This window comes from Nymphalis io, chromosome 29 (genome assembly GCF_905147045.1).
Source record: "Nymphalis io chromosome 29, ilAglIoxx1.1, whole genome shotgun sequence".
Taxonomy (NCBI): Eukaryota; Metazoa; Arthropoda; class Insecta; order Lepidoptera; family Nymphalidae; genus Nymphalis; species Nymphalis io.
In genome coordinates this window covers 7,903,779-7,975,867 of record NC_065916.1, presented here as the reverse complement: position 1 = coordinate 7,975,867, position 72,089 = coordinate 7,903,779, and the positions used below count along the sequence as shown (strand labels likewise).

The 72,089-nt window shown below is 42.4% G+C and overlaps 4 protein-coding genes and 1 long non-coding RNA gene across 5 annotated transcripts; 3 read left to right on the top strand and 2 right to left on the bottom strand.

Annotated features, from left to right (window-relative positions):
- The first annotated feature begins 3,524 nt into the window (after nt 1-3,524).
- On the top strand, nt 3,525-5,453 carry LOC126779415 (uncharacterized). The gene has a single exon (XM_050503333.1). The coding sequence runs from the start codon at nt 3,525-3,527 to the stop codon at nt 5,451-5,453; it is 1,929 nt and encodes a 642-aa protein (XP_050359290.1).
- A 3,733-nt stretch (nt 5,454-9,186) lies between these two features.
- On the bottom strand, nt 9,187-11,591 carry LOC126779414 (uncharacterized). The gene is made up of 2 exons (XM_050503332.1): nt 11,216-11,591; nt 9,187-9,536 (listed from the first exon to the last, which is right to left on the bottom strand). The coding sequence occupies exons 1-2, from the start codon at nt 11,535-11,537 to the stop codon at nt 9,187-9,189; spliced, it is 672 nt and encodes a 223-aa protein (XP_050359289.1). The 5' UTR covers nt 11,538-11,591.
- Nucleotides 11,592-16,022: 4,431 nt separating this feature from the next.
- LOC126779413 (histone H3-like) lies at nt 16,023-16,379 on the top strand. The gene has a single exon (XM_050503331.1). It carries the CDS (start codon nt 16,023-16,025, stop codon nt 16,377-16,379), a length of 357 nt encoding a protein of 118 aa, XP_050359288.1.
- A 40,626-nt stretch (nt 16,380-57,005) lies between these two features.
- LOC126779411 (uncharacterized) lies at nt 57,006-58,351 on the top strand. Its single transcript, XM_050503330.1, has 3 exons — nt 57,006-57,416; nt 57,823-57,967; nt 58,158-58,351. The coding sequence occupies exons 1-3, from the start codon at nt 57,006-57,008 to the stop codon at nt 58,349-58,351; spliced, it is 750 nt and encodes a 249-aa protein (XP_050359287.1).
- A 2,973-nt stretch (nt 58,352-61,324) lies between these two features.
- LOC126779768 (uncharacterized) lies at nt 61,325-64,476 on the bottom strand. Its single transcript, XR_007670398.1, has 4 exons — nt 64,392-64,476; nt 63,938-64,025; nt 62,491-62,555; nt 61,325-61,427 (listed from the first exon to the last, which is right to left on the bottom strand). It is a non-coding gene; the product is annotated as an uncharacterized LOC126779768 (long non-coding RNA).
- Between the last annotated feature and the right edge of the window lie 7,613 nt (nt 64,477-72,089).

Genomic DNA, 72,089 nt, shown 5'->3' with positions numbered 1-72,089 from the left:
AAAGAGGCATCCGTGGTAGGGGGGCTTATGAGAAGACATGAAAGGTCTCTTAGACTTGAGTTTACCCTGTTAAATAAGTAGAACAGGAGATACACAACATTTAATAGCCACTTAAACCTTGGCTACGTCTTTCTCAACTAACGGTCCCAAACCCAAATGGAGATGAATAAAAGAATCTACAACTTACGGCCGCTTCCCGGGGTGCGCCGGGGCGCATCTGAAGCCGATGCTGGATGCTACAGCATGCGAACCATCGGTGGTGAGGAGCTGAGCAGGCGGGTACTCAACAGTAAAAGCGTTACAGCCGGTCGTTGTGATTTGAACAGGCGGACTCACAACGTAGAAGTTACAGCCGACCCCATGGGCGATGATACAAATTTACTAATTTTATCTACATACCTAACACAAACAATGAACATTTCCTTGACACCCTCAAACAAAAAACTAAATGCCGCATCTAGTAGGTTAAAAAGATATTTAAATTGCACTCTTAGAAAGTCACAGAACACACACTTTTCACATCAACGACTTTATTCAAACACCTAACATAATGCCACACTTCGTCACACAGGGCCTCACGTACATGATACCGAAAGACACCGACCATCAAAATCCAGCTAAATGTCGTCCAATTACCTGCCTACAAATAATTTATAAAATACTTACAGGATGTATTGCTGAAATACTACACGAACACATTGTAACTAACAATATTCTTGCCGAAGAACAAAAAGGATGCCGAAAAAGTAGACAAGGTTGCAAGGAACAGCTTGTAATAGACACAATAGCCATGAAACATGCTACGTCTAGGAAAAAAAATATTAATACCCTGTATATAGATTATAGAAAAGCTTTTGACTCCGTACCACATAGTTGGCTTCTTTACGTACTGCAATACTATAAGGTTCACCCACAGCTTATTTTTTTTCTTGAAAGTTCTATGCAAAACTGGAAAACTAAGCTTAAAATCGCAGGACAGGTTAAAACCGAAACAGCTGAAATCCCAATACGCCGAGGTATCTTTCAGGGAGACGCCCTTAGCCCGCTGTGGTTTTGTCTTGCGCTAAACCCTCTCTCCCATATGCTGAACAAATGAAATCTCGGTTACTCTATCACCGCACCAAATACAGAAACTACTCTTACACACCTCATGTATGTACATGGATGACATTAAATTATACAGTAGCACAATAGCATCATTACATCATCTTGCAGATATCACCCAAACTTTCTCAAGCGACATTCACATGGAGTTTGGGATAGACAAGTGTAAGACATTTTCGGTCAAAAATGGAAAAATCATCCCAAATAGCTACATCTTAGAATCAGGAGAGATTATTGAATCTCTAGAACTGTACACTACCTACAAATACTTAGGTTTTGAAAAAGCTAGGCAGATATATCAAAAAGGAGCAAAAGATAGACTTAAAACTAAATTCAGACATCGTTTAAATATTTTATTCCGGTCTCAACTCAACTCCCGCAATTTGTTTAAAGCAATAAATAGTTACGAGATTCCGGTACTTACTTATTCTTTCGGCATAATTAAATGGTCTCAATGTGAACTCCTCAACCTTCAACGTATCATTAACACTTCTCTAACTGCCCACCGAAAACATCATCCTTGATCTTGCGTACAGAGAATGACCCTTCCCAGAGGTGAACGTGGACGAGGCTTAATAGATGTAGTCAATCTACACAACAAACAAATCATATCTCTTAGACACTATTTTCATCAACGCTCGAAACACTCTCCACTGCATAAAACAGTAACACTCGCAGACAAACACTTTACCCCTCTAAACCTTAAAGATCAAAACCTACAAAGAAATGAACGTATTACCGACATTAATGAAAAAATTGCCTCATGGCAACAGAAATCCCTTCATGGAAGACATCGCCATGACTTACAGCAATCATATGTTGACAAAGCAGCGTCAAACGCTTGGCTGAGGCGTGGTGAACTCTTTCCTGAAACTGAAGCCTTTATGTTGGCAATTCAGGACCATCATCGACACCCGGAACTACCAGAAACACATAATACGCACACTTAATACCCAATCAGATACATGCCGGCACTGTCATTCTAATCCTGAAACCATTCAACACATAACTTCCGCCTGCAGAGTCCTTGCGCAAACTGACTATAAACATCGACACGACCAAGTGAGCGCCATCATACATCAACATCTCGCACATAAACATGGTTTTATAAAAAAGAAGAGTCCATATTATAAATGCAAACCCAACACTATACTAGAAAATAAAAGTTACAGGATATACTGGGACAGAACTATAATCACAGATAAAACAATACATTTCAATAGACCAGATATCACATTTCATGACAAAATTAACAAAACTATTTATCTAATTGATATAGCTATTCCTAACACCCATAACATACAGTCGACAATTTCGGAAAAGCTCAGTAACTACCAAGATCTAGCAATCGAATTGAAACGTCAGTGGCGAGCAAACACCATCCATTTTGTTCCCATTGTCATATCAGCAATTGGAGTCGTACCTAAAAGCCTACAAAGTAGCCTTGATATGTTACAGGTTCCTCAAAATACTCAAAATTTACTCCAAAAGGCAATCATCCTGAACACATGCCGCCTCACTCGCAAGTTCCTTACGACTTCGTCTATCTCATCTTCCTATACAATCACCTAGACCCTACTCGCGCTTGGCTACGGCCCGTGTGTTGAGGTTTTTATTACCTCATACGAGAGGAAATGTAAAATAAAAATATAATAATAAATAATAATAGAAAATGAATATTGAATCGAAAATAGAGTAAAACAAAACTATCCAATGTACAAACTTTGTACATTGAATAGTTTTTTAATCCTATTTGATAATATTGTTAGTAGGTCGTTTGTTCTGTTACTTATTAATATAATATAAAATTAATATTTTATAATATGGTAAATAACACCATCAAAACAACCAATATAGTATTGGTACGTGACAATAATAATTTACGTTAAATATTATACATAAGCTGCCATCTATCTTCACTTGCAATAAACTATTTTTACTTAGTAATAGTTCATTGCTCTTATATATATAATATATCGAATCGAATATATATATCGAGGGTATTCTCTGAATATTCTCATATTGTGTTCGGTGAGATTATTGTATATGTAAGACGTGCCATCTCTCCGATCGAACATCCCCCGCTCCCCGCAACGACCCCCTCCGGTGCCAGTTGTACTCGCCGCGTCCTCCGACGTCGGCTTGAGGAAACGGCCGGTGCTAGTTGCCAGGAGTCTGCCTGCTCAAGTGAAGAGAAGCGCACGAATAGATCCTGCACTTTTTTGGTTATCAAAAAATCCTGCAGGATCAACGAAACCAAGGAAAGCTGAAGAACAGAGATACCGGTGTGCACGGACCGAACTTCCGCTCGCGGGCGCTTAGCTGGGCCTCCCCTAGGGGTCTCACCTGGCTTGGTTGCACGCGCCGAGGTCGTGGTGCCCGTGCATACACATCAAGAGCAGCAATCCGACACCACCATCATGTCTGAAGGGGGGGAGCCCCCCCCCTTAGACCAACGCAAGCGTGGCCGAGGCAGGTCCGGCATCGCGCGGTCAGTTGTTCGAAGAGACATCTTCGACAACTTGACCGTGCCTGTCGCCCTCACCCCCGCCGCCGGCCCGCGTATACGCATAATGCATGCTGAAACCGGTGGAGAGGACGTCCACCGGGCTGCTGAAGCAGACTTCGCCGCCACTGTAGCTGAGTCTACAGCAGGCGCGGAAGGAGCCAAGCGCCCGAGACCGGACTCTTCGCCGGAGTCAATGGAAGGGGAGGACAAGCGCCCCAAGACCGAAGTTTCCACTGCATCACCGCCGTACGGATCGCCGCAGGATTCGGCATCCTCATCGCGCGCGGCATCGCCTACAACGGGCGAAGCAAGCGAAAAAGGACGGCCAAAAGAATTACCACCGCCGCGATCCCCCTCCCCAATGGAGGGGGGGTCGCAAGACACCTGGCCGCGTGACTCGACGAGCTACGCGGCCTTGCCATCGACGGTCGAGGAGAGGACAGCCTCCCGTCCCACTTCACCGCAACCGGGGCCGTCAGGGGTCACCTATGCGGCGGCCGCTGCCGCTCCAGCGTCGCCCAGGAGTCGAGCCCCTGCACCGGTACCAGCCCCAAGAGCGACGCCTCGTTCTAGCTACCCGCCGATCACGGCGGAACGCCTACCGAACTGGACGAGGCACTTCGAGGTGCTTAAAAACAAACTAGGACACGCCCCGAACGCACGCCCTTTGGGAAAGGGAGTGCGCTTCTTGCCCGGATCCGCGGAGGAATTTCGGGTCATCCAGCGCCATCTGACTGAGGCTATGAACCAGGATAAGACTATATCCTGGTTCTGCTATAGCCCAGCCGCGGAACTGCCAACCAAGGTGGCCATTAGGGGGCTGCCACTCGACACACCCCCGGAAGAGGTGATCGCCGCCCTGCGCAGTTTAGGGTTCCCTGCGCAGAGCGCGAAGGCGATCCCAGGCGGAAGAGGTCGACATGGGTGCACCTACTTCGTCCAGCTGGTGCACCTGAAGGAGCAGGAGCTCAGGTCACTATACAAGACTACTGAGCTCCTGTGCATGCCCGGCCTGCTGATTGAAGCCTGGAGAGGCGCGACGAGCCCGCCTCAATGTCACCGCTGCCAGGCATTTGGCCACTCCTCGGCCAATTGCCATAGGCAACAAAAGTGTGTTCACTGCGCCGGCGAACATCTGGCACGGGACTGCCCGAGACCTCTTTCTGAACCACCGACGTGCGCAAACTGCGCTAAGGCGCATACAGCAAAGGACCGGAGGTGCCCGGTCTTTAAGAAAGAAGCACGAAGGAGGGGCATTAACGTGCCCGCCCCTCACCCGAACGGACCAAGAGCACAGCCAAAGGGGGACAGGGAGCGTGTCCCCCCGGTAGCACCTAAGCAGGTGGTCGGTCGCCCTATCGTCGCAGAACCTAAAGCGACGATAGTAGTCGACCAGCGAACGAAGCAGCCACCCCCTGCGAAGAAAGCCACGGAGGTGCGAGCCAAGCTTGCGCCCCCAACAACTTTGGCGCCTCCAGCCAACCAGCCGACGGCCAGGGACCAGCCTATAAAGGTGCCTAGCAGAAAGAAGAGAAGGAAGAGGGCAGCTAGGCCTCCCAGGACTGAGCCTGCGGCGGCATCGACGCCGCAGCCCAGGAAGGCAGCGACGGAGCCAAAGTCCGCTCCGGCTGCCGCCACGCGGCCGGTGGTGAGGCAAGAAGTGCCTCCCCCTGTGCAGATGACAACCTCGGCCAGTGCGAAAGGCCTGGACACCACCATCATCGTCCGGGTCTTCATGGAGGCACTGACGGCGATCCTGGTCGCCTATACACAGGGCCAGGACATAATACCTGCCATCTCAGCTGGAATAGCCGCTCTTGCGAAGCTCAATTCCAGCTGAGAATACTATATTGGAACCCAGGTGGCATACGTGGCCATATCCGGGAGCTGACCCTACTCGCCCAGTCGCAGGATATTCACGTAATCCTCCTGGGCGAGACGAAGCTCTCGACTGAGATCGAGCTCCGAATCCCGAATTTCTTCGTGTATCGGCGAGATGAAGTCTCTCCCCGGGGCTGCCCATTCAGAGGTACCGCCGCGACCTCAACACACAACACCTACCCATTGTGGTCACAATCGCCCTCCAGCGCGACTTCAATATGACGGCATTTAGTATTCGACATAATAAAATATATTATTAACAGTAGTCGAACGTAATTAAATCTGATCGAACTGGCCCGTAAGCTTTGTATCAACTTCGCGATTATTAATTCTAGTTTGAAGTCTTTATGTAGATCTACGTTACGCATATACCACGAGCAGCCCGTGGCAATGCCGGACAGGTGGCCTATTGACCGTACATCGAAAATCTTCTTCCCTTCCGGGGAGAGATCCAGCACTGCGAGCACCATGTCTTTTTGATTGGGCCTGGTACATCCTATGTCGCCAGTGTCGGCCATACTTGTGTTGCTGCTGTCGAACTTGTGAACTATGTTATTTAATTAATGAAAATTAGGTCTTAATACTGTAACTATGTGTTTTATTGCAGAATATAAGTTTTATTTTACGATTTTCGGTCGATTTATTTCTTGCTATATATTATTTGTGAAGTACACGATTAAGTTGATTTCAGTTAAGAATTTCGACTATGGGCTATGACTATGGCCCTGAATATGGGTATATGGTCCATATTCATGTGGTATTTTAGATGGTTGGTTATGTGGTTCTAAAGGTACCTACTTATATTTTTTTCAGAATGGCGCAAACACAATCAAAAGAACCAAGGAAAACCAAGGAAAACGAAGCCGGAGAATTGTGGGTCAGATGTTTAATGTGCTAGCTCTGAGCACATAATGACTGTGCTGGGCCAGAGTTTGATACTTGAATATGTGATTTTTGTTAGTAAATTATGTGATTTCTTCCATCTTCCTAAGTAATTTGATCTCTTATAAGATAAATATTTATTATTATATTTGTTATTTTCGTATAAGATATATTCATATTCGAGTATCTAGTTACCACGAAGAACATTTACAATAAAAACCTAAAACTGCATCGTTGCATTTTGTTGTTGGATTACTGGAAAACATAACTATATTTCTAGTCTAAAGGATGAATTTAGAACGTCAATTGTGCCACTACAAAATGAATTAAAATCTTTGAGAGATGAAGTCTGTAGTTTAAAAGAGTATATGGAATTTACTAACGCTAAATTTGATGACGATGAATGTGAGACAAATTTAAAACGACTCGCTAACCAAACCGCAGAGATTGGAAGTCTAAAGATTTCCTTAGATTATATTGTTACCGAAAATAACACCCGTGAGCAATGGGTGAGCAATCTAACATTGAAAATTATGGTGTTTCTGAAAAAAAAAAACGAAAAACTTTTTATAATTTTGGAAGAAATATCTGATAAAACCGAGATTCAACTTATTTTTTTTTATTTGATATCAATAGACTTCATAACCAGGGTGGCTTCAAAAGATAAAGAAAATAAAAAGACTAAGCCTATTGTTGTTAGATTCCTGTGCCACTGGAAAAAAGATTATTTTCTTGTCCAAGCTAAAAAGGCTTAAATGTCACGATATTTGATTTAACTTTAATTATAATCAGATATATTTAAACGACCATCTAACCAGTGCCAATAGAGAATTGTTAAGAAGTGTAAAAAAAACTGCCAAAGAAAAAAGCTTTCAATGTGTTTGGGTAAAAAATTGTTGCATAATGGCTCGTCGCAATGACTCTAGTCCTATCATACACATTATTAGGCCTAGTGGTTTAAAAAAAAATACGCAGGTACTATTGTATTTCTTGTTAACATTTTTGTTCGAATTTTATGTACGGCAGGAATAGTTATTTGTTTAATCTTATATTTATTGTGTGAATGGATTGTGGACATAGATGGTTCATCATTTTATTATTTTCTTACTCTTTTTTATAATCTATTACTGGCTATCTGTAATATATTATTATCTGAGAACTTGAATCGAATATTTAATTTTTATTTGCCTTCGTCATCTCTCTTCTTATCTCTTTATGTGTTCGATGATTATTATTATATTATATCTCTTAATAGTTTATCAACATTATGTAAAATATGTACGATATGCTTACTGTAGTTATGACTAAAGGTACTATTTTCTATCAAAATGTGCGTGGATTACGAACTAAAACAAAACATTTTACCGAAAATTAATTCAGACTAGTCACTCTTGCGATATTATTTGCCTCAGTGAAACTTGACTGCATAAAGGTATTTTTAATGCGGAATTGTTTGATTTGAGTTATAACGTGTACAAAACTGATCGGGACTATAACTCGCGTGGAGATAAAATGAGAGGTGGCGTCTTACCGTACCCGTAACCGTAACAGCCTGTGAATGTCCCACTGCTGGGTTAAAGGCCTCCTCTCCTCTTTTTGAGGAGAAGGTTTGGGAGCTTATTCCACCACGCTGCTCCAATGCGGGTTGGTAGAATTCACATGTGGCAGAACTTCAGTGAAATTAGACACATGCAGGTTTCCTCACGATGTTTTCCTTCACCGTAAAGCACGAGATGAATTATAATCACAAATTAAGCACATGAAAATTCAGTGGTGCTTGCCCAGGTTTGAACCCACGATCATCGGTTACAAGCCGAGATGGCCCTCTGGTGGCGTCTTAGTGGCATTGAAATCTAATCTCTCAGTCAAATTCCATTCCAACATCCTCTCAGTGAACATGGCTGCCGATATAATTAAAGTCTCCATTGTCCTTTCGCCAGCTCCTTTATCTAAATTGTTACATATTTATTGTTGTTATTTCCCTCACGGTAAATATCAATGTGAAGTGCTCTCGGATTTCATTGAATTAATTTCCAATGAGATTCTTAGCCAACCTAATGCCCATGTTTTGATAAAGGGTGATTTTAATATCTCCTCTGCCTTGTGGGAATAATTAGGTAACTCTATGAATATTAGCAACTTTTTCGAAGATAATGATTGGATTAGTACATTATATAATTTTTAAAATTTTACAAATCTTAGGTAATTTAACTCCATTCCTAATTTGAGCCTAATTTAATGCTCCTTGTACAATTCGCTTATTTCACTTAGCGGATTATAACACAATTGATAATGCTTTGGTTGCTGTTGACTGGTTAGATTTACTAAATGACTGCGATATCACTAAAGCTGTACATATTTTTTACGAAACCGTTAATTCGATTATCTCTGATTTGGTTCCTGTTAAAATAGTCAAATATGACATCAACATCCTTTTTGGTACTCTAAAGCCTTAATTAAAATTATTGCTGAAAAACTTAAAATCCATAAAAAATGAAAGATTTACAATATATTGTCATATTACGAAACATTGAGTTTGTTAAGGGAGCGTCAAAAACGGGCCCAAGTCGAATGTTATGATAAATATATATCTGACTGTGAATTGAAAATTAAACGCAATAGCAAATTTTTCTGGGCTTTTGTCAAACCAAAGAAAACTATTAACAATATACCTAATACTATGAAATTTAAAAATCAAACCGTGAGTGATGGGAAAGAGATTTGCAACCTCTTTAATGATTATTTTAAGTTTGTTTTTGAACTATCGAATTGATATGGCGCATGTACTAATACAACATCTTATAATCATATCAGCATAGGGTCTGCTTATATCTCATATAGTTCGTGTCTTCGAAGAGACCGATGAGGTAAGCTTCGCTAGCTTCTTGGAGCGCCATAACTGCCGAACTCTGGAGTCGGAGATCGGTTTTGAAGTCTTGAGCGATCTCACGGACCAGACGCTGGAATGGCAGCTTGCGAATCAGAAGCTCCGTGCTCTTCTGGTAACGACGGATTTCACGATGAACTACGTTACCGGGTCTATAACGATGAAGCTTCTTGACTCCTCCCGTGGCGGGAGCACTCTTGCGAGCGAGCTTGATGGCGAGCTGCTTGTGCGGCGTCTTACCACCGGTAGATTTTCGGGCTGTCTGCTTAGAACGAGCCATCCTCGAGCCAACGACGGTGAATAAATACGAAACGAGAGAGAGCAAAATTAAAACAAAAAAATGTACGCACGTCCGGCTAGGGGATGTAAAGGATAGAATAAAAATTTTAGCGTCCGGGCGTCTCCTTTTACACCAGTAACTACTCGCTTCAATACGGGGCGGTGAACCACCGCCGCGATGACGTATCGCTATCTCCCTCTCTTTCTCTAAGCTATTTTATCCCTCTCGCACGTTCACTCTAACCGACCGATGATTATTATTATTATTTATAATAAAAAAAAACAACAACAAAAACGATATCATTCTTAAGATATATTACAAGTTTTTCTGTATCAATAGGTATATTTTTAATAAGAAGGTAATATGATTACGTGATAAGTAGTAGATCTACTAATATAATAAATAGAATTAAATTGTAATGTGAATCGTGTGCGTAATACGATTGAATATATTTTTTTAAATAATTTGAACACATCTCGACACCTAGGCGCGGGGGCGGCAGCTGATTTGGGAGCAGTCTCCTTTGACGCTCTGGATTTCGCAGCAGGAGTGGCTGGCTTGTTTGTCTTGCTCTTCTTCTTGCTGCGCCGCTTCTTCTTCCCTGTGCTCGAACATCGAGCGGGGGACGCGTTTGCTGGTGCCATTAGCGAACTGTTCTCCGCTGCTGAAAATGTAGCTGAAAACGTAGCCGGAGCGGTGGTGGCTGTTGCAGTAGTTGGTTCTGCAACCGGGACTGGCGCCTTTTTGCGTAAAGCATTGGCGAAGTCTTTCTTCGGCGGCGGCTCGGTCTCCGCGGTCCTAGGCTCCTTGCACTTACTTTTCATTGCAGTGGCGTCTTTTTCCCAAGACGTCGAGTAGCCTCAGTGTGTTTGGCGGGATGTCTTCAACTTCTATCCTGTGTTCAGTAGATGGGGGGGAGGTTTAGATTATAGTTAGTATTTGGGGTACCTAACTGTTGGAGCATTTCCATTCTGGCTGGCTGGTCTGCAGTCGATACAGCTCCTGTTTCTATTTGCTGCTTAATATAAGCAGCAAAAGACAGGGGCGCGGACGGCTCGGTAGGTCCACTCGCAGCGATGGTGACTAGTGAGGCCCGGTGGTGGACCGCGACTGGGTCCTCTCCTTCCGGTGATGGCAAATTTGGAGCAGGCGAGATATTCCGCCATGTTGGAACACGGTTGTAAAACAGCCTGCCGAAGCACAGTGGTTTTATGGGAAAGTCTCGAGTCTGAGTAGTGGCGTGCACTGCTCAACTGCTAAACCAAAACTGTCGGCTACTAAGCAGCCGATTTTTCTTTTAAGTATACCCCGCATTCGGCCAGCGTAGCGCTCTCTCATACGGTGCGCCGTATAAACGCAGAACGTTATCGAACAATCGGAAACGAGCCCAGTGTGCTCAGGGGTTATTCGGTTCTTATACTAAACGAAATACCCCTACCTCGACACCCTCTATCGTCCGTCGTTCCGATCTTGAAACGAATCACTTATTTTTATTATATTTTACTTATTGATATAATAATAATTTAAATAATTATATAGTTCGATTATTATTTTTTTCTACTAATTAGGAAGACTGCGTTCGTGTGTGAATCGAATCGATATTATATATTATTATTTTGTTAAAATATTTAATATCTATATATGTACATAATTTTTTTTTCGTCAGTTTATGCCTTCTTCTCGGTTTTCTTGGGCAGCAGAACGGCTTGGATGTTAGAGAGGACGCCGTCTTGTGCGATCGTCACGCCCGAAAGTAACTTGTTCAGCTCCACGTCGTTACGGATCGCTAACTGAAGATGTCTCGGTATAATCCTAGTCTTTTTGTTGTCGCGGGCAGCGTTGCAGGCCAACTCGAGAACTTCAGCGGCGAGGTATTCCATGACGGCCGCCAGGTATACGGGTGCACCGACACCGACGCGCTCCGCGTAGTTACCCTTCCTCAGCAGTCTGTGTATACGTTCGACTGGAAACTGAATGTCGTGGTGCCCGTGCATACCATAGAAACGAGCAGTAAAGGACCAATATCACCATCCTGTCTTAAGGGGGTGAAGCCCCCCCCCCCTTAGACCAACGCAAGAGCGGCCGAGGTAGGTCGGGCATTCCACGGTCAGTTGTTCGGAGAGACATCTTCGACAACTCGACCGTGCCCGTCACCCTCATCCCTGCCGCCACCCCGCGTCCCGCTATCCGCATCGTGCATGCGGAAACCGGGGGAGAAGAGGAGCACCGTGCTGCTGAAGTTGACTTCGCCGCCGTTGTAGCTGAGTCTACAACAGGCGCAGAAGGTGCTAAGCGCCCGAGGCCACAATCTTCCCCGGAGTCGATGGAAGGGGAGGACAAGCGTCCCAGGACGGATGTCTCCCCCCCGCTACCTTCACCACCGCCGTATGGGTCGCCGCAGGAATCGGCGACATCGTCGCGCGCGGCATCGCCCATATCGGGCGATGCAAGCACCGATGGACCGGGGACGCAGCTACCACCACCGCGATCCCCCTCCCCGCTGGAGGGGGGGGGGTCGCAAGACACTTGGCCGCGCGACTCGACGAGTTACGCGGCCCTACCATCAACGGAGAAGACAACCTTTCAACCGATATCGCCACAACCGGGGCCGTCAGGGGTCCCCTATGCGGCGACCGCCGCCGCTCCAGCGTCGCCCAGGAGCCGGGCCTCCGCACCGGTACCAGCACCGAGAACTGCACCTCGTTCGAGCTACCCGCCGATTACGGCGGAATGTCTGAACTGGACGAGGCATTTCGAGATCTTAAAGGGTAAGCTTGGACACGCCCCGAAGGGTAAGCTTGGACGCGCCCCGAACGCACGCCCTAGGAAAGGGACTGCGCTTCCTGCCCGGATCTGCGGAGGAGTTCTGAGTGATACAGCGCCACTTGACGGAGGCTATGAGTCAGGATAAATCAATATCCTGGTTCTGCTACAGTCCAGCCGCGGAACTACCGACCAAGGTGGCCATTAGGGGGCTGCCCTTAGACACACCCCCGGAAGAGGTTATCACCGCCCTGTGCAGTCTAGGGTTCCCTGCACAAAGCGTGAAGGCGATCCCAGGCGGAAGAAGTCGGCACGGGTGCACCTACTTTGTCCAGTTGGCGCACCTAAAGGAGCAGGAACTCAACAATTTATACAAAGTAACCGAGCTTCTGTGCATGCCCGGCTTGCTGGTGGAGGCCTGGAGGTAAGCGAAGAGCCCACCTCAATGCCACCGTTGCCAGGCATTTGGCCATTCCTCGGCCAATTGTCATAGGCAACAGAGGTGTGTTCGCTGCGCCGGCGAACACCTAGCCAGGGATTGCCCAAGGCCCATCACAAACCCACCGACGTGCGATAATTGCGCCAAGTTGGCCGTCACGCCTCCTGAAGAGGTGATTGCCCCGCTGCAGGGTATAGGTTCCCTGCTGAAAGAGCCAAGGCAATACCGAACTATAAAGCAGACACACTTTAGTGCAGCTGTGCACTTACTTTAGTTCAACCGTCGTCGCGTTTGGACTGTACTACCACTTACCATCAGGTGACTCCACCTGTCATTTGCCATCCCGGACATATAAAAAACAAAAAAGCTGGCGCAGCTGCGAGAGAAGGAGCTCATTGAACTGTACAAAATTACAGAACTCCTAAGCATGCCAGGCCTGATAATAGAAGCCTGGAGAGGTGGCAAAAACCCACCACAATGCCACCACCGCCAAGCATTCGGTCACGCTTCAGCGAACTGCCATAGACAGCAAAAGTTTGTTCGCTGCGCCGGCGAACATCTGGCCAGAGACTGCCCTCGCCCTATAGAGCAACCATGCAAGTCTGCGTACGAAGCACGAGAAAACGAACTCTGTTAAGCCAGTAATATTGAAATATAAACTATTACGATAGATAAATAATAATGTTTCGAAAGGGAGAGTTACGCAAATCTTGTCCAAGAAGATAAATCCTTAGAATTGTGCCCGAATTTGAAGGTAACCCTAATGTTCTTACGAGATTTGTTAATATTTGTGACCAAATAGTAAAAGATTATTTAAATAGTGCGCCCGGTACTGAATTAACAAACTTATTTTTATTAAACGGGATACTAAATAAAATCACGGGAACTGCCGCTGCTACTATTAATTCTAATGGGGTACCGGACAGTTGGCTCGATAGAAGGCCTTCTGTAATAAATAATTTCTCTGACCAACGAGACGAAACAGCCTTATACGATAACCTTTCGCTAGCCATACAAGGAAATAGGACACTCCAAGAATTTTATAGCCATTGTCAGACACTTTTCAGTACGATAATGACATATGCTACGTTACATGAGAATATACAGACAACTATAGAACTATATAACTAACAAAAGAAAAAGCCCTTAAACATGCACAAAAAGAATTAAACGTTACATATTTACAGCAACGCACGGACGGACTAAAACAGCAATCAACGCCTAAAATTAATCCCTTACATTCTCACATCTTCGAGCTCAAGGATTTCAACCTCCAATAATTAATTGGCCAGCCCCTGTAGCACAACGCCATATACAAACCCCACAGCATTTTAAATTAAATTTTAACCATAATCAACGCCTAGTAATCCATCTCATAATTTTAAGCCAGTACATATATGTGGAGTGCTAAGTTTTAACTTTAAACCCATGCCACATACCTTAATGACTGGACATGACTGGCGTAAATTGGGTAATCCATCCCCTACGAATTATTTCACACGTGAAACGAACATGAACTATTGTATGCCTTATGAGGACATGTACTGAATTACCCTGACTATTATTACGACCAAAACTATAACTATAACAGTGAATATGATGAATGAATTTTACTGGTGGTAGGGCTTTGTGCAAGCTCGTCTGGGTAGGTACCACCCACTCATCAGATATTCTACCGCAAAACAGCAGTACTTGATATTGTTGTGTTCCGGTTTGAAGGGTGAGTGAGCCAGTGTAATTACAGGCACAAGGGACATAAAATCTTAGTTCCCAAGGTTGGTGGCGCATTGGCTATAAGTGATGGTTGACATTTCTTACAATGCCAATGTCTAAGGGCGTTTGGTGACCACTTACCATCAGGTGGCCCATATGCTCGTCCACCTTCCTATTCTATAAAAAAAAAAAAAAAATATGAAGACTATAACATTAATTACAGACCTGACTTTTACAGTAATAATTCTATTATATATAGGAGTAATAATAGAATTAAACCTACAGACACAAAGGCAACTCCCATATATACAGATTAAGAATCCTTCACTAAAATTACTGATTGACATTGGTGCAAACCAATCTTTCATTAGCCATGATGCTGTTACGAAATATTTTTTTAATCATCCCCTCAATTACGACCCGTTTGAAGACATGAATATAAACACGACAATTAGAAATGAATATTCTATAACTCTACCCTGTTTTGAAGAATTTATGGACCCAGAGAACACAACAAAATTATTTATCTATAAATTATTATTCTATTTCGACAGATTAATAGGACTAGACTTATTAACAAAATGGGAAGCCAAAATTGATCTAAAAACGGTAACTTAATTACTCGTACCGCTTCAAATCCGATCAGTATGTATAATTCATGTAATCTTAATCCGGTAGGTTTTAATTTTAGGTCCTCGTAGAGATTAAAATATAATCTCTACGAGGACATAATGCCGGCTGGGACTTCAAAATTAATTCGTATTCCTATAAATTCGCAGGACGGAGAAGTTTTTATTAACGACCAATTAATTTGTAATTGCAATAACCTATGAATGTATTACTTCTGTAACTAATAACCGCAGCTACGTAGAAGTCGAGAACCCTAATGATATAATCTTATTGCTTGACCGACCAGCGAGCGCTGATTTATTTAATATAGATCACACGTGCACTCGATATAAAAAATGGTTTTTCAGAGGCTCCGAGAGTCCAATTTTAAGATCCAGTTGGACAAGTCTGAGTTCCTTAAACTCGAAACAGCTTACCTCGGACATATTATTAGTAGAAATGGTATAAAACCAAACCCAGATAAAATTTCAGCGATAAAAAAATATCCTTTTCCAAAGACAGCTAAAGAAATACAACAGTTTTTAGGACTCCTAGGTTATTATCGTAAATTTATCCCAGACTTTGCCCGTATCACCAAATGCCTCATGCCCGTATCACAAAGTTTGAAGAAAGGTAAAAAGATTACACTTGAAAAAAAGCTTTTTGTTGTTGTTGTTTTTATTATAAATAATAATAATCATCATCGGTCGGTAAGAGTGAACGTGCGAGAGGGATAAATTAGCTTAGAGAAAGAGAGGGAGATAGCGATACGTCATCGCGGCGGCGGTCCACCGCCCCGTATTGAAGCGAGTAGTTACTGGTGTAAAAGGAGTCGCCCGGACGCTAAAATTTTTATTCTATCCTTTACATCTCCTCGCCGGACGTGCGTACATTTTTTTGTTTTAATTTTGCTCTCTCTCTCGTTTCGTATTTATTCACCGTCGCTGGCTCGAGGATGGCTCGTTCTAAGCAGACAGCCCGAAAATCTACCGGTGGTAAGACGCCGCACAAGCAGCTCGCCATCAAGCTCGCTCGCAAGAGTGCTCCCACCACGGGAGGAGTCAAGAAGCTTCATCGTTATAGACCCGGTACCGTAGTTCATCGTGAAATCTGTCGTTACCAGAAGAGCACGGAGCTTCTGATTCGCAAGCTGCCATTCCAGCGTCTGGTCCGTGAGATCGCTCAAGACTTCAAAACCGATCTCCGACTCCAGAGTTCGGCAGTTATGGCGCTGCAAGAAGCTAGCGAAGCTTACCTCATCGGTCTCTTCGAAGACACGAACTATATGAGATATAAGCAGACCCTATGCTGATATGATTATAAGATGTTGTATTAGTACATGCGCCATATCAATTCGATAGTTCAAAAACAAACTTAAAATAATCATTAAAGAGGTTGCAAATCTCTTTCCCATCACTCACGGTTTGATTTTTAAATTTCATAGTATTGGGTATATTGTTAATAGTTTTCTTTGGTTTGACAAAAGCCCAGAAAAATTTGCTATTGCGTTTAATTTTCAATTCACAGTCAGATATATATTTATCATAACATTCGACTTGGGCCCGTTTTTGACGCTCCCTTAACAAACTCAATGTTTCGTAATATGACAATATATTGTAAATCTTCCATTTTTTATGGATTTTAAGTTTTTCAGCAATAATTTTAATTAAGGCTTTAGAGTACCAAAAAGGATGTTGATGTCATATTTGACTATTTTAACAGGAACCAAATCAGAGATAATCAAATTAACGGTTTCGTAAAAAACATGTACAGCTTTAGTGATATCGCAGTCATTTAGTAAATCTAACCAGTCAACAGCAACCAAAGCATTATCAATTGTGTTATAATCCGCTAAGTGAAATAAGCGAATTGTACGAGGAGCATTAAATTAGGCTCAAATTAGGAATGGAGTTAAATTACCTAAGATTTGTAAAATTTTAAAAATTATATAATGTACTAATCCAATCATTATCTTCGAAAAAGTTTACTAAATGACAGTCCCAGTAGGTAGGTACAAACCCCGCTCGATAAGTATTGCTTCGTTTAATGCAAACTGCCTTTAAGTTTAAAATAAGTTAGAATATTTAGTCGATAATGACTGTACAATTGGATGAAAGAAACAAACTTGAATCTTTTATATTTTTCTCTGATATCAATTGCACAACAAAAACATATTACATCCAATGATTGCAAAGATAAAGAGTTAAATAGTGATAAATTTTCATCTCGTACACATAATAATAATCTGGTTAAATTACCGATCATTCAATTGCCAAAATTTAGTGGTTCTCATGAGGCTTGGTTAGAATTTCATGACGCCTTCACGAGTCTTAAACACTATAATGATGACATTAGTGATATGAACATATTTCACTATCTTAGAGCTTGTTTAGAGGGAACCCTGAATAAATTTATATAAATGTACACATCTGTTCAAAACAAAGTAATCGCGCCACCTGTTCTTTTATCGTTGGCTGAGTCACACTTGTTATTCCGAACTATAAAAGTGAGCGTTACGCCCGGTAAAAAATTGTCAACATTCTCGTTTTGACCTCCGTCCCTCACGGATGTCTCTGCCGAAGAAGCCCGACTCAACACAAATCTCAACCAAGCCAACCCGCACAACACGTGCGACTACCCACCCGAGCGCCCTTTGTGTGCACCGACCCTTTGTGAGCGCCGACCCTTTGTTACGAAGGGTCGCCATGCCGCCGTTTCTCTAAGAATTGGACAAAGGATTTCGCCGTGACCGCGTAAACCGTTTATCTACAAACTGTTAAACGAATTCTACTAAACTCTAAGTGAAAGTGCAGTGCAGTGCTTAAGTGGAAAAGTGAAGTGTAGTGCACTCCTCGTATTCCGCACTAAGTCCTGCCAATCAACACTCGTAAGTACACCCGTACAGTAAGTACACACTCCTTTGGGAGTAGGTATTCACTTCTGCCACCCACGGGCAGATTTCACTAGGGATCACACCGTAGGCACACACCTCCCTGCCATAACGGCAGGGAGGCAACAATCTCTCTCGTCGGGCCATGGACCCGCTTAGAAAGCAATCTAAGGAGCAGCTCTTAAAGCTGCTCCAACAGCACCTTCCTAATGACGCGGTAGAGCGTCTTAGCGACTTCGCCCTCGACATAGAGGGCACGTTAGACCTAGGGCCCGTCTCTGAAACCCGCGGAAGGGACTCGACCAACCCCCACTGCCCTCCGGTGAAACCATGGAGGTCGAAACCGAAAGTGACAGAGGGAGGTCCCGCGGATCCACGTCCGACGGCTCTGAGGCGGGAGATACTGAGGAGGAGAACGACGGTTTCTAGACCGTCATCTCCAAATCAACGAAGAGGAAGGCAAAGGCTCCTCAAGCCCCACCTCCTCGTAAGCGACCGACAAAGGCGACTTCGTCATCGCCAAATGCTCGCAGAGCCGGCGGCCCGGTGATGCCGAGCAAACCGATCGTGGCCTATCCACAACCCGCATCACCCACGCCCCCGATGCCCCGAGTGAACACGCACATCCCTCAAACGAACGAGCAAGTAAGCTCAAAACTCCCACCGCCAGTCTTCATACAAGACAAAGCAAGGTGGACCACCATTTCCGACATCCTCTCGGCGAAGTGTATTCATTATACGCACGCCAAATATACCGCGCAGGGTATCAGGGTCCAAGTGCAGGACTCTATAACCCACAGTAAGCTAACAGAGTTCCTGAGGCGAGACGGTACTGCCTTCCACACGTACGCGCTCGAAGACGAGCGTTTGCTACGTGTAGTCATTAGGGGAATACCCAAAGGAACCCCCGAGGGCCTAATCAAGGCAAGTTTGGAGAGTTCCAACTTGCCTCAGGCTACCAAAAAAGGCGCTTGGGAAAAACCACTGCCCATGGTCCGTAAGACCACAAAGGCACCGCCGCGTCCACTTGCGCCACGCGCAAACTACAATCTGCAGCCACATTCCCAGGAACAGGACACGTCGAACCTGAAACAATTTGCCACGTTATGCGGCAAAATAGATTTAGACGGCATCCAACAATTCTTGGATGAGTATTCGGCAGACCCAGGCAACTTCGTATGCCTGCTTGTAAAATACGCAGCACTGTTCACTCAGGTGAACGCATTCACCAAGCTCAATGGTCAACGCCTCGCGCTCTGAGCATCATAACGTTCAACGCAAACGGTCTTATCCAACAAATCGATCTAGTCCGCGATTTCCTACGCAACCATCCCGTCGACGTCATGCTAGTGAAGGAGACGTTTCTCAAACCCAACGTGCGCGATCCGAACATCGTGAATTCGATCGTATCTCCGCTAAAGGGGGTACGGTTATTTACTATAAAAGTCACTGCACTGCCTGCCACTCGACACCCCACCGCTCACCAACATCAAAGCGTCAATCTGTCAGCTAAGTATGACGGGCCATCAGCCCGTAATCCCAGCCTCTGTTTACCTCTGACCGACTAAACAGCTCCTAGAAAGTGACCTTAAGTCACTTTTATCAATGGGTAGCGCGGTCATTTTGTCCGGCGACCTGAACAGTAAACATCTTAATTGGAATTCACTCTAAACAAATTCTAGAGGTAAAACATTAGATAGTTTGTCTCACCATATGTCGCACAATTTTACCGTCATTGCTCCAACGACATTCACTCGGTTCCCACTCTCAGAGAACCGCAGAGATAGACCAGACGTACTCGACGTAGTGATCTTGAAAGGCGTGACCCTACAGTTTCGCTCAATCGAGGCACTACCCGAATTAGACTCAGACCACCGCTCAGTCTTAGTAGAACTAGGGCCAGATGACCCACTTAACTGTCATCGACTGGTCAAATTCACACAACAAGTCCAATCCTTACCCTAATCACTGTCCCTAAAAAATACTCCTGACGGAATTGACTCAGTAGACGTTGCAAAAGCGGCCGCGATTAAGCTCACGACCAACGTACGCGACAAAATAGACATGTGCTCCACTGAGGTCTAAATTCACCCTAACGAGCATTGGGAGCTCCCTGAAGCCCTGAAAGACCTTATCACGCGGAAAAATGCCGCCACATGAGCTCATGACGCTTTTCCGTCACAAGAAAACCGGAGGAAAGTCTGGGCCTCCCCAGAGAGACGTCAAAGCCCGTTTTAACGATTTCCGCAATGATAACTACGGTACTCGCCCAGGGGAAATCAAGACAACGAACACATATATAAACTATACTCTTTAGGATTGCCAGACAGACTCGTTCTTGTTATACGAGACTACTTAACGAATCGCACTTCCCGCTACAAAGTCGAATGTACCCTGTCATCACCTCGCCCCATCAGGGCAGGAGTCCCTCAAGGCTCCGCACTATCCCCGATACTCTATTCGTTATTCACGAATGATATTCCAAACTCAACCCAAAGAGTTAACTTAGCCCTCTTCGCGGACGATAACGCCCTATACACAACCACGCCTTTGACGGCAGTCATGACAAAGCTTCTCCAATCCGCGGCCAACGCACTAGGCGATTGGTTCCGGAAGTGGAGAATTGAAGTAAATCCGGACAAAAGTGTAGCAGTAAACTTCACCCGCAACCCTATTTATATTAGGAATCATATGGGCAATCCGGGAAACATAACCCTGTTCGACCAACCTATCCCGTGGAAATCCGAAGTGAAATACTTAGGAGTCACACTTGAAAGGCGACTCAATTTTCATTTCCACATCAAGAGTGCGCAAAAGAGCAGCGTTCGTACTAGGAAGACTGTATGTGATGGTATGTGGGAGGAGTAAAATGTCCCTTAGAAATAAGACGACATTATACAAAACCTTCATACGTCCCATTATGACCTATGCGAGCCTTGTCTTTGCCCACTGCTCACCTTATCAGATCAACCGACTGCAGATGATACAAAATCGCTTCCTTGGTATCGCTACCAACTCGCCATGGTACGTACGTAACGTCGACCTACATAAGGATTTCAAAATTGATTCGATCGCCGAACATCTCAAAATGCTCTCTACGGCATATTTTGAGAGAGCTAAACGATACGGTAATCCGCTGATAACACAAGCCTGCTCGTACACCTCCCTCAGAGGAAATCTCCTGCATAGACTCAGTTGTTCAATGCACGTCCTGGACGATAAAGACGACAAGATAACTGTCGCAAACGCTCCCTTCGAAAGGAAGACACTATACCCGACAAACATACACCGTTTCCGCTGGCGCAAACGAGGTCCCCGACTAGAGACATCACGAAACCGGTCGTAATATAGTATGGTGCTTCTTGCAGAAACGCTTCCCACCCCATCAACTACGTCCCGAGCCGAGGTGCGATCTCGTCAGGATGGACGTCACGCGGAGCCCGAGACGGCTCAAATTTCCAAGCGGAGTCTATACTCGCCACAACGCCGGTGACGCATTAAAGGCCAGTGGGGCCAACAGCATATACTCATTCAAAAAAAAAAAGAATGTCGAATCTTTCCGATTCAGGCAGCCGGCTTGCACGGTTGTCCGTATCTTTGTAAGTTTTCGTATCATTATTTGTGGCGATTGAAACCGTTACATAAGACTTCGAAAACATTAGCTACCGAACCGAAATCGTTTTAATACAAGTGGTCGATTGTGTCAGTTGTTTGTAGTTTGTTTCGGCGAACTATGGACTGCTGAGCGATGCGCGGTTGCTGCGTTGCGCACGGTGCGGGTGCGCGCCATTTGCCGTTCGGCGTTGTGTTACGTGCATTCGTGAGTGTTAGCATCGTTCAACTTTATATCAGACCGTCTCAGTAAGTCTTTCCTTTTAACAGTATTATTAGGGACTTACCTCTGTTACCACAATAACAGAGACACATCCATCTTATAGGGATATATTTAAATAAAAACACAACTCCCTGTCTGGAGGTCCTATGGCCACTATGGCCACCAATACTACTCACCACCTGGAGGGACTTTTTAAGAACCTCCAAACTAACTTCCCAGAAATCCTTGCCGGATATGTAAAGGCAAGCCCCCCCATCGTCCATTTGGCGTCCGAGACCGGACTCTTCCCCGGTTTCGACAAACGTCCCAGAACGGATGCACTCCCCTCTCTACACAGCGTAGACAAAAAGCAAGGATGGAACAACCGGCTGTTACTGGCCACAACAGGGCGGAACAGCTGGGCGCGACAGCCAAGCTGCAAATTCCGCCAACGCAGCAGGAACGGAAGGAGTCGGCACCAGCTTCTGATTCCCCGGCACACCTACCATTTCCCTTACTCCTCCGGCCAATCAACATACGGGGAGGGGCCAACCTCTTCCCAAGAGGAAGAGGAAAAGGAAGAGCAAGCGGACGGCCAGACCAGCACGCCCCGAATATGCAGCTGCATCAACGCCGTAGCCCAGGCAGGATACGAAACAGAAAGCCACAATGCAAGCAGTGAAGAAGACTCAACTCAAGTACTAATTGTCAATAACTAATCGCAATATTTTTTTTTTTATAAACTAGAAGATCTCTAAAAAGCTAAGGACGGTATTAAAAACATTAGATTAAACATTAGCAAAACAGCAGAAACTTATTCAGTCTGAAAAACTACAATTTTCGATCTTTTAAAGAAGGCTTTAAATAAAACAACCAAGAACTGGTATAGAACCATTATTTACGGATGAGCAGAACTCGTAGACTATGTTATAAAATGTAGCAAACTATACTATACATAGACGATAAGAAAATTCGCAGATTAGCCTACCAATTTGCGGACCTAAATAACCTCCCTCATAAGTTTGACCATGTAAAACTACTAGCCGGAAAACACTGATGTAACAATTTTATGAAGAGGCATCCTCATATATCTTTTAAGACACCTGAGGCGCAGAATAGTCCCCATGTTAGAGTCCAAGCGACCTGCATGCTCATGCAGGTCTCATCAACGGCGTATGGCGCTATCAAGTCCCCACACACATGCTTTAAATGACTTCTACAAAAGTAGGATTAAGCTCCGTTCGCTAACATAAGCGACGTTAAATGCAAACTGTCGTATCGATCAATTCGACTTAGTTCGCCGCTGCCAACATATATCTGTTGAGAACACAAACAACACACACCGACCCCGCCGGCGGGTTCAATGACTCTCATTCGTTACATCCCGTCGAAGCTTAGGCGTATGAATGACGACGTTTAAATTGCACACAATCTTTTACCCCGACTTCAACTTGGGACGTCTGTTTTCCTTCTAGGGCTAACGGGAACAGCAATACACAATCCGAAAAATAATAATTTTGCTTAAATATTACACACCTGTTAACAAATATACAATAATATATATTTATTTATTGTTATATAATTAGTGTATTTTATATTTACATTTATTAATGAGTTTGTTTTAATTATAGATTAATGTTATTTTATTTATTATTACAGCACCACATACCTCATATCATATGAGTTATTAATTACACCGTTGGTTACCTGAAAGAGATCGCTATCTAGCGATAAGGTCGCCAATATTGTATGCTACTTTTATTTAGGCTGTATCAATGTTTTGTATTTTTTATCTCTTTGATGGTGTACAATAAAGTATAAAAAGTAAAGTAAAAGAATTTACTTATTCCATGGTCGTCTGATACAAACAAATCATAGACATCGAGTAACACAAGTGGAATTTTGTAAGTACGAAAAGCGTGGGGCATGTTTACCACTAGTAAAGATTACTGAACTCCAGATTTCTAGACCGCTCGCTGTGTGGGGAACTGTGAACACTGAATGCAGAACTCGACTGAAAAAAAAAGAAAAGAATTTTTTTGAAGGAATTTTAGGTTTGTAAAAGAGATGGACTAAATGTTAGGAGAGTATAATAGCAACGCGTTCGACTTTCGTATGTACGATAGGCTCAAGAGGTACCGTTTCATATTTCTATAATACGTACGTTTCAAAAATACTTTACATTACAGAAATATCGAATTCAATACCTGTTAGTGAAAAGTTTTAAGCGTTCGACATCGCGGTTCTCCTTTCGGTATTACAACAACAAACAACAATTCCGATTCAGGCAGCCGGCTTGACGGTTGTCTGTGTCTGCAAGTGGTTCTTGTTTTTCGAATTTTCGTAGCAACGGCTAAGACCGTTGTATATGAAGCTCCGGAAACATTAACCGCCGAACCGATATTGTTACAGCACAAGTGGTCGATAGTGTCGTGTTAGTTTCGTGTGTCGTTCGTTTCGGCGAGCTGCGTACTGCGGAGCGACGTGCGGTTGCTGCGTTGTGCACGGTGCGGGTGCGGTTAATGATGCATCTGCGTGCATGGAGATTGACGACGGTTTCGAAACCGTCGTTAAGTCGACAAAGCGCAAAGCCGCATCAGCTAAGTTCAGCAGAACTCGACTGCATAACGCAGACCACCGGGACGATGTGTTTGGCGCCTTGACATCCGGTGTCCCGTTTTGTGCGCGTTCAAGGTCACTACCGCCGGACCGGTATAAGAAAGTAAAGGCAGAGTTTCAAAAAAATGCAGGAACTAGGTGTTTGTAGACCAGGTGAAGGAGAATGGGCTAGTCCGTTACATGTTGTCTTAAAAAAAGATGGACAATTACGTCCATGTGGCGATTATAGAACGCTTAACGCTATCACAAAACCGGACCGTTATCCGATACCGCATCTTCAGGATTTTACATATATGTTGCTTAATAAGAAATACTATACGAGGCTAGATTTAATAGAGCCTACCACAATTTTGCGGTAGCAGCAGAGGATATAGAGAAAACTAGTTTATGCACCCCTTTCGGTTTATACTAGTTCCCCAGAAAGAATTTTGGTCTAAGAAGTGCCGTCCAAGCATTTCAAAGATTTACGGAATAACAAGTACTAAAAGGGATAGGCAGTGCAAACGAAAACGGTGAGTCAACACTTTTCTGTTACATAGATGATATACTCACAGCGTCAGATTCCTTGGAAATTAATAAGCAACACGTTAGAATACTATTTAAAGTATTTAGCGATTTAGGAATTACAATGAATATTAATAAATGCGTTTTTGGTCAGCTAAATGTTGATTTTTTAGGATATTTGGTTACACCGGAAGGCATCAGCCTATTGCCTGAAAGAACAAGGGCAATCGCAGACTATAAAAGGCCCGAAACGGTAGAACAGTTGCGTAGATTTTTATGTATGATAAACTTTTATATGGCGCATCTTCATTTTTTACATCAGGCATTACATCAGACAGTACTTAACCAATTTTATATAATTAAAAAAAAGGACAAAACATAAATCTGTTGGGACGAACAAAGCATTACTGCATTCGAACAATGTAGGGATAGCCTTAAAAGCGCCGTAACCTTGTTTCACTCTAGCGTAGAAGGACATTTAGCCTTAATGACAAATGCATCACATAAATGCGTCGGTGCGGAACTACAACAAAGGATAAATGATAAGTGGTTACCATTAGGTTATTTCTAAAAAAAATAAACTTTCAGGCTCACAGCAAAAATACAGTACCTATGATAAAGAGTTATCGGCTATTTACATGTCAATGTTGCATTTTAGAAACATGATAGAAGGACGACAAATAACAGTTTTCACCGACCACAAACCATTAATACCATTAATACCTGCCCCTGCGCGAGGAGCACTTCGGATTCCGCAGTGACCACTCAACGACGCTCCAGCTGGCGAGAGTTCTAAACCACTTAGCCAGTGAGCGAAACAAAGGGCATCCCACCGTTGGGGTCTTTCTCGATATGGAGAAGGCCTTCGACCGGGTGTGGCATGCCGGACTCCTGGCTAAGCTCCTGAATACACGCTAGACCACCTGAGGGGCGTCCTTTACCTCGTGAGATCCTACTGTCGCCGACCATCTGCTCCGATGCGGGCATCGGTGAAGAGGACGACGACGATCGGGAGCAACGACAGGACGACAACAGCCTTAATATTATAAATCGAAGAACCAAATAAAACAAACAGCCACTGGGTCACAATGACCCTGGCCCTTTGGGCCAGAACTAAATGACACGACGGTAAGAACCGTCGGTGAGGAGCAGCCCGGGTAGGGTCGTGTTAGTTTCGTGTGTCGTTCGTTTCGGCGAGCTGCGGACTGCTGAGCTACGCGCGGTTGCTGCGTTACGCACGGTGCGGGTGCGCGCCTTTCGCCGTTCCGCGTTGTGTTGTGTGCATTCGTGAGTTTAGCATCGTAAACCGTATATCAGACCGGATCAGTAAGTTTTCTCTTATCACAGTAATATTATTAGGTACTCACCGCTGTTATCACAATAACAGGGACACATAGTTTAACTTACACAGTAAGTAACACAACTCCCTGCCCTCAGGCAGGGAGGTTAGATAAATTTGTGGTTGGTGCCATTATTGTCACCAATATGTCGGCAGCCAAGGCCCTAGAGGCCCTCCTACGGTTCCTTCAAAGGAACCACCCGGATATCCTAGCCGGGTTCACCAAGTCAACTTCCTCGGTAGTATTCACCGATCAGCCGACTTCACCGGCTGATCCCCGCGACCACAGAGGACCCCCGCAACCCCCCCGACCCCAGTGGTCATCGATGCGTCTGCGCATATGGAGATTGACGACGGTTTCAAAACCGTCGTCAAATCAACAAAGCCGCATCTGCCAAGGCCACCGCCCACTAAGGAGGTTCGACCGGAGCCCACCTCGTCCGTTCGCAAAACAGGCGACCGAGCGCGTACAATAGGCACTGCACCTCCCCGCGACGTTCAACAGTCTTTGCGCCTCCCTGTGAGGCGATTAAGACTACGCCCGAACTGGCCGAGGCCTCTCCTCCTGTTTATACAGGGTTACAGGGTAATATGTCACGATCCTTTTAAAGGGTTATAGTTCAGGACAATAGCTATCAAATGACCCCCAAAATGCTTATGCAAAAGTGTATCGTTTTCGAGTTATTAATTTTTTAATATTTTTTTTATTTAAAGAATGTTTAAGATTCTAAAATTCAATAAAAAAAAATCAACGTATTTTCCCTATTTTTTTTTGTATTTCTTGCTAGGGTACATCCAGATGAAGAAGATGTAATTATTCGTCATTTTCGAGAGGACCCTACAGTTTCCACCAATATTGTGGCAAACCGACTGGGCGTATCTCAATGGAGAGTCTGGTTTACTGTCCACGCGGCTGGATTGTATCCCTATCATTACACACCCGTACACGTGATTGAAGAAGGAGATCCTGCAAGACGTTTAGATTTTTGCCGATTTATGCTACACTGTGATGCAGAAAATCCCAATTTTTTGAGAAAAATTTTATGGACAGACGAGTCAAAGTTTGACAAAGATGGTATTACTAACTACCACAATATTCGATATTGGTCTCAAAAAGAACATGGAAACCCTCACAAAAAGCGATTAAGCGGTTCCCAAAGACGTTTCTCGGTAAACGTCTGGATGGGGATTATCAATGATAATCTTATTGGGCCACATTTCCTACCTGATAACTTAAATGGTGAAAGTTATGAAAGGTTGCTTAGAGAAATCCTGTATGAGTTACTCGAAAATGTTTCGCTGAAACTTAGGCAGAGAATGATATTCCAGCATGATGGTTGCCCCGCACACTTTCGAATGTCCGTAAGACAGTGGCTAGACAGCAATTATCGTAATAGATGGATTGGCAGAGGAGGACCAATCCCATGGCCAGCGAGAAGTCCAGATTTGACTCCGATGGACTATTATGTCTGGGGGCATATGAAAAGCCTGGTTTATGATGTTTCACCAGTACAAACAATTGAAGAACTCAAAACAAGAATAATGAATGCTGCAAATTCTGTTCGACATAGCTTGAGTAGTGTTGTAGTAAAAAGTGAATTAAGAAAAAGAATGCGTATTTGTATACGAAATAGGGGATCTCATTTTGAACACGAATTATGAATAATAAACAGTGTAATTTCGAAAGTATGGAGTAACTAAAAAGATTAAGTATTTTGTTTTTGATTTAAATTCAAAATTGCAATGACAGCTCTGGTTTATCTCTCCTTTTTTACCTATTACCCCTATTAAAAATAATCTTTAACTACTTTGCATTGAGGTCCTTTTGTCTTTGATCCAGATTTAATTTCTTAACAATAGCATTTCTTAGAATTTCCTATCTGGTCTCTTTGTTATCTAATTTTCTCCTGAGTTTATGATTGTTATTGTACTTTTTATGTACCGGTGGATAGCTAAGGAAACGCAGATGTTTTTAAAATGATCCGCACGATAAGAGCCATAGTGATTTTTACAAAAAAATTGCGAGTAACTTAAAGAATCAAAATTAAAAATCGAAAAGTTGTACAGTTTTGGATCTGTAATTTAAAAATGCTTGAAGATTGTTTTTGTTTTATAACTGGTTATTATTAACTAGGATGTACCCTAGCAAGAAATACAAAAAAAAATAGGGAAAATACGTTGATTTTTTTTTTATTGAATTTTAGAATCTTAAACATCCTTTAAATAAAAAAATATTAAAAAATTAATAACTCGAAAACGATACACTTTTGCATAAGCATTTTGGGGGTCATTTGATAGCTATTGTCCTGAACTATAACCCTTTAAAAGGATCGTGACATATTACCCTGTAACCCTGTATACAAGACAAGAAGTCTTGGGAGACTATCTCCCTGCTTATTACTAATAAGCAAATTCATTATATCCACGCGCGCTCTACCGCGCAGGGTATTAAAGTTAGTGTTGTAAAAATTAGCGCTGAGCGTCGAGCGTCGAGCGCTGAGTCGACGCTGTTGAGCGTTCAACGCTCGAGCGTTAGACGCTCGAGCGTTTAAAACTCGTGAGCGTTGATGACTCGGAGCCTCGCGCTCGAGTTGCGCGCTTGAGCGTCGAAGCGTTTTTATTTATAGGGAGGGTAAAATCAACATTATTTTACGAAAGGGCATTCTTTAGTTATTGTGACGTGTAAATGCCTATGTACTTTAAATGACGACACGACACGTAACAAAATTCATTTTCATCGACATATAATCGTTTTTGCTATAATTTATCATTATTTTGTTTTTAAAATCGTTCATAATGTCGAGTGTTGCCCATGAAATGGAACATGATAGCGATATCATTAGTGATAGTGAGAATGGACGAGACGACATGGAAGTTAGTGATGAACTGAGAGATTTATCTAAGTGCGAAAAAAGTATGAACAGTTGGAAATGGGTTAACTTTAAAACCATCGCGGGTCGTGTTTCATGTAAAATATGTAACAGAAGTTTTTCACTGAAGACCTCCACTTCCATACTTAAAAGACATACGTCGCAGCATACGACTACCAATTCTTCAGATCCAGATGCAAGCATTGCAAGCACATCTCTTTGTTCTCCACGTCAGCCAAGTAACTCCTTGTTAGGAAAACGAAAATTTGGTACGAAACATTCAGACTACGATATGCTTTTGAAAAATTTTGTAATACACGGAAACCATTCATTACACATAGTTGAAGAAGAACACTTTCAGAAATTGATATCTACATTAAATGGAAATTATACCCTACCATCTCGTTACAAATTGACTAAAAGTATTCAAAATTTATTTAAAGAGAAGAAAATTGATGTAATTAATTTCATCAAGTCATCTAAGCATAAACTGTCACTCACTTTTGATTTTTGGACATTAGTTACGAATAAACCTTACATAGTAGTTACTGCACATTTTATAACTAATGAGAGCCAACTGATTTCTATGATAATTGAATTTGATATAATACCATACCCTCATAAAAGTGAACAAGTCTTGCAAATGATTATTCAAATATTTTCCGATTATTCTTTAAAAGACAAAATAATGTGCATAACAACAGATAATGATGCAACAAACGTAAAATGTATTAACCTCTTAAAACTCTTTCACGAAGAATATAAAGATGTGGTCCATGTAAGATGCCTGGCTCATGTGCTCAATTTAGTGGTTAAAAAAGGCGTTAATGAAGTTGAATCAATTATATCTGCGGTCTCAAATCTAGTGAAATATATAACCCTTTCACCTAAAAGAAAGCAAGTTTACGAAGAATGCTGCATTTTGCTGAACGTAAAAAAATTAGATCTTATAAAAAATTGTCCCACGCGACGGAACTCCACATTTTTAATGTTGGGAAGAGCTTATTCGATGAAAACGGTATTAGATTATATGTGTTCAGAAACAGATTTCAATGCAAATTTCATTCAGAATTGGGATGACATAAAAGCCATTCTCGATTTTTTACAGCCTTTCTATGAAGCCACAGTAATGTTATCTATACATGAATATCCGAGTATATATTATGATTTCCCAATTGTAGATTCTCTACGGAGTCATATAAATAATTTTCGAGATGTTGATATATTAAAAGATTGTGCTAAAGCAATGATAAACAAGTTAAATGAATACTCTTCAAAAATTCGAATTGATCTTACTGAAATTGCAACCATCTTAGATCCCCGTTTAAATAATAATTTCTTTATGAATAAAGGTAATCCAGAACCTTTAAAAAAACAACTTTATCTCGGACAAATATTACATATCACCATTATCTCAAGACGATATGTTAGACGAGAAAATTTCTTCAGATGTTCAGATCAAGAAATCTTTTTTTTCTTCAATATATAAACAAAAATCTGATAGGAGATATAAAGATGAGATTGAAATTTATTTAAACTCGTCAATTGAACCTGAAAGCACAAATGTTATGATGTGGTGGAAAAATAAAGAATCTGCATTGCCTAACTTAACTAAAATGGCATATGAAATTTTGTCTGTTCGAAGTACAAGTGTGCCAAGTGAGGTAGCATTTTCAAAAGCAGGCCTCATCATATCTAAAAGAAGAAACAGATTGAGCAATAAAAATATTCAAGCCTGTATGTGTCTTTCCTCATGGTTAAAAAAGAGTATTTAAGATTTTCTAAGTTTATACTAAACGGGCTGGACGGCGGCTGATTGAGTTGATAATAAAAATCAGAAATATCTAAATGTAAAGAATATCACATTTTTTGTTTTGTTTAATAATTACGTAAAATTTGTTAAATTAATGGTTATTTTTTTTTCATTTTGATCAATAAATAAGGTTTTCACAAATAATGCTATATGTGTCTGTTATAAATATTATAAATATATACATAAAGACAACCCCAGAAGTATTAAGAAGTAGTTACAAATAAACTAATTTGTTCTTCGTATACTTTGTAAATTCTGGCGCTCGAGCGCGAGTCGAGCGTTGAGTTCCGCGCTAAAATTGAGCTTTTTTATCTAAACGCTCAAGCCAGCGCTCGAGCGTTGTGGAAACGGCTCGAGGCTTACGAAGCTGCTCGATTGGCGACTCGAGCACTTTTAAACTGCTCGAGCGTTGACTCGAGCGTTATAGCTCCGACTCGAGCGTATTTACAACACTAATTAAAGTCACGGTTCCGTCTCCTGATGACCACAGGAGACTAACGTCCCTATTGAGAGCCAGAAACATTGGCTTTCACAGACAAAACGACCGAACGACATGGTGCTCGCTGTACTGAATCTCTCCCCGGAAGGGAAGAAGATCTTTAATCTTCGGTCAATAGGCCACCTGTCCGGCATTAGGATCGAAGCACCCCGCAACCGGGGTGCTCCGGGTCAATGCCACCGTTGCCAGTTATACGGACACTCTGCCCGTAACTGCTTTGCCCCCCCCAGGTGCGTTGATGAGTGCCTAGGGGACCATGGCACCAGTGACTGCCTCCGCATGGAGCGCAGTCTAGAAGACCTGCCCTCCTGTGTCCTTTGTCAGACCAAGGGACACCCAGCTAACTACCGAGGCTGCGGTAAAGCACCTTGTCGCCGACCGACTAGAGGTAAAAGACCTTTAAAATCCGCCGCAGTCACGGCAAAAACGTCTCCCACGGCATCTCCGCAGCCCCCTCAGGGCAATGCCTGGGATAAACCCTTACCTATGGTGAGGAAACAGCCTGCGCAGCCTTCCCAGACTGCTCCTAATACCGTTCCGGCTCCTAGACAGCCTAGGACGGTAAACGCAGCCACAACGCCGCCAGCCGCTAGCATGGCGAGCGATCTCAAATTAGTATGCGACTTCGTACGTCATTCAACTCTAACGAAATAACAGTCCTAGCCGCTAAGCTGCGCGCGGCGCAGAATAGCCCCCGGGCTAGGCTCCAAGCGATCTCTGCGAGCATGGAGGTTTTATCGACGCCCTTTTTTTATTTAGCGCTAACAAGTCCCCACACAAATGTTATAGATGGCTACCACAACTACTAGAATTAAACCATGTCAATCATGTGTCAAGGTCATTTACCACCTTCAGTGCGCGCAGTCTTAGTTGTAAACAAAGTCGAGGATCTGGAAAACTTAGCAGCAAAATAATTGAAACCAACCGACCTCTTCACGTAGCTGAAATCAGCAAACCGGCGACATCGAGTAATCTTTCAGCGCTACATGCACAAATCGTTCAATTAACTTTGCAAGTTATGGAATTACAAAATAGCCAAAATAACCAAAGAAACCGACAAAGAAAACGAAATTATAAACATAATCGTTATCGCTCTAACTCTAGAGGCCGTAATCCGATAAAAAGTTCCGACGCGTTTAAAATTATTCCGACAGACTTTGTTATTATCATATGCAATTTCGCCAAAGAGCTAACAAATTTTTAAAGCCGTGTGCATGGAAAAATAGATATATATAGAACAAGGAAAACTAATTTCGGATATCTGCGCCATCTCACCTTCTCACCGCCTGTGCGTGATCGACTTAAACAGTGGCTTACGTTTTTGGTGGACACGGGAGCAAATGTGTCTGTTACCTACATTTAAAAGACCATAATAGATAATAATAGGGAGTGCGATAGTTACAAACCGTATGCCAGATACGACGATGTTTGGTTTGTCTTCTCCGGGTGGTAGTGTTGTCCTGTGATTGTGATTGTCGTTCTACCATTCGTGGTTCTGATCGTCGCTGCCATCGATGCCTTCACAAGGTCAGTTAACAGGCGATAGCAGAATGATGAAATACGACCATGTGGCGACTATCGCATTTTAAACCCTTTAACTAAACCAGATATATATCCCATCCCATGAATTCATGACTTTACATACATGCTGGCAGGAAAGAAGATATTTTCCCGTATTGATTTACATCGTGCGTACCATTTTATTCAAACCACTCCGGAAGACATTGAGAAAACTGCAGTAATTACACCTTTGGCCTTTTCGAATTTCCGAAAATGACCTTGGCCTAACGCAGCACAGACATTCCAAAGTTTTATTAATAATGTCGTACTTCAAAATCTACTTTCTTTTAGATTTCATCGACGGTATCATTATAGCTTCAAACTCAGAATCTGAGCACCGAATGCACGTTAAATCTGTTTTCGAACGTCTCAATCAATCCGGCGTTACTATCAACTTAGCTAAATGTGACTTTGGTAAGCCAGAAATAGTATTTTTAAGATACCACTTATCGAGTATACAACCTCTAAGATTAGACCTCTAAATGATCTTGTTAAAGCTATATCAGAATACCCTAACCCGGGAACAGTAGTACAATTCGATTCTTGGGTATGATTAACTTCTACAGAAGCCATTTACCGAATGCCGCTACGTAAAGATAAAACTAAAATTATTTGGAACAAGAAAGCAGAAGAGGCATTCGATCAGTGTAAAAAGAGCCTTCGCGAAGCCGTCCTTATGTCACATCCAGTTGCTGGTGAAACCTTGGCTATAATATCCAATGCATCTAACGCCTATGCAATCGCAGTACTACAACAATAAATTGGTTTAAAATGGAAACCACTAAGTTTCTTTTCCTGCAAGTTTAGTTAACGCTTATGATAAGAGAGTTGCTATCCATATTCTCGGCTGTCAAACATTTTCGGTGCATGTTTGAAGATCAACAAGTTACATCGTATACAGATGACAAACCACTCATGTATGACTTTACATAAAAAAGTTATGAGCGGTAATGATACACCGAGACGACTTAGACTTCTCGACTTTTTATGTCAATACTGTACATCAATAGAATATATACAAGGCTCGCAAAACGTAGTTGCTAATACCTTAACGAGAATCGAACAAATTGATATGGCGTCACGACTCGATTACATCAAAACTTCTAAAGCTCAAGAAAGCGATGCCGAATTGATGGGATATTAAAAGCAAAATTTCTAAAGTTTAAAAAAATTTAATTATTCACATAGTAAAAATCCGATACACTGTAAGAAATCAAAGCACCGTTCGTCCGTACCTGCCGAAAGAATATCGTGTTACAGCCTGCGAAGCGATTCACGGAATAAGTCACAGCGGTACACGAGCTACTCGAAAGATGATTACAAACAGATATTTGTGGAAATCTATGAAACCAATGGACTAAAGCATACTTAGATTGTCAAAAATCCAAAAGTCATCGACATACAATATCTGGAGATATACTAAGCTCATTTCCAGTCAGTAATCGTTTTGAACATCTCCACATAGATATATGTCAAGGCTACAGACATATCTTAACTATGAAAGACATCATAGCTGAAAGTGTTTCAGCGGCCCTTTACAAACGCTGGATCACAAGATTCGGCATTGTCCTTCAAAAATTACTACAGATAAAGGCCAGCGATTTGAATAGCATCTATTCAGTAATCTCGCAAATAGCAAATACCAAATGGGCATATCAAAAATTCGTACCACTGCATATCACCCCCAACGGCATCATAGAGAGATGGCACAGAACACTTAAAGCAGCTTCAATGTCACGCGGAAATATCGAGAATTGGGTCAACGAACTGCCCACCGTCTTATTAGAATTAAAAGCTAGCTTACATGACGATACAGGCATATCCGCAGCCGAGTCAGTCTATATAACAACTATAAAACTCCCAGGGGATTTTTTTGAGCAGTCGACGCCAATATCTCCTAATGAGATATTTTTGCAGAATTTACTACAAATCCGCATAGAAAATATACAATTTTTATACATCCCGCAATTCAAGTCATACCACACATGTATTTATTCGTTGCGACCTTATAACGAAGCCCTCGACACCTCCTCACTCATGACGACCGCATAAAGTCAAAGAACGTGGAGGAAAATTTTTAAAGTTATACTCAGTGGCGATATTAAAACAATATCTATAGATCGCTTAAAGCCAGCATTTCTTGTCGACAATGACTCAGAAACACAATACGCCCTCCCAAATAAGTCGAAAGAATGCACAACAAGCTCCGAGGCACTTAGAAACATATCAATTGAAAACAATTAAGAGCAACATAGAACACGATCCGGGAGACCTGTAAAGCCGACAGTGCGTTTTATATCATTATAAAACATTTATATACGTTCTTATAGTTACGTAATTGTTATATTGTATTCCATTTATTTTTTATTATTGTCACTATTTAGTACTTATACTTTTTATGTTCAACTTTTTTTTAAAAAAAAGGAAGGGAAGCATTGTGCCTACCTATACTGCATTCATTTATTATTGCACGTTAGCATTTTTTTAAATAATGTTCCCAGCATGGTAACGCGCTCAAGAGTCTCTACCCGAACATCGCCTCTAACACACGTGTATTCTTAAATTTAGATCGTTATTAAATATAGTTCATATATATCTGAGTACTTATCAGTGTCTTGTGCACAATGAACACCATTTTAGACGGCTTGTTCTGCTTTAAATTTGTAATACGTAATTTGGCGCAAGGCTTTTGTCATTCCTCTTCCCAAAATTTCTAACCCAAGCCAGTTAACTGATTTTAGACCAATCTCCATCCTTCCCTTCTTGTCCAAATTTCTCGAACTCTCGGTTTACAAACAAGTGACCTCTTTTGTTTATAGCAAAAATATCCTTGGTCCATTTCAGTGTGATTTTGGTCATACCACTACTACCGCTCTGCTAAAGGTCACGGAGGATGTTCGGGATGGTATGGAGAATAGAATGGTCAATTCAATTTAGTCTTAATCGACTTCTCCAACGCCTTTAACATCGTTCATCATGATATTGTCCTTGCTATACTCGAGCATCCAAGTTTTTACCTTCAGTTCTGGAGTGGTTTTCCTCATATCTTCGCGGCCGCAAGCAAGCAGTTAGATTGGATTAATCTCTCTCTGATTGGTTAGTTCTTCAAACTGGCGTGCCGCAAGGTGGTATTTTATCTCCTCTTATCTTCTCTCTGTTTATTAATCTCCTTACAACTTACATCAACTGCTCTTATCATTTTTACGCCGACGACTTGCATCTCTATTGTCAAACTAGATCGGATGATATAAATGATGCTGTTGCAACTATTAATAACAATCTGGCTAGTGTAAATACTTGGCTCAAAAATTTGGAATAAAGGTCAATCCATCTAAATGTCAGGCGATCGTTATTGGTAGCTCACGCCTTGTCACTTATGTGGGCTTAACATCTTTGCCTCCCGTTATATTCAATGACATCGATATTCCTTACCGCCATCATGTAAAAGACCTTGGTCTTCATATTGATTCCACATTAAGCTGGTCCGTGCATATCTCTGAAATCAGCCGCTCAGTCACAGCCACGTTAAGGTGCCTCAATCGACTTCGAAATTTTTTTCCCATCAAGACTAAGATATTACTTGTGCGGGCTTTGGTCTTTCCCATAATTGAAAATTCATCTGAATAAACTTGACCGTCTCTTTGCGTTTCATCTTCTGTCTTCGTAATTTCGATCATATTTCTCAGTATCGTGATAAATTGAAATGGTTTACTATTCGACAACGTAGAAACTTCCGATTACTATCTTCTCTTTTCTCTATTCTCTTTGACCCTCTCTCTCCTGTTTATTTGAAAGGGAGGTTCAAATTTTTGTGCGATTATCACAATCGTCAGCTGCGCTCTAACGATTCTCACCTTCTTTCTGTTCCTATTCACACTTCTGATTTTGTTTCTAATTCTTACTCCGTTCAAGCTGTCCGATTATGGAACAAAGTACCTGAGCATATAACGAAAGTCATCTCTTAACCTACTTTCAAGTCTCGTCTCGGTGAGCATATCTTGTCAGAAACCTCCTAATTCTCTTCATTTTTGAATTCATATGTAATATGTGTGTGTTTGTATATATTTATATATACGTGTATATTTTTCATATATTCTTTGTTGTTGTTATATTTGTATGTATGTATATTTTCAACTATTAATTACCGCCTCCACGAATTTCCGCTTAGCCTAAAGGTTGACTGGTAGAGAATGCCTTTAGGCATTAAGTCCGCCTTTTGTCCTACTACACAATGTGGTGGGCAAAAAGTTTTTAAATAAATAAATAAATGTATGTCAGTGAAGAAAAATAGGAAAACTTATATTGAAGCATTATTTCATTACTAATACTAATTTATGTCACCAAAAAAACGTTAATAAAAGAACAGGATCAGGGTGCACCAAGTGCAAAATATTAGTAAAAGAGGATGACTATCTAAATTGTGCCTTATGTACAAAAATCATGATAAAGTATGCATCACCAGTATTGATGATATCGAAAGTAATGAGACTTGGGTTTGCCACGAGTGTAAAGCTAATAGCCGACGCCGTGTAAATAATACAATAGCACAAACGGTTACGAATGTAATTAAGATTTTTGAAAGCAATAAATTCAAAACTACTCATTGTATGTATGTGCTCGACATAACGAATTGACAAAAGTTATACATGGAATTGTTATCTTTCATGACAGCTTCATTACTTTTAAAAAAAAAGCTCATGGATTACTTTTTGTCAGCGAGTCCAACATCAAAATAGTGCGTTAAGATCCTGTTGTTGTTTTATTTAATTTTATTTTTTGGATTTTTTTTTTTTATATTGTTTTAAGCATATGTCAATAATAATTATTTTTTAATGTTTTTTATGTTGACGAGATACTTTGTGAATGTTGCGTACACTTCATATCAGAAGTTGATTTTTTCTCTGTGAATGTTATGTATGCCACCATTTAATATGTATATTGTTAGTGTTCCTATTAAATAAATAAATAAATAAATTGTAAATCTAATTCTTCTTCTCCGAAAGATATACAAATAACAAAACAAGTTATTAGAGATATAATTCAAAATGAAATACAGAGCATGAGGACTGGTTTATTAATAGATATTAGAAGTATACTAAGAGATTTCATACAGGAAGAATTAAAATCAGTTAAAGAAGAAATAAACAGTATAGAACAGTCGATGAGTTTTTGAATGAAAGCTATGAATCTGCTAAAAATAATATAGCAATATACCAAACTCAGTTAGACAACTTTGAAAAAGAAACCAAAAATTAACAATCAGTTTTACAAAATTTAAAAAATAGACTAGAGAACATGGACCAGCAAAACAGATGTAATAATATTAAAATTCAAAATTCATCAGATCGGTTGCGCCGATCAAAAGATATTTGTGAGAAACCGAGAACCTTCGACGTAGGAAATTTCCTCATATTAATATATTGACCTAATAAATCATAAAAATGTTTTTTCTTGACCGATATCGTTGCGCAATAGTTTATTTTCGATTGAAGTGACTATCCTAAAATTAACAGAAACATTACTGAAATGATAGCGTCCGGTTCCGTCTGTTTTTTTTTAAACTTTTCGTTAAAATTATCCGTTATTTCGATTAAATTCAGTGAACCGTAAATCCGATTGTGCCGGTTTTTCATCAGTATCACGGGGCCGTTATCTCGACCAGCCCTCTCTTCGCAGGAGACCAGGTCGAGAGACGATCTGATCGGCTGCGCCGATCAAAAGATATTAGTGTAAAACCAAAAAAATTCAGGGGCGTTGGCCCAGCGGAATTTGATGGAACTGACGAAGGAGAAATTATGATCCTCACGGATTGATTCACAAACCACAACACATACACAACCAAAACGATACTCATAGACCGACAACAACCATCTAAGTAAATAGCCACTGGGTCATTGAGACCCTGACCCTTTGGACCAAAATAAAAAAACCGTCGAGGAGGAATAGCCCGGGTAAAGGGGGCAACCCCGAGGCCCGCACCTTGACTGGCCTAGGCAAGCCAGGACGTACCAACTCTCTCTGATCTTTACGGATGGCAGCAAAATAGAAGGACAAGTGGGAGTGGCGCTAACGTCTTGGAGCGGAAGTAGAGAGGTGACGAACAAAAATTACACCTTGGCTCCCTACTGCTCAGTGTACCAGGCGGAGATGTACGCCCTGTACCAAATCACGAACCTAGCGGCGAAACTGAGGAAAAAATCCGTAAAGATTATAAGCGACTCGAAGTCAGCGTTACAAACACTAGAAGATCTCTCACTCCTGCTGGAGACCCAATCGTGGTGGTTGCCAGATGCACGAGAATCATGCTGGACGATAGAATACTTGAGATGGCTAAGTCCATCTCGGGTGATCTAGACGTCGACGCACCTCTCGTGGGCTGGGAACTACCAAGACTATCTTGGATCAATGGAGTACCGGGCTGCGGAAAGACGACTCACATAGTCAGGAACTTCGACGAGAACAATAAATTAGTAGCCACCAATACAGTGGAAGCCGCCAAAGACCTAAAAGAACACCTGTCGCACCGATTTGGCGAAAAAGCCAAATCAACGGTACGAACTATGGCTTCCATCCTTGTAAATGGTATCCATGAGGACATAAAGTGCGATCGCCTAACGGTTGACGAAGCCCTCATGAACCATTTCGGAGCCATAGTGATGGCGGCTAGACTATCCGGGGCCAAGGAGGTGGTTCTCGTCGGAGATATAAACCAGTTGCCTTATATCGACAGAGAAAATCTGTTCGAAATGAGGTACTGTCGCCCTAACCTGACGATAAACATCACTAAAGAGTTATCATGCACATAACGGTGCCCCATGGACGTCGCATTTGCCATCAGCGACGTATACAGAGCCACATACTCTGCCAACCCCATCGTCCACTCCCTAAAGAAGGATATGTTCACTGGCGCGAAAATACCATCAGACCAAACCGGAACCCTATACCTGGTCCACACGCAGGAAGAAAAGAGACTCCTGATGGACCAGGGATACGGCAAAGGCGTAGGGTCACGCGTCATGACCATCCATGAATCGCAGGGACAGACCTACGGCGAAGTTATCATCGTCCAGACCAGACGCGTGAGTCTCCGAGTTCATGAAAGTATACCTCACGCGGTAGTAGCTGTCACCAGACACACCGACACCTGTGTCTACTACACGGATGACGGTGACGATGCAATCGGCGGTTTTATCGGCCGAGCGGTGGGGGCCTCAAGAATGACCATCGTAGAGCACAGCCTAAAAATGGCCATTCATAAACGAGACAGCACTGTCGCAGAGGCTGTGCTCTCGCTGATAAAACGTGGTGCAGCGCCCGCTACCCAAAAATAGGATGTAATGTGTAATAAATGTAATATGTAATAAATGTAATGTGTAATAAATGTATAAATTAAAATAATGTAACGCCTGTAAGGATAATACACAAAAAAAAATGTATAGATATAGATATATATATTATTATGGTCAGTACGGCTCACCCTCCAAATGAAGACCTTCGGAGGGAAAGAAGACCAGCTGCTGCAGTGGCGTTATAGTGGTTAAATTATTGTAAGCAAATATTGTAAGCATAGAGTAACTACTGTAGCGCTTAGTGCGTCAAAATTTGTTCCCTAAATAAAATAAACAAATAGTAATTAAAAAAAGGCACGGGCACCTTTGAGCCTGTGGATGTAATATAAAAAAAAAAAAAACACTAGAAGATCAAACCACCACGAACAAGATCGCAGTGGATATTAAAAGAAAGGTACGGGACCTGGCGAAAATAACGCATCCGTCAATTCTTCTGGGTAAAGGCACACGTCGGAATTTGGGGAAATGAGCGTGTAGACGAATTGAAGAAAGAAGCGGCTTTAAAAAGTAAGACTGCCGCCAATTACGACAAATACCCACTGTCGTACATTAAACATACCCTAAAAATTAATAAAATGGGATTACCGCTACCAAGAAGCAGACACAGCAGGAGTCACTAAGATCTTCCTCCCGAATGCAACGGAAGCTTATCAAAGCAAAATAGAAAAAAGAAAAATGAAATAAAGAAAACAAAAGAAAGTGGACAAGGTCTCCGACCTCCCATGTCGGGGGAGAAGTGGCCGGTACTTCATAAAAGTGAAATGAAATAATGAAGAAAAAAAAAGCCAGCCAACTCAACGTCTGACCAGCTAGCCAGTGACGTCAGCAGCCAGGCGACCATAGGCGTCTGACGACAATCTTAATTAAGAGCCAACAAGATTGGCTTGATTCCTATGCCCTCGAGGAGGAAAGACAACAACAAGAGAAGTTGTCGTACGCGGCTTCCCGAAAGATTAATAAAGACTGAAAAGAAAAGAAACCCCGACAAAAGAAAAGAAAAAAAGAAAACGAAAAGACCAAAGAAGAAGCCTGCTCCAATCGATGTTATTTCCAGGCCCTGGCCTGGATGTTGTATAGGGCCTGCGTCAGTTAAAGAAAAATACTTTCGTCAAATATCATTGGTAAATCTGTAGCGTTTATATATTATAGAAAATATCATCATCAATAGCCAATCATTGTCCACTGCTGAACATAGGCCTCTCCCAAGGTGCGCCAAAGCTCCCTGTTCTCCGCCTTCCGCATCCAGTCGGTCCCCGCCACCTTCTTAAGATCATCGGTCCACCTGGTTGGAGGGCGCCCGACGTTGCGTTTGCCGATCCGCGGTCTCCACTCTAGGACTCGTCTGCTCCAACGGCCATCGGTCCTACGACATACGTGACCAGCCCACTGCCATATATATAGAAAATATGGAGATAAGAAAAAGATGCTTGATGACTGTTCATTATGTCAAGGACGGTATCACCAAAAATGTGTGCCAAAATCTCACAAAGATAATTTCGACTGGTGATGAGTTTAAGTTTGTTTATCTGAGTTGTTACAAATTCGATGATTATTCTGATGATAGTACAGATTCTGCCAAAGATTTATTACTGAATATTATTATAATTCCAAGAATCTGTTACGTTTTGTTACGAGTTCCTATAGTTTATATTATTTTTAAGAGTTAATTAGTAATGAAGCCGATCATTATTATGTTTTTCAATAAAGGATTTATTTTAAAAAAAATTATTTGATTCACATTCTGGAAAACGTCCACAGGTAAAGCACACGCCCTTATTCAAAACCGAATTGAAAATTAATATAAAATATACATTAAATGACCCCAGAGCCAAAGACAGCACATTAGCGGCAGTATCATATCCTTTCTTCAAATTGAAAAACTGAACTGACATATTCACCTGAACTTACTAGCAAAATTCACATTTTTTTTATATATTGCCAGTATTTATCAAGTGTGCCAACTAATTATGCCAATATTGTAAGTGCGAACGTGAGTTTGTTTATTACGCTTTCACAAGTGATCAAGCGTGAAATTTTCAATAGTCAAGAGAAGTGAAAATGACATAAGTTACTTAGCACCAACCCTCACATGCGGGCGTAGCCGCGAGCGCAAAGTAATAATCAATTACAAGCCATTTTTATCACAAAACAGCACAAGCCGGATAAAAGAGATTGCTTACAACGGTGTTTGCTCATCACACAATTGATTCCAAGCTTATAACCAAAACCCAAATGATACTAAAAACAAAACACAACATTAGAAATCAACCGAAGCAAATGAATTAAATTCTGTTCCCTGTTTTATGAGTCACATGGAAATATTCTTTTTTTTATATATTTGCCGGGAGGTCAAATGACTCTACTCCACCTGACGGTAAGTGGTAGTAGAGTCCAAACGCGACGACGGCCAGTACAGTCAGGAAAAATATTCTGCACCAGCCGCCCTCGCCTTGCCGGCCCGCAAGATGTCTATTCACGCCTCATTTAAAATTTTTGGAACATGTGGACATTCTCATTTATAAAACTAACATTATAAAGAGACAATTCGTTCACTAATAAAAATCTACTTTATCCTTCGTCGAACGCACTGATGAGTGTTTACGAGGTATCGACCCTATAAATGATAGGAGGAGAGCGACGGTTTCGAGACCGTCATCTCCAAATCAACGAAGAGGAAGGCAAAGGCTCCTCAAGCCCCGCCTCCTCGTAAGCGACCGACAAATGCGACTTCGTCATCGCCAAATGCTCGCAGAGCCGGCGGCCCGGTGATGCCAAGCAAACCGATCGTGGCCTATCCACAACCCGCGTCACCCACGCCCCCGATGCCCCGAGTGGCCACTCACGTCCCTCAAACGAACAAGCAAGTAAGCTTCATACAAGACAAAGCAAGGTGGACCACCATTTCCGACATCCTCTCGGCGAAGCGTATTCATTATACGCACGCCAAACATACCGCGCAGGGTATCAGGGTCCAAGTGCAGGACTCTATAACCGACAGAAAGCCAACAGAGTTCCTGAGGCGAGACGGTACTGCCTTCCACACGTACGCACTCGAAGACGAGCGTTTGCTACGTGTAGTCATTAGGGGAATACCCAAAGAAACTCCCGAGGGCCTAATCAAGGCAAGTTTGGAGAATTCCAACTTGCCAATCCTAGAAGTACACCGGGTGTACCACCCGCGTACAAAAGAGCGCTACGACCTAGTGCTCGCCACCCTACCTCTTACCCCCGAGGGTAAGAAAATCTTCAATGTCGAGAAGATCTGCGGTCTTTCCGATTTCAAGCTAGAACCTCCCCGCAGCCGCGGCACCCCTGGCCAGTGCCATCGGTGCCAATTGTACGGGCATTCCGCGCGGCATTGTTATGCCAATCCTAGATGCGTCAAGTGTCTAGAGGGCCATTTAACTTCCGAGTGCGGTCGCAGTAAAATTCCCGTCTCTGAAGTCCTTCCGAGTTGCGTATTGTGCAAACCGAGGGCCACCCCGCGAATTATCGCGGGTGTCCCAAGGCGGCGCGCAAACGCAGCCCGAAGGGGAAAAAGCGGTCTAGTCGGATCGCCTCACGGCCGGGGAGAGCCCCTCAGGCGCCCACCGCCGCTCCTCAACCACACACTAGAGCCCCTCAGGCTCCCGCACCTACGGAAGCCCCTCAGGCAACCACGTGTGCTCCTCAGACACCCACACGAGCCCCTCAGGCACCCACGCGAGCCCCCCAGGCTACCAACAAAGGAGCTTGGGAAAAACCACTGCCTATGGTCCGTAAGACCACAGAGGCACCTCCGCGTCCTCTTGCGCCGCGCGCAAACTACAGTCAACAGCCGCGTTCCCAAGAACGGGACACGGCGAACTTAAAACAATTTGCCACGTTATGCGGCAAAATTGACTTAGATGGCATCCAACAATTCTTGGATGAGTACTCGGCAGACCCAGGTAACTTTGTATGCCTGCTCGTAAAATATGCATCGCTGTTCACTCAGATGAACGCACTCACCAAGCTCAATGGCCAACGCTAGGATAAAGCCTCGCGCCCTGACCGTCATAACGTTCAACGCAAACGGTCTTATCCAACAAATCGATCTAGTCCGCGATTTCTTACGCAACCATCCCGTCGACGTCATGCTAGTGCAAGAGACGTTTCTCAAACCCAACGTTCGCGATCCGAACATCGCAAATTACCGCATCATCAGAAACGATCGTATCTCCGCTAAAGGTGGTACGGTTATTTACTATAAAAGGTCACTTCACTGCCTGCCACTCGACACCCCACCGCTCACCAACATCGAAGCGTCAATCTGTCAGCTAAGTATGACGGGCCATCAGCCCGTTATCCAAGCCTCTGTTTACCTCTCACCGACGAAACAACTCCTAGAAAATGACCTTAAGTCACTTCTATCAATGGGTAGCGCGGTCATTTTAGCCGGCGACCTAAACAGCAAACACCCCAACTGGAATTCACTCCAAACAAATGCTAGAGGTAAAACATTAGATCGTTTGTCTCACCATATGTCGCACAATTTTGTCGTCATTGCTCCTACGACACCCACTCGGTTCCCACTCTCGGAGAACCGCAGAGATAAACCAGACGTACTCGACATAGTGATATTGAAAGGCGTGACCTTGCAGTTACGCTCAATCGAGGCACTATCCGTGTTTGACTCAGATCACCGCCCAGTCTTAGTGGAGCTAGGGCTAGATGATCCACTTAACCGTCCAACTAAAACCATCATCGACTGGCATAAATTCTCACAACAAGTCCAGTCCTTAGATTCACAGTCTCTAAAAGATATCCCAGACAGAATTGACACAGTAGACGTTGCAAAAGCGGCCGCGATTAAACTCACGACCCACATACGAGACAAAATAGACATGTGCTCCAGGGAGGTCGAAATTCGCCCTAACGAGCGTTGGGAGCTCCCTGAAGACTTGAAAGATCTTATCACGCGGAAAAACGCCGCCACACGAGCTCATGACGCTTTTCCGTCACCAGAAAACCGGAGGAAACTCTGGGCCCTTCAGAGGGACGTCAAAGCCCGTTTTAGCGAATTCCGTGATGATAATTACGGTACTCGCCTAGGGGAAATCAAGCTATCGCACACAGTGTTTTGGACGATGCCGAGATCCCTCAAAGGCGAACGAGCCGCGACCATGCCTCCTTTGTTACGCCCGAATCTCCCGCCCGCAACAGACGACTTGGATAAGGCCGAGTGCTTAGCCGATAGTTTAGAATCACAATGCTCACCGAGCAACCAAGCGATAGACCAGGAACACCTCTTAAAGGTCGACACGTTAGTAGATAAGTACAGCTCTGTGCCACCAACGGACGAACCGTTGTCACCGACATCAGTCGAGGAGATCGAATCGATAGTCAAAAAATCGCCCGGTGCGGACCGGATCAATAACAAAGCTATTAAGCGCCTCCCGCAACAACTAATAGCACTTCTCGTGCTAATATTCAACGCCCTTCTGGCAGGATGCTCCTTTCCAGACCACTGGAAAGAAGCCATAGTTATAAGAATCCCTAAACCAGGGAAACCCAGGAATCAACCCACAAGCTATCGACCCATTAGCCTCCTCAACACTCTCGGAAAGGTCTACGAGAGAGTAATCCTCGCAAGAATCAAAGCCCACGTAGAGGCCAAACAGATTCAGATTAAAGAGCAGTTCGGTTTTAGAGCTGAGCACTCGTGCGTCAATCAGGTCCACCGTCTAACGGAATACATACTCAAGGATTTCGCCATCGGTAGAACCACCTCGACGGGTGCCCTATTCTTCGATGTAGCGAAAGCATTCGACAAAGTCTGGCACAATGGTTTATTATATAAACTATACACTCTAGGATTGCCAGACAGACTCGTTCTCATCATACGAGAGTACTTGACGAATCGTACTTTCCGCTACAGAGTTGAAGGCACCTTGTCATCACCTCGCCCCATCAGGGCAGGAGTCCCTCAAGGCTCCGCACTATCCCCGATACTCTATTCGTTATTCACAAATGATATTCCAAACTCAACCCAAAGGGTTAACTTAGCCCTCTTCGCGGACGATACCGCCTTATATACAACCACGCCTTCGACGGCAGTCATGACAAAGCGTCTCCAATCCGCAGCCAACGCACTGGGCGATTGGTTCCGGAAGTGGAGAATCGAAGTTAATCCGGATAAAAGTATAGCAGTACACTTCACCCGCAATCCTACATATATTAGGAATCATATGGTCAACCCGGGAAACATAACCCTGTTCGACCAACCTATCCCGTGGAAATCCGAAGTAAAATACTTAGGAGTAACACTCGATAGGAGACTCAATTTCCAGTCCCACATCAAAAGAGTACGTAACAGGGCAGCGTTCGTACTAGGAAGACTGTATGTGATGTGGGAGGAGTAAAATGTCCCTTAGAAATAAGACGACATTGTACAAAACCTTCATACGTCCCATAATGACCTATGCGAGCCCTGTCTTTGCCCACTACTCACCGTGTCAAATCAGACGTCTGCAGATGATTCAAAATCGCTTTCTTCGTATCGCTACCAACTCGCCATGGTACGTACGTAACGTAGACCTACATAAGGACTTCAAAATCGATTCGATCGTCAAGTATCTCAAGATGCTCTCTACGGCGTATTTTGAGAGAGCTAAACGACACGGCAATCCGCTGATAGCGCAGGCCTGCTCATATACCTCCCTCAGAGGTAACCTCCCGCACAGACTCAGGCGTCCAATGCACGTCCTAGAAGACAAAGACGACAGCATAACTGTCGCAAACGCTCCCTTCGTAGGTAAAACACTACACACGACACACATACACCGTTTCCGCCGGCGGAAACGAGGTCCCAGACTTGCGACATCATGAAATCGGTCGGTGCTTTGTACAGAAGCGCTTCCCTCCCCTCCGACTACGTCCTGAGCCGAGACATCCTCAGGATGGACGTCATGTAGAGCCCGAAACGGCTCGAAATTCAAGGCGGAGTCCAGTACTCGCCCCAACGCCCGGTGACGCTGTAAAGGCCAATAGGGCCAACAGCACACATTCATTCAGGAAAAAAAAATTAATAAATCATCATTCTCGTTCCGACCTCCGTCCCGCACGGATGTCTCTACCGACGAAGCCCGACACAAGAATTCTCAATAAAGCCGACCCGCACAACAGGTGCGACTACCTGTGCGCCCTTTGTGTGCGCCGACCATTTGTGAGCACCGACCATTTGTTTCGAAGGGTCGCCTCGCCCGCTGAGACGTGCTTTTTTACATATAAATATGTTATTTTTATTTAATCGTTCTCCTGTTTACAATTTCCTAATGATAATATTATTTAAAGTTTTTCATCAATTTATAATATTATTAGATTGCGAGTCAAGAGGTGAACATAGAAATATATCTGGCAACCATTCTTTATTAATAATTAAATTGAGTGTTTTAGATTTCAACATCTGAGGACAATGCTAATCCAGTACTATATAAAGATACTGAAGTACAATTGATAACGGGAACAAAAACAAACAATTGTAACGTAACTTTGATGTACGTTACATGGATGCATTATTTTAAAATAAATACGACAAAATTATTAAAATTATTACCTAAAAACATTAGTTGTCATGTGTCAATTGACTTTGACAGGTGCAACTAAAATTATGTTTATTCAACATCTGAAAAAATACCGCTAAATTTGACGTCTCGTCATAATATAAATTTTTATCGAACTTACATATTTTAATTTATTATCTTTGAGATGCTCTTTGACATTTGTCTAAGACTTCACTTTCCTTCCGGTCATTGGGTCGTTATGGTGACCTAAATTAGTTTTTGCAGTTTTTGTAACATTTATTTTTTGTAAACTCATAATATTGGTTAAAAGTGCTGTTTTCATAAACAATATTCCACATTTTGGTTAAATTAATTATATTTGATGCTGGTACACCTCGTGGGAATAAAATTCGAATTGGATTCTTAGTTTACCCTTGGAAGATTTATTTCAAGATGTCTTCACGATATTCTTTGGAAAGAGGTTTAAACTTTAATTAAGTAAGTTAAAGAACTAGACTATGGTATGCAATTTCTACATATTACTTTCGCTGATGTAGTGTATCCGCGTGTGATTTATATAAACTGTAACTTGATATTTTATTTGAAAAAGTTGGCAATCAAAGGATTCAAAAAATATTTAAATATTGAAATTTTGTATTTAGATTAGAAAATTAAACTTTAGTAATATTTATATTTATAACATTACTTTGTATCCATTTAGATAACAAATTATTGTTTTGTTAAACTTACACAACTTGACAAGGCGTATAAACGCACGCAAAGCCCCGGGGGACGACGGCGTCACAAGCGTCGCCCTCGGCCACCTACCACCACGCAGTATAGCCGCAATCACGCGGCTTTTCAACGGAATACTGCGCACGGGACACTTCCCATCTGCGTGAAAACAAGGCCGAGTCATACTGTTGCCTAAGACGTCGAAGAGTCCTTCCACTGAGACTTCGTAACCGAGAAAATTAATTGGTTAATCCAGCAGTACCTCACGACCCTGGAAAGAGAGGAGAACGTATCATAATTCTCCTACGGATCCCTCCCAGCGGGAAGAAGTCTGAAGGTGGCCATTAGAGGCCTACCGTTCAACACCACCGCCGAGAAAGTTGAAGAGGAACTGCGACTAATAAGGTTTGAACCAGAAGTGGTTAACAAATTACAGCGAGGAAAGGCCGTTACGGGTGTATTTATTTCGCTCAACTTCGAATCGCAAATCAAATCGCTTCCTTCGTATCGCTACCAACTCGCCATGGTACGTAATATCGACCTACACAAGGATTTCAAAATCGATTCGATCGCCAAACACCTCAAGATTAATAAATAGAATTAACTTTTGTTTTTTTTAAACATAATATACATGTTTAGTCACTATCTTTATGACATGCAAATATTTTAACTTAATTTATACATTAAAATTATTTTAGCTTAATTACAAGAAATTTCATTACATAATAAATAAATGTCACTTATTTAAAAAAGGAGTTATTTTACCACGTAAAAACATTTATCAACCAACCAGTCATGTAATTTTTTTCTTAAATCTTAAATAAGGCAGACCCTTAATGTCAGATGGCAACTTATTATAAACGTGTAACGTTAAATGATACAATATTCTGATTAATCTCAAAGTAATTGTTTTTGAATTTAATAATTCTAGTTATTCTTCTTAAGGCAAATACAAATTTATTAATTTTATTGAATAAATTATTAATATTGCGGCTCCAAGGACAAAATTCATCTAAATGCATACCTAAAAAGGATATTGCAGATACCTGTATTATATTTTCATTAGCACATGTCACATTATATTTATGTCATTTTTTATTTCTTAATATCATAAATTTAGTCTTTTTCAAATTTAAGCATAAATTATTACTACTTAGCCACTCTTGGACTTCATTAATAGTTTGATTTATTTCATGGAAATTGTTAGCATTTTTGACACAAGGCACAATATGAATTATGAAGTGTAGTTGCTATTCTCTTCGTGGTGTCTGTGCTTTAAGCTTGGCAATGCAAATCGTAGGCGAGCGGCTTCTAAACTGTACACTTGTGTATGAATAGTGTACACAGTGAACACTTAATTCGCATCCTACAACAAGTCGTCGAAAGTATTTAACAGCTGGAAAGATTGCTAACAATTCACGAACGAATATATTCACGGCGTTGTTTAGCGCTCATTGCTTTTGAAAAATATGCGAGAGGTTTCCATTTATTATTAACTTTTTGTTGTATTACGGCGCTGAGACTATGATCAGAAGCGTCGACCATGATACTAAGATGACTACCGCAAATTGGATGCGTTAGAGTTCTAGCTCTTAAAATGCTTTGGCGGCAATTTTCGAACGCTGCGTCGGCTTGCAGTGTCCACTCGATAGTAGTTTTATCGTTCTGTTTTCGATTGTGTAAGTACTTGTTGAGATTTTGTTGAAGTTCAGCTGGATATGGCAAACAGTCTCGATAGAAATTGAGCATGTCGAGGAATCGGCGTAATTCGACGATGGTTTCGGCTTCGGATATTTAGATATCGCTTCGATGCGGGCTTGAGTAGGTTTTATTCCTTCCACTGAGACTTCGTAACCGAGAAAATTAATTGATTAATCCAGCAGTACCTCACGACCCTGGAAAGAGAGGAAAACGTATCATAATTCTCCTACGGATCCCTCCCAGCGGGAAGAAGTCTGAAGGTGGCCATTAGAGGCCTACCGTTTAACACCACTGCCGAGAAAGTTGAAGAAGAACTGCGACTATTAAGGTTTGAACCAGAAGTGGTTATACAAATTACAGCGAGGAAAGGCCGTTACGGGTGTATTTATTTCGCCCAACTTAAGACCCCCAAATTCGAGCAAACCCGAAGTAACAGATCTACTTTGTACGACAGGCGTAAAAACTAAGGCCTAGATGGACAAAAAAGGTCCAGCACAATGTCACAGAAGTCAACAATTCAGACACTCGTCGCACTGCTACTAATGCAAATTGGGTACGCTTGCTCATTTACTCTATTAAATATATCCAACGGCGTGGGTAGATGCCGGGGTATTTAAGCAACAGAATCGTAGATTGGAATAAATTTTACTTCATGCCATTTAAGTCACTATAAAATGTGTGTGCCATAAAGGATTAATAAATAAAATAAATAAATAAAATATATTAAGTCAAATTACAGGGATTAACAGTTAATTCACTGGTGATTATTAAAAGAATAATCATCAATCTAAAAATAAAAAAACCCTTAACCTTACTTTTTACTAACCAGAATGACATTTCATGCTTCTTACTTTAAAATCATAGACTTCCAAACTTTCATTTATTCTTTCCTTATACATTAGCACGAGCGAAGCCGCAGCCTACAGCTAGTACACAAAAATAAGAGAATATCTTCGGTACAGAAACTGCATTATCTTAAGTGCAATTTGTGTAGAGAAGAGTTAAATCTGCTGAGCAATTTTTCAACGATGCCAATTAGGAGGAAGCATGGAAGCACTTAGATCGGCGTTACAATGACAAGCGTTATAATTAATTACAATGCTGTTACGTGGTTTTTATTTAGGCCACAAAGGAAATTCAACTTTTTTTTTTCTTTTCGAGTCAGCCAATGCAATTAGGAGCTTGAAATGAGACCTGGAAAGCATTGTCGTTTACTTAGTTGTTTCGAAATTGGACACGGAATCTATCAAACAATGGGAGCAGCATTTAAATACAAATAATAAACATACAATAAATGGAAAAATATAGGTCAACACGAAACAAAAAGATTTTCTATGTTATACTTCTCTTTGTCAATACCAAAATTCTATGCGTGGGGTTACATGGAATGTATATCAGGACATGAAAGGAAAGCACCTGATGGAGTACGCGCTACAATTAAACAAGCAGCATCTCAGAATGGTTCTTCAGAAAAGCCTCAGGTATTGTCTAACATGGTAATCAAGGCGACTGACAATATTTTAAAAGATCGCAACATTGTGGTAGTAACAGAAAATGAAGAAAATAAAAAAGGTGTAGAAAATAAATAAATCATATGGAGGAACTAGGACCACTAAATAACAAAAATACTTAGGAAAATTTGAAGAATATTTCAAGTTTATGGGACGACGTCGATTCTGATTTCGAGCTGAACATTTTTTGAATAGAATATTTTTTTTACATTTATTTTTAATCATTTATTGCATTATTTGTTTCACCAAAAGTTACAGCTAATAATAAAAATATTTAGTATAGTAGTCGGTGCACAGAACGCAACTCGGAGGGAGTTGTGTTCTGTGCAAAACCGAGGGTCACCCTGCGAATTATCGCGGGTGTCCCAAGGCGCCGCGCAAACGCAACCCTAAGGGCAAGAAGCGGTCTAGAAGGGCCACCTCACGGCCGGGTAGAGCACCTCAGGCGCCCACCGAAGCCCCTCAGGCACCCACTCAAGCCCCTCAGGCACCCATACGAGCCCCTCAGGTACCCACGCGTCATCCTTAGGGTGCCTGAAGCGCTTGGTCTGCCCATGGTCCGTAAGACCACATAGGCACCGCCTCGTCACCTTGTGCCTCGCGGAAACTACAATCGGCAGCCGCGTTCGCAGAAACAGGACACGGCGAACCTACAACAATTTGCCACGTTTTGCGGCAAAATTTACCTAGACGGCATCCAACAATTCTTGGATGAATATTCGACGACGCAGACAGACGCAGGCAACTTCATATGCCTGCTGGTCAAATACGCAGCCCTGTTCACTCAGTTGAACGCATTTACTAAGCTCAATGGCCAGCGCTAGAATTAAGCCTCGTACTCTGAGCTTAATAAAATTCAACGCAAACGGTCTTATCCAACAAATTGATCTAGTCCGCGATTTCTTACGCAACCATCCCGTCGATGTCATGCTAGTGCAGAAGACATTTCTCAAACCCAGCGCGCGCAATCCGGACGTCGCGAATTACCGCATCGTCCGAAAAGATCGTATCTCCGCTAAAGGGGGTACGGTTATTTACTATAAAAGGTCACTGAACTGCCTGTCACTCGAACCTCCCCCGCTAACCAACATCGAAGCGTCAAGCTGTCAAATAAGTAAAGTAATGATGGGCTACCAGCTCGTTACCCTAGCCTCTGTTGACCTCTCACCGACTAAACAGCTTCTAGAAACTGACCTTAAGTCACTTCTATCAATGGGTAGCGCGGTCATTTTGGCTGGCGACCTCAACAGTAAACATCTCAACTGGAATTCACTCCAAACAAATGAGGTAAAACATTAGATAGTTTGTCTCACCATATGTCACAAAATTTTGCCGTCATTGCTCCTAAGACATCCAATCGGTTCCCACTCTCGGAGAACCGCAGAGATAGACCAGACGTACTCGACGTAGTGATCTTGAAAGGCGTGACTCTACAGTTACGCTCAATCGAGGCACTATCCGAATTAAACTCAGACCACCGCCCAGTCTTAGTAGAACTAGTGCCAGATGACCCACTTAACTGTCCAACCAAAACTACCATCGACTGGCATAAATTCACACAACAAGTCCAGTTCTTAGAATCACAGTCCCTAAAAGACATTCCTGACAGAATCGACTCAGTAGACGTTGCAAAAGCGACCGCGATTAAACTCACGACTCACATACGCGACAAAATAGACATGTGCTCTAACGAGCGATAGGAGCTCCCTGAAGCCCTGAAAGACCTTATCATGCGGAAAAACGCCGCCACACGAGCTCATAACGCTTTTTCGTCGCAAGACACACAAGGCCCTTCAGAGGGACGTATTTAATGATTTCTTTCTATATACTAATAACTACGTTACTCGCCTAGGGGAAATCAAGCCATCGCACACATCTTCGATGCCAAGATCCCTCAAAGGCGAATCAGTCGGGACAACGCCTCTTTTGTTACGCCCGAATCTCTCGCCCGCAGCAGCCGACTCCGACAGCTTCGAATCACGATGCTCACCGAGACACAAACCGGTAGAGCCAGAAAACCTCTTAAAAATCGACACGGTAAAAGACAATATCAGCTCTGTGCCACCAACGGACGAACCGTTATTACCGACATCAGTCGAGGAAATCGAATCGGTTGTAAAAGCATTACTAGTCAAAAAATCGTCCGGTGCGGACCGGATTACTAACAAATCCATTAAGCGCCCCCCGCAACAGCTTATCGCACTTCTAATGCTTATATTCAACGCCCTTCTAGCAAGATGCTCCTTTCCGGACTATTGGAAAGAAGCCATAGTAGTAGGAATCCCTAAACTAGGGAAACCCAGGAATTAAGAGCCCACGAGCTATCAACCCATTAGCTTCCTCAACACTCTCGGAAAGGTCTTCGAGAGAGTCACCTTAACAAGAAAGCCCACGTAGAGACCAAACAGATTCAGATCAACGAGCATTTCGGTTTTAGAGCTGAGCACCGTGCGTCAATCAGGTCCACCGTCTAACGGAAGACATACTCAAGGATTTCGCCATCGGTAGAACCACCTCGACGGGTGCCCTATTCTTCGATGTAGCGAAAGCATTCGACAAAGTCTGGCACAATGGTTTATTATATAAACTATACACTCTAGGATTGCCAGACAGACTCGTTCTCATCATACGAGACTACTTGACGAATCGTACTTTCCGCTACAGAGTCGAAGGTACAATGTCATCACCTCGCCCCATCAGGGCAGGAGTCCCTCAAGGCTCCGCACTATCCCCGATACTCTATTCGTTATTCACGAATGACATTCCAAACTCAACCCAAAGGGTTAACTTAGCCCTCTTCGCGGACGATACCGCCTTATATACAACCACGCCTTCGACGGCAGTCATGACAAAGCGTCTCCAATCCGCAGCCAACGCACTAGGCGATTGGTTCCGGAAGTGGAGAATCGAAGTTAATCCGGATAAAAGTATAGCAGTACACTTCACCCGCAATCCTACATATATTAGGAATCATATGGTCAACCAGGGAAACATAACCCTGTTCGACCAACCTATCCCGTGGAAATCCGAAGTAAAATACTTAGGAGTAACACTCGATAGGAGACTCAATTTGCAGTCCCACATCAAAAGAGTACGTAACAGGGCAGCGTTCGTACTAGGAAGACTATATGTGATGTGGGAGGAGTAAAATGTCCCTTAGAAATAAGACGACATTGTACAAAACCTTCATACGTCCCATAATGACCTACGCGAGCCCTGTCTTTGCCCACTATTCACCGTATCAAATCAGACGTCTGCAGATGATTCAAAATCGCTTTCTTCGTATCGCTACCAACTCGCCATGGTACGTACGTAACGTAGACCAATCTCAAGATGCTCTCTACGGCGTATTTTGAGAGAGCTAAACGACACGGCAATCCGCTGATAGCGCAGGCCTGCTCATATACCTCCCTCAGAGGTAACCTCCCGCACAGACTCAGGCGTCCAATGCACGTCCTAGAAGACAAAGACGACAGCATAACTGTCGCAAACGCTCCCTTCGTAGGGAAAACACTACACACGACACACATACACCGTTTCCGCCGGCGGAAACGAGGTCCCAGACTTGCGACATCACGAAATCGGTCGTGATCTAGTATGGTGCTTTGTACAGAAGCGCTTCCCTCCCCTCCGACTACGTCCTGAGCCGAGGTGCGATCTCGTAGGAGACATCCTCAGGATGGACGTCATGTAGAGCCCAAAACGGCTCGAAATTCAAGACGGAGTCCGGTACTCGCCCCAACGCCCGGTGACGCTGTAAAGGCCAATAGGGCCAACAGCACACATTCATTCAGGAAAAAAAAATAATTAATAAATCATCATTCTCGTTCCGACCTCCGTCCTGCACGGATGTCTCTACCGACGAAGCCCGACACAAGAATTCTCAATAAAGCCGACCCGCACAACAGGTGCGACTACCTGCGCGCCCTTTGTGTGCGCCGACCCTTTGTGAGCACCGACCATTTGTTTCGAAGGATCGCCTCGCCAAGCGTCAAGCTGTCAAATAAGTAAAGTAATGATGGGCTACCAGCTCGTTATCCTAGCCTCTGTTGACCTCTCACCGACTAAACAGCTCCTAGAAACTGACCTTAAGTCACTTCTATCAATGGGTAGCGCGGTCATTTTAGCCGGCGACCTAAACAGTAAACACCCCAACTGGAATTCACTCCAAACAAATGCTAGAGGTAAAACATTAGATCGTTTGTCTCACCATATGTCGCACAATTTTGTCGTCATTGCTCCTACGACACCCACTCGGTTCCCACTCTCGGAGAACCGCAGAGATAAACCAGACGTACTCGACATAGTGATATTGAAAGGCGTGACCTTGCAGTTACGCTCAATCGAGGCACTATCCGTGTTTGACTCAGATCACCGCCCAGTCTTAGTGGAGCTAGGGCTAGATGATCCACTTAACCGTCCAACTAAAACCATCATCGACTGACATAAATTCTCACAACAAGTCCAGTCCTTAGATTCACAGTCTCTAAAAGATATCCCAGACAGAATTGACACAGTAGACGTTGCAAAAGCGGCCGCGATTAAACTCACGACCCACATACGCGACAAACTAGACATGTGCTCCAGGGAGGTCGAAATTCGCCCTAACGAGCGTTGGGAGCTCCCTGAAGACTTGAAAGATCTTATCACGCGGAAAAACGCCGCCACACGAGCTCATGACGCTTTTCCGTCACCAGAAAACCGGAGGAAACTCTGGGCCCTTCAGAGGGACGTCAAAGCCCGTTTTAGCGAATTCCGTGATGATAATTAAGGTACTCGCCTAGGGGAAATCAAGCCATCGCACACAGCGTTTTGGACGATGCCGAGATCCCTCAAAGGCGAACGAGCCTTCTCAATAAAGCCGACCCGCACAACAGGTGCGACTACCTGTGCGCCCTTTGTGTGCGCCGACCATTTGTGAGCACCGACCATTTGTTTCGAAGGGTCGCCTCGCCCGCTGAGACCGCGTAAACCGTTTTTCTACGAACTGTTAAACGAATTCTACGAAACTCTTAAGTGAAAGTGAAGTGTAGTGCACTCCGCGAATTCCGAGTTAAGTCCTGCCAACCGACACCTGTAAAGTATAAGTACACACTCTCCTTTGGGAGTAGGTATTCACTTCTGCCACCCACGGGCAGATTTCACTAGGGATTACACCGTAGGCACACACCTCCCTGCCATAAAGGCAGAATTTCATTTTCAATGGCCACCATGACTACCCCTCATCCACTGGAGGGTCTCTTCAAGTACCTCCAAGCCAACTTTCTGGACATTCTTGCCGGATACGTCAAGGCAAGCGTCCCAGTGGTCCATTTGGACCAACCCGCCTCTCCGGAGTGCCCTCGACCAACGTCTCCCACTCCATCTGCCTTCTCAGAGATGGAGGTAGTATCTAACTCAGAGGATGACGGTTTAGAACCCGTCAAAAGATCTAAAAGATCTGCCAATCGTAAGGCAGCCCTGCGCAAGGCATCCCCTCCTCCCAAGAGGCCGCAGAAAGCGAGAAGCATATCTCGCTCCCCTCTGCGGCCTTCTACCTCAGCTAAGCTGACACCCGCAACGGGCGTAGCTCTGAGCCAGCCGACCCAGGGTCCGGCTGGGCAGCCAGCAGCCAACTCAACGGTTAGCGACGGACAAACGAGTCTCACAAAGCGTCCCCCTCCAATTTTCATTCAGGACAAAAAATTCTGGGAGAACCTCTCTCGGATCATTACCGAGATGAGGATTCACTACACAAACGCACGTAATACCGCTCAAGGTATTAAAGTGCAATTGACTACATCGGACGACCATAGGCGTCTGACGACAATGTTAAGGGCCAAGAATATTGGCTACCATACATACGCACTTGAGGAGGAAAGACAACTCCGAGTTGTCGTACGAGGTCTTCCTAAGGAACTCAGTAATGAGTTCATTTATGAGGACCTGAAATCGCAGGGCCTACCTGTGCGCGAAGTACATCGTATGTACAACGCGCAGTCCAAGAAGGCCTACGCCCTCGCCTTAGTCATACTCGACCTCTCTCCAGAGGGTAAAAAAATATTTAACCTCCGATCCATTGGACGCTTATCAGGAGTGTCCGTGGAGGTCCCTCGCAACCGAGACGCCCCGGGACAGTGTCACCGCTGTCAATTATACGAGCACTCGGCTCGAAATTGTCACGCCCGCCCCAGGTGCGTTAAGTGCCTCGGGGACCACGGCACGAGCGATTGCCCTCGTAAAGAGAGGGTCGCAGAAGTACCGCCCGCGTGCGTACTCTGTCAAACACAGGGCCACCCGGCCAACTACCGTGGATGCTCGAAAGCACCACGGCGTCAAATAAGGCGAGGTAAACCCAAGCCAAAGGGGCCCGTACGCCCTCAGCGAAAACACCAGCTGCTCCATCGACAGTCCCAATCGCGGCACAACCCCCTAAGGGTAATACCTGGGACAAGCCACTTTCAATGGTGCAGAAGCCTGCACCCCCAACTGCGCCGGCTCCTAAGCCGCCGCAGGCCCCTAGGGTCCCTACCCCCGCTTCCACTGTACGTAAGGACAGCATCGCGGATGACCTTTAGCTAGTTTGTGACTTCGTCGGGGCATTCAACCCGAACGAATTACGAGTACTTGCAGGAAAGTTAAGGGCTGCTAACAACAGCCCGCATGCTAGACTGCAAGCAACCGTCGAACACGCCGGCCTCATTGACGCCATATGGCGTTACACAGTTCCCTCTCATCTAGTCTATTAAATGGCAGTCCCAGTAGGTAGGTACAAACCCCGCTCGATAAATATTGCTTCGTTTAATGCAAACGGCCTAAAGAAGCAAATGCAACTTGTTCGCGACTTTGTTACCGCGCATCAAACTGACTTCCTGCTTGTTCAGGAAACCTTTCTAAAACCAAGCATACGCGATCCTAAAATCGCCAATTACAACACCGTACGCAACGATAGAGTCAGTGCCCTCGGGGGCACATTAATATACTATAGGAGATCGCTTCATTGCACTCCTATGGATCCACCGCCGCTTAGAAACATCGAGGCGTCTGTATGTCGGGTGAGTATGACCGGTCATCAACCGATCATACTCGCATCGGTTTATTTATCCCCGACAAAAACATTACTCGAAAGCGATATTAGATCGTTACTTTCGATGGGTAGCTCGGTCATTCTGGCCGGCGATCTTAACTGCAAACACTCTAGATGGAACTCCGTTCGGACTAACCGCAACGGTACCATCCTTGATAGTTTAACAGCTCTATCGAGCTTTAATTTTGAAATAATTGCTCCCACAACACCGACCCGTTTTCCCTTCTATAATAGCCACGATCGCGATAGGGCCGATATGTTAGATATTGCTATTTTAAACGATGTAACACTACAGTTACGTTCAATAGAAGCCATAGCTGAGTTAGACTCGGACCACAGACCGGTAGTCATACGGCTAGGACCCGAGCCTACGCTAACCCAGCAAACTAAAACAATCATTGATTGGAAAAAGCTCGAAGAGCAACTTCAATCAATCGATTCGCCTGCTTTAGAAGCAATACCCGACATTATGGACACAGTCGATGCAGCGAAAGCGGCCACATCACAGGTCACTGACTTTATTCGCGACGCGATAAATAATAGCTCTAGAGAAATTCCAGTGCAACCAGACGGCCGCTGGGAACTCCCTAGCGATATAAGAGACCTCATTACTCGTAAGAACTCAGCTAATAGAGCTCACGATTCATGTCCTTCCAACGAAAATAAAAAACGACTCTGGGATCTGCAAAGAAAGGTTAGAGCCCGAATTGCAGATCACAGTGACGAGCGCTGAGGGAAAAAGCTAAGCGAGCTGTCACCGTCTCACCTAGCTTACTGGCCCCTAGCTAGAACATTAAAAAACGACACGATATCTGCTCTACCACCATTGATTCGTTCCGATCGAACAGTTGCATTTGACGATAACAAAAAGGCCGAGTGCTTAGCGGACAATATCGAGAGCCAGTGCTCTCCCAGTCAGTCTACACTCGTGTGACCCCGAGCACCTTGCGAAAGTTTACTCGACGGTCATACAATTAATTTCACTTCCCCCCGTTAGCGAACCACTCACCCCAACCACGATAGATGAGGTCGAAAAGATAGTACATGATATACATGCTAAAAAGTCGCCCGGCCCCGACCGTATTTCTAATAAAATAATCTAATACTTACCCGCTCAGATTCTTTGCTTATTAGTAGCAATATTCAACGCCCTTATGGCAGGCCGCTCCTTCCCAGACTAGTGGAAAGAGGCTACCATTATCGGTATATATAAGCCCGGTAAGCCTAGAAATCTATCCACTAGTTACCGTCCTATTAGTCTTATTAACTCGTAACGTAACGTAACGTAAGATTTACGAAAGATTAATATTAGCCCGACTAAAAACAATTATAGAAGCTAATAACCTTCTTGTTAATGAGCAATTCGGCTTTAGAGCCGGACACTCGGCCACACATGCAGTGCACCGCGTCACGGAGCACATCTTAGCAGGCCTAGCTCGACCTAAGAGGCCGCGATACACAGGAGCCCTTTTCTTCGATGTTGCGAAAGCCTTCGATAAAGTCTGGCATAATGGACTTATATATAAGTTACATATGCTAGCCATTCCCGTTAGTCTTGTACGTATCGTACACGACTATCTATCGAACCGTACATTCCGGTATAACGTAGAAGGCACTCTGTCCTCTGCTCGCCCCTTACGAGCCGGAATCCCTCAAGGATCCGTACTATCACCCACACTCTACTCCTTATACACATCGGACATCCCGAAGTGTAAAAGTACAGAGCTAGCCCTATTCGCGGACGATACCGCTATATATACTTCTTCTAGATCAGCTAGAATCATTACGCTCGAATTCCACGATATTCTACTGTTCTACAAGAAGAAGTTTTATTTTACTACTACGACATTAACCTCCTAAAATATTTTATTTAAAATTGTAAACATTTCTCATGTAAGTGAACCAGCGTGCTGGTATAAACTTCAAACCTTGTTCTCACAGTGAGAGGTCTTAGCCCAGCAGTGGGATATTCACAGGCTATTGTCACATAAGCAAGATATCATCGACTAGGTTTTCATAGGTACATTAATAACTACCAATTAAAAGGCAAAACTAAAAAATGGTTAAAACAACTTAATGACGAAGATGTTGAGAAACTGTTAACTACCTCATAAATGAACATCCACATCACTCAATTATAGCACACACACACACACACAACATGTACGCCCGCACGCACGCACGCACACACATTTACACACTCACGCACACACGGTTTGGATTAACTTAACTTACAATAATTAGTAATAAGACCCTTTGTAATACTTTTTAATAATTTAATGGGAAGGAACTAACTTCTGACGCACGGGTAACACCAGTTCAGGAGTCGGGGATGTATTGGATAACAATAAAGTATTATTATTATCATTACTCTTAAACAATAACAACAAACAGCAACCTTAAAAAACAAATATTAGGTAACTCTTACTCACAGACATGACAGGTGTGAGGACTAACTCCTCCATCACCGACTGCATACTGCTCATCATCATATTCAGCCCACATTTATCCACTGCTGGACATAGGCCGCCTCACGGGCGCGCCAATTCTCCCGGTCCTTACTGCTACTGAAATGTAAATAAAAAACAAATGAAAACACGAATATTTATTAAAAAAATGACATTTATTTAACTTTTTTAATAAGTCTACAAGTACAGTCTACAGTCGTAGTTATTTTTTGTACAATGTAAAACTGTATAGTTTAGGGTGCGGGTATTTTTTTGTACTCGTGGTAGGGCTTTGTGCAAGCTCGTCTGGGTAGGTACCACCCACTCATCAGATATTCTACCGCAAAACAGCAGTACTTGATATTGTTGTGTTCCGGTTTAAAGGGAATGTGAGCCAGTGTAATTACAGCCACGAGGGACATAAAATCTTAGTTCCCAAAGTTCTTTGTTGCGCGTGTGACTACTTACCATCAGGTGGCCCATATGCTCGTCCGCCTTCCTATTCAATAATAATAAAAAAAAAGTATTCAAGTTGATATATTTTTTTACTGGTTTATGTAAAAAATACTTATCAGATACAACAGGATTAAAACTAAGGTTTGTAATAAATAATAATGTAATATAAAAGTTTGTAACTGATTGTCTTCTTATAATAAATACAATAAAATATATTGAGACATAATAGATCTTATTGTAATGAACAGATATTACGCGTCAATATAACAAATACCGTAGCAACCCGTGAATGTCCCACTGCTGGGCTAAAGGCCTCCTCTCCCTTTTTTGAGAAGGTTTGGAGCTTATTCCACCACGCCGCTCCAGTGCGTGTTGGTGGAGTACACATATGGCAGAATTTCAGTGAAATTAGACACATGCAGGTTTCCTCACGATGTTTTCCGTATGGACGAGATTTATTATAAACACAAATTAACCACAAGAAAATTCAGTGGTGCTTGCCCGGGTTTGAACACACGATCATCGGTTAAGATTCACGCGTTCTTACCACTGAGCCATCTCGGCTTAACAAATATTGTCCAAATATATAAATGATAGTATTATCTGCATATCCCAACTTCATAAGAAATTACAAATATAATTTTAAAACTAAATAACAATAACGCTCCTACGTTCAGAAATTTGAATTGCAGTACAAGTCGGTTGTACAATTGTATACAATACTTACTAGATGCTTATTCTCGTGCAACACTTGCAGCTTGCTGTGAAGATGAGAAATACTCTCATTTATTGCTGAAATGGATATATCATCATTTGGTTAATTAAAAATTTAAAATATAATCATTTCAATGTAAATATATTGAATGTAAAAAAATGAGACGGTAAACAGTTTATGTCATTACTTATGATGTGTCCTCCAGACGGATTTCAGCCACGGCGTCCAATTTCAAGAGAGATTAGCAAACTACGCAGAAGATATTATAGTGCACAAGTGTGTGCGCGAACAAAGGTTCAATCTATTCCCTAACTCTCATAATCCGATGGGACGGCAATCCGACACGACCGGAAACAGTTCAGGCGTAGGACCAACGGCTTTACGTGCTTTCTGAGGCACGGGAGTAAATACACTTCCAACTTTCAGACTCCGGCTGCTACTGAGAATTTTCTGACAGAAAAACCCAATAACTTTTTATTGGCCTGACCTGGAAATTGAACCCAGGACCTCCGGGTCTACGCCCTTACATCAAGCTACTAGACTAACAAGGCAGTCAATATTTATGATGTATTCTATATGACTGTGTCTAAGCACTAAGTTTGTATTACAATAAAAGTTAATGGACAATCAATCTCCTGAATGTTCAGAACTTATTCCAGCACGCTGTTCCAATGCGGGTTGGTGGATACACACTTATTTATTTGTAGAATATTTATTTATAGAATAGAATAGGAAGGCGGACGAGCATATGGGCCACCTGATGGTAAGTGGTCACCAATACCCATAGACATTGGCATTGTAAGAAACGCCAACCATCGCCTACATCGCCAATGCGCCACCAACCTTGGGAACTAAGATGTTATGTCCCTTGTGCCTGTAATTACACTGGCTCACTCACCCTTCAAACCGGAACACAACAATATCAAGTACTGCTGTTTTGCGATGTTGCAGATTTTCATCTAATATATGTAGATTTCCTTGTTATGTTTTCCCTAACCAACAAGCGCAAGACAAGCCATATGCACAAATTAATCACATGATAATACAGTTGCTTGCCTGGTTTTACTTATATATTTCTTATGTTCTTTATCTTGGCTCTTATATACAGTGGATTACAAAAATTGCAGAATCGCAATTCAAGTTCTTTAGCTTCAGTTATTAACTCTTGATAACACTCAACGGATTTAAATTAAATAACAACTAAATGAAGATGTAGACTAGAATGTAGAATTAGAATGATTGTGTGAATTTACTATAGGAGAATATGAAGGTGATATTTAATTGTTCCAATCCAATTATTAACATTTGTAATTTTAACCTTTGAAGATTACCCAAAACACATACAGACAGACATACATACACACATAGATAAATACATACATTTATACAAAATTTAACACATTATTTGTTTAGCTTATTATTGAATATATATAAAGTAAAATAAATAAGATATACTCACACATTAGAAGACAAAATCAGTCAGGGCTATGTGGGCACATCTCTTGATGGCTGTTGTGATGTGTTGTCTGCAAAGCAAGCTGTATATCCTGAAAGTAAAATTATTCACAGTTATTATTAAAATATACATAAAATTGTAAACTTGTAAATACTTTTTAACTCTTATTTTTTATTTAAAATAGCTGGGCAGACTAAATGTTATGTAAATAATGAGTAATCAACACCGACCATACACAATTTAAGAAATATCAACTGTCCCTAACATTGTCAATGCACCACAAATCTTGGGAACCAAAGTGCTATGTCATGTGCCTGTAGTTGAACTTATAATCAAAAAAAAATTACATTAAAACATCTGAGTATATGATTGAACAAATTTCGATATTATTAATGAACATAATATTCTTATAAGATTACTGGTTAAAAACTTGAGGTGATTTAATTAATTTAATTACCTGTACTTTTCCTTTGTGATGATGAGAAATAAATATCATTTCATTCAATTCATTTTAATAATTTTGTCACAAGAATGCAAGGAAAACCGACTAACTACCGCTGATTTCCGACCGAGGCCCCTTCTAACACATGCCTTATGTCCATACGTTGATAAATTGGCTGTGATATTCATGATGGTGAAACAAATGAAAACTGAAAAATCGGCGTAATAATTATGACCTTGAAGAAGCCATTACTTGTAATTTGTAGGAATGAAAAAAATAAGAAACTACTTTGCTATACATCCAGGAAAACAGTTTAAAGGAAGTTTGCAATGTGTCATATGCCTTAACATAAAATTTTACAACTTGTACATATTTAATACTATCCTTAACTTGATTAATAACATCGTTTATTAAAAATACTCCATACTATATTACATTTTAGTATTGTAACAAAATGTATTGAAATGAGGGTACATTAAAGTAACTCAAATATTGTGGAAAAGTTAAAAAAATGTATAAATTTACGAAGTATATGATTCAATACTGTGTATGTATGTAATCGTAACTATAAATGCGTACACTTCAATTATTCAAATCGCTAAATGGTAAAACCTATTGATAAAAATTTGTTTCAATTAGAAGCGGAATGATTGATTATTATTCTTAGAGTATAAAAATTTAGAGACTTACAAATGAATAGCTTGATAACGTTCTAATCTGCTGCACGATAGCGATCAGCAACCACTTACAACCACCACAAAACATTTTTAAAATGATGAAATTTCTAAAGTAAATATCTCATCTACGAGGAACGTGATCGGCGAACGCCGAACGGAGAAATTGAATTGAAAAGGAAGTTACAAAACTTTAAAACGAACTTCAATCGTACCAACATTAAATTTTAAGTAATCGATTCGATTCGGTTCGAGAAACTTTTGTTATTCGAAAATTATTGCCATAAAACGAACTCTTCGATTTCAAACTAAGATGAAAACGACATTTCAATTTTATTTTTAAATAGATAAAAACAAAATTATAAGGTTTTCTAATAATAGCTCCTTATTAAAATAAATAATCGGTTATTGTAAAGTGAAATTCATATTAAAACAACTGGAATCGATATTCGCTTGAAATACTGCCAACATTTCGTAACTTTCATCAAATTTTTACTTTCGCTTAACCTTAACCGTTTTCAATCCAAATTAAATTTATATAATATATATAAATTTAATTGTTAACCAAACAGAACATTACCAATGAATTGGTCAAATTTGTTAAATTAAGATCTGTTCCCCGAAATTTTCTATCAGTATTTACACATTTAAAAATTAAAATATTCGAAAATAATATAATATTCAAACTTTTATACGTTTCATTCAAAATAATATTGATTATACGTTAAAACTTATTCCGCCGGCGGAAACCAGTTCCCCGACAAGTGACATGACTTGTCGTGATATAGTATGGTGCTTCTTGCAGTAGCACTTACCACACCAACGACTACGTCCCGAGCCGAGGTGCGATCTCGTAGGAGACACCCACAGGGGTTGAAGGCAAGAGCCGACCAGCCAGTACTAAGCCACCGACCTCTGAACTCGTCATTGGTTCGGAGGAAAAATCTAACTCTGCTTCTTCCAGATCGAAGAAGAAGTCACCATCGAGGAAAGAACGAACCGAAAGAAGAGACCGCTCGCGATCCCACCGCCGTTCGGTCCGTTCCACCACCAGGCTCCACCATTCACCATCTCTTCGAATGGCCATCAGACCAGGCTGTCAGCATGGAGAGGCTCAAGCAGCTAGCCATCCCCAATACTCATAATAACCCAAAACCTCTTCTGTACACAGGATGGTAATAGAAAATATCTAGCCAAATACTAATCAGAGGAAGACACCAGTACACTGAAGAGGTGCAAGGAACCCATTAAAGCGGAGACCGAAAAGGACTCGCATCCAAAAAAGGACTACGCCAATGTTTTACGCACAAAGGCACCAGCTCCGGTCGCAGAACCAACCACTTCAACCATCACCACCACGACCACCAACACCAAAACCACCGAAGCCACAAACTTCGGCAACAAGGCAGCCGCAAGGAAGCCAAAATACCCACCACCCAGGGTAGAGTCTACCGAACTGGGCACACCATTTTAGGGTGATCAGAACGAAACTCGGCCGACCACCAAGCGCACATATCAAAATTAGTGTGTAGAATACTGCGCACGGGACACTTCCCTTCTGCGTGGAAACAAGGCCGAGTCATACTCATAGTCAGTCATACCGAAACACCAAACGCAATCAATAGAAGGGGGATGAGTGAAGTACCACACGAAATGTCAGCGCGCGTCATTAGGCATCCCTGGTCGTATGTAATGGTATGGATGTAGATGTAAGTGTAGAAAATCGCACGGAGGGCTTGATTTTTCTTCCAGATTTTGTTGTGTACCCTGAAACTGTGTTGTGCTGACAGGATATTTCTCCTGACGGACGGATTTATCTTGCATCGTAAAATGCGTCAGCAACATTTTCAGCGGTAATGTAAAGACATTAAATAAAAAAAGTACAGCGATATATCATAGTGACGTAGTACCGATAATCTCTAGATGGCGCTAGTGGTCCAATTATATCGATATGTACATGTTCGAAGCGTTGCGACGGCGGGGATTGGCCTAGCGGTGTAACATTATGTCGATGTATTTTCGCTTGATGACAATGAATGCACGCTTTAGTCCATAGTCCGACGTCTTGATTCATGTTGGCCAGAAGTACTTTGAAGTATTTTGTTTTCTTGTAGTCCGTACGCTCGGATGATATAATTCGTATTGTGCTTTGAAGGCAGCATAGCGATATGCGTTCGGTAGGTACGTTCGCGGTGTATCGGTAGACATCTCGAATGTTATTGATTGGCTTATCCCGGACATCGTAACGGCCGCGAATCGTAAGTTCGATTGTTTTCTAATTAATTTCTAGTTCTTCATCATTATTTTGATCGATTTCTAATTGCGTAAAATCAATTACAATTGGACATTGGATGTCTTCTATACGTGAGAGAGCGTCGAAGACTTTGTTTTCATCACTTTGTATGTGGTTAATGCTCGAATAGAATTAACTTCTGTTTTTTTTAAACATAATATACATGTTTAGTCACTGTCTTTATGACATGCAAATATTTTAACTTAATTTATACATTAAAATTATTTTAGCTTAATTACAAGAAATTTCATTACATAATAAATAAATGTCACTTATTTAAAAAAGGAGTTATTTTACCACGTAAAAACATTTATCAACCAACCAGTCATGTAATTTTTTCTTAAATCTTAAATAAGGCAGACCCTTAATGTCAGATGGCAACGTATTATAAACGTGTAACGTTAAATGATACAATATTCTGATTAATCTCAAAGTAATTGTTTTTGAATTTAATAATTCTAGTTATTCTTCTTAAGGCAAATACAAATTTATTAATTTTATTGAATAAATTATTAATATTGCGGCTCCAAGTACAAAATTCATCTAAATGCATACCTAAAAAGGATATTGCAGATACCTGTATTATATTTTCATTAGCACATGTCACAGTATTATATTTATGTCATTTTTTATTTCTTAATATCATAAATTTAGTCTTTTTCAAATTTAAGCATAAATTATTACTACTTAGCCACTCGTGGACTTCATTAATAGTTTGATTTATTTCATGGAAATTGTTAGCATTTTTGACACAAGGCACAATATGAATTATGAAGTGTAGTTGCCGTTCTCTTCGTGGTGTCTGTGCTTTAAGCTTGGCAATGCAAATCGTAGGCGAGCGGCTTCTAAACTGTACACTTGTGTATGAATAGTGTACACAGTGAACACTTAATTCGCATCCTTCAACAAGTCGTCGAAAGTATTTAACAGCTGGAAAGATTGCTAACAATTCACGAACGAATATATTCACGGCGTTGTTTAGCGCTCATTGCTTTTGAAAAATATGCGAGAGGTTTCCATTTATTATTAACTTTTTGTTGTATTACGGCGCTGAGACTGTGATCAGAAGCGTCGACCATGATACTGAGATGACTACCACAAATTGGATGCGTTAGAGTTCTAGCTCTTAAAATGCTTTGGCGGCAATTTTCGAACGCTGCGTCGGCTTGCAGTGTCCACTCGATAGTAGTTTTATCGTTCTGTTTTCGATTGTGTAAGTACTTGTTGAGATTTTGTTGAAGTTCAGCTGGATATGGCAAACAGTCTCGATAGAAATTGAGCATGTCGAGGAATCTGCGTAATTCGACGATGGTTTCGGCTTCGGATATTTAGATATCGCTTCGATGCGGGCTTGAGTAGGTTTTATTCCTTCCACTGAGACTTCGTAACCGAGAAAATTAATTGGTTAATCCAGCAGTACCTCACGACCCTGGAAAGAGAGGAAAACGTATCATAATTCTCCTACGGATCCCTCCCAGCGGGAAGAAGTCTGAAGGTGGCCATTAGAGGCCTACCGTTTAACACCACCGCCGAGAAAGTTGAAGAAGAACTGCGACTATTAAGGTTTGAACCAGAAGTGGTTATACAAATTACAGCGAGGAAAGGCCGTTACGGGTGTATTTATTTCGCCCAACTTAAGACCCCCAAATTCGAGCAAACCCGAAGTAACAGATCTACTTTGTACGACAGGCGTAAAAACTAAGGCCTAGATGGACAAAAAAGGTCCAGCACAATGTCACAGAAGTCAACAATTCAGACACTCGTCGCACTGCTACTAATGCAAATTGGCTACGCTTGCTCATTTACACTATTAAATATATCCAACGGCGTGGGTAGATGCCGGGGTATTTAAGCAACAGAATCGTAGATTGGAATAAATTTTACTTCATGCCATTTAAGTCACTATAAAATGTGTGTGCCGTAAAGGATTAATAAATAAAATAAATAAATAAAATATATTAAGTCAAATTACAGGGATTCACAGTTAATTCACTGGTGATTATTAAAAGAATAATCATCAATCTAAAAATAAAAAAACCCTTAACCTTACTTTTTACTAACCAGAATGACATTTCATGCTTCTTACTTTAAAATCATAGACTTCCAAACTTTCATTTATCCTTTCCTTATACATTAGCACGAGCGAAGCCGCAGCCTACAGCTAGTACACAAAAATAAGAGAATATCTTCGGTACAGAAACTGCATTATCTTAAGTGCAATTTGTGTAGAGAAGAGTTAAATCTGCTGAGCAATTTTTCAACGATGCCAATTAGGAGGAAGCATGGAAGCACTTAGATCGGCGTTACAATGACAAGAGTTATAATTAATTACAATGCTGTTACGTGGTTTTTATTTAGGCCACAAAGGAAATTCAACTTTTTTTTTTCTTTTCGAGTCAGCCAATGCAATTAGGAGCTTGAAATGAGACCTGGAAAGCATTGTCGTTTACTTAGTTGTTTCGAAATTGGACACGGAATCTATCAAACAATGGGAGCAGCATTTAAATACAAATAATAAACATACAATAAATGGAAAAATATAGGTCAACACGAAACAAAAAGATTTTCTATGTTATACTTCTCTTTGTCAATACCAAAATTCTATGCGTGGGGTTACATGGAATGTATATCAGGACATGAAAGGAAAGCACCTGATGGAGTACGCGCTACAATTAAACAAGCAGCATCTCAGAATGGTTCTTCAGAAAAGCCTCAGGTATTGTCTAACATGGTAATCAAGGCGACTGACAATATTTTAAAAGATCGCAACATTGTGGTAGTAACAGAAAATGAAGAAAATAAAAAAGGTGTAGAAAATAAATAAATCATATGGAGGAACGAGGACCACTAAATAACAAAAATACTTAGGAAAATTTGAAGAATATTTCAAGTTTATGGGACGACGTCGATTCTGATTTCGAGCTGAACATTTTTTGAATAGAATATTTTTTTTACATTTATTTTTAATCATTTATTGCATTATTTGTTTCACCAAAAGTTACAGCTAACAATAAAAATATTTAGTATAGTAGTCGGTGCACAGAACGCAACTCGGAGGGAGTTGTGTTCTGTGCAAAACCGAGGGTCACCCTGCGAATTATCGCGGGTGTCCCAAGGCGCCGCGCAAACGCAACCCTAAGGGCAAGAAGCGGTCTAGAAGGGCCACCTCACGGCCGGGTAGAGCACCTCAGGCGCCCACCGAAGCCCCTCAGGCACCCACTCAAGCCCCTCAGGCACCTATACGAGCCCCTCAGGTACCCACGCGTGCCCCTTAGGGTGCCTGAGGCGCTTGGTCTGCCCATGGTCCGTAAGACCACATAGGCACCGCCTCGTCACCTTGTGCCTCGCGGAAACTACAATCGGCAGCCGCGTTCGCAGAAACAGGACACGGCGAACCTACAACAATTTGCCACGTTTTGCGGCAAAATTTACCTAGACGGCATCCAACAATTCTTGGATGAATATTCGACGACGCAGACAGACGCAGGCAACTTCATATGCCTGCTGGTCAAATACGCAGCCCTGTTCACTCAGTTGAACGCATTTACTAAGCTCAATGGCCAGCGCTAGAATTAAGCCTCGCACTCTGAGCTTAATAACATTCAACGCAAACGGTCTTATCCAACAAATTGATCTAGTCCGCGATTTCTTACGCAACCATCCTGTCGATGTCATGCTAGTGCAGAAGACATTGCTCAAACCCAGCGCGCGCAATCCGGACGTCGCGAATTACCGCATCGTCCGAAAAGATCGTATCTCCGCTAAAGGGGGTACGGTTATTTACTATAAAAGGTCACTGAACTGCCTGTCACTCGAACCTCCCCCGCTAACCAACATCGAAGCGTCAAGCTGTCAAATAAGTAAAGTAATGATGGGCTACCAGCTCGTTATCCTAGCCTCTGTTGACCTCTCACCGACTAAACAGCTTCTAGAAACTGACCTTAAGTCACTTCTATCAATGGGTAGCGCGGTCATTTTGGCTGGCGACCTCAACAGTAAACATCTCAACTGGAATTCACTCCAAACAAATGAGGTAAAACATTAGATAGTTTGTCTCACCGTATGTCACAAAATTTTGCCGTCATTCTATCAATGGGTAGCGCGGTCATTTTGGCTGGCGACCTCAACAGTAAACATCTCAACTGGAATTCACTCCAAACAAATGAGGTAAAACATTAGATAGTTTGTCTCACCGTATGTCACAAAATTTTGCCGTCATTGCTCCTAAGACATCCACTCGGTTCCCACTCTCGGAGAACCGCAGAGATAGACCAGACGTACTCGACGTAGTGATCTTGAAAGGCGTGACCCTACAGTTACGCTCAATCGAGGCACTATCCGAATTAAACTCAGACCACCGCCCAGTCTTAGTAGAACTAGTGCCAGATGACCCACTTAACTGTCCAACCAAAACTACCATCGACTGGCATAAATTCACACAACAAGTCCAGTTCTTAGAATCACAGTCCCTAAAAGACATTCCTGACAGAATCGACTCAGTAGACGTTGCAAAAGCGACCGCGATTAATATCACGACTCACATACGCGACAAAATAGACATGTGCTCTAACGAGCGATGGGAGCTCCCTGAAGCCCTGAAAGACCTTATCATGCGGAAAAACGCCACCACACGAGCTCATAACGCTTTTTCGTCGCAAGACACACAAGGCCCTTAAGAGGGACGTATTTAATGATTTCTTTCTATATACTAATAACTACGTTACTCGCCTAGGGGAAATCAAGCCA

Excerpts from the sequence above, each read along its gene's own strand:
- LOC126779415 (XM_050503333.1), top strand. The coding sequence starts at position 3,525 with ATGTCTGAAGGGGGGGAGCCCCCCCCCTTAGACCAACGCAAGCGTGGC.
- LOC126779414 (XM_050503332.1), bottom strand. The coding sequence starts at position 11,537 with ATGCACGGGCACCACGACATTCAGTTTCCAGTCGAACGTATACACAGA. Across the intron at positions 9,537-11,215 it reads CAAGAAAACCGAGAAGAAGG|GTTCTAAGCAGACAGCCCGA; the intron begins CATAAACTGACG and ends CGAGGATGGCTC.
- LOC126779413 (XM_050503331.1), top strand. The coding sequence starts at position 16,023 with ATGGCTCGTTCTAAGCAGACAGCCCGAAAATCTACCGGTGGTAAGACG.
- LOC126779411 (XM_050503330.1), top strand. The coding sequence starts at position 57,006 with ATGACTACCCCTCATCCACTGGAGGGTCTCTTCAAGTACCTCCAAGCC. Across the intron at positions 57,417-57,822 it reads AGCCAGCAGCCAACTCAACG|AGGGTAAAAAAATATTTAAC; the intron begins GTTAGCGACGGA and ends ACCTCTCTCCAG. Across the intron at positions 57,968-58,157 it reads AATTGTCACGCCCGCCCCAG|CGAAAACACCAGCTGCTCCA; the intron begins GTGCGTTAAGTG and ends GTACGCCCTCAG.